Here is a 71,796-nt window from a genome sequence, read left to right as displayed (position 1 = left end):
CCCCCCCCCAATCCTGCTCTCCAACACCCCCTCCAATACCTTCACTCCATGCTCCAACAACCCCATCGCTCGGCACGAGCCACACTCCAGAGGGTCACCCCCCCCTCCCCCCTGCACAGAGGGACGAGGGCACTCAGTTCCCAATCCACTGGATGCGGCCTCCCACCACCACCAGACCGCAGATCCCTGCCACCCTCCCACACCCCAACCCCCTGCCGCCCCCAACACACCCCCCACAACTCCCGTTGCCCCCCCCCGCCCCTCCACTCTTCACTGCCTCCATCGCCACCTCAACCCCCCCCCCCCCCCCCTCAGCCATCCTCTCCGCCGGTCCTAAAACTGGGTCACTCTCTACGTTGCCATTCCGTCCACCCTCTGCACTCAACAGCATCTCCATACATCCTTTCCATCCTCCTTCAATTCCATCCGGGTCCACAACGATCCGTCCCACCCCATCCTTCAAGCAACTCACCCCCATCACATCACAACCCCCCCCCCCCGCCCTCGCCACCTGCCTTGCAATCCCGAACACCGCTCCCCGACCCCCCCCGCCCCCCGAATCCAAGCGCCCCTCCGAACACCCTCCCACATGCCTCCCGCACCTCTTCCACCCCCCTCTCTGCAGCCTTCCCGGCCGCCCCACAACCCTCATGCTCTGCTTTTTCTGCTCCCGCACCCTTTGCCCTCCGCCACTCCCCGAACCTCCCCCTCCTCTCGCCAACCCTCCCTCCAACCCCATCATCCCACCACCATGTCTCCGAGCGCCTCGGCGGTCCCCCCGTCCATCCACACACCCCACCAACGGCTCCCAACAGACCATCCCTCACCAACATCCAACCACTTTCAAGCCCAACCACACCATCCTCTACCCCACCCAGCCTCCCCTCAATGCCTCCCTCACCATCACCTCCCTCAACCTCTACACCCTCACTCCCGGCCGGCACCCCACCCGCCGAGCTCTCCCCGCACCCCCACCCCCACGTCGCAGACAACCAAGTGGTGCTGCGAAACAGCCTCCCTCCCACCCCCCGGGACCACCCCTGCGTCCCGGAGGTGCCCCCCCATCTCGCCCACGCACCACCAGGCAGTCAACGGTTGTCGTCGACCCACCTGACGTGTATGCAACAAACCTATTATCCTCTTTCTGGAACTGAGTACCACAAATCAACAATCAGCTCCATCAGCAAACTCCAAATCCCCCCACCTTCTCCATTTCTCACACCGCATCCGTAACCCCCATGAACTCCCTCAAAACCGCCCACACTCCCTCCCACACGTCCATCCAGGTCCCCCCCCCCCCCACCACCACAACAACCCCCACATCCCTCACATCCTCCATCACCCTCTCCACCGCACACCAGAACCTTCCCCCCTCCCAATCGCTCCGACCAACCTGCGGATCATATCCCGAGATGACGTTCACCAAGAGCTTTCCAATCATCATTCTCACCATCATCAACCTATCACTCACTCTCGTCACACTCACCACACTGTCTACAAACTCTTCAGAAAACAGGACACCAACACCATTCACGTCCTCCGGGCACCCTTGCCACACAAACTTGTATTTCTGTCCCTGCCTACCCTTCACCATTCTCACACCACTTCCCTTCCATCTCGTCTCTTGCACACAACATATGTCCACTCTTCTTCTGACCAATACTTCCACCACTTCTCCTGATCTCCCTGTCATTGTCCCTACATTCCATGTCCCAAACCTCAGAAACCGATCTCCACGTCGGGCATCAGAGGTTTCGTCGTCATAAATGGAGTGATTTCCACCCTTGCTTCGATCGGGTTCCCCACCTTGAGTTTTGACGAGAGGGAGTGGGGGTCCCCCACGGGGTATTTCGGCTGTACCTGCCCATATGTAGTTGTAATTGTCATGGTTCTCGTTTTGAGGCAATGTTTTTTATGGCCGGATGCCCTTCCTGACGCCACTGGAAGTCAAGGTTAGGAATGTAGGATAATTGTAGTATAATTCGGTTTAAGGAATGGAGAACGTCAAGGAGAACAGGTAAGTTAGCTACGGCTTGCTTCCCACAGCCCTCCTAATTTATTACATAGGCTAATTAGATGTGAGATGGTAAGGGGTAAGGCTGGAACAGTATCGTCTGCATTGAACCTTGCAGGAGCTACGATTCAGGGTTGGGGGGGGGGGGGGGGGAGGTTGTGTTACGTTTGTGGGGGTAGGTGATGACATACCATGGTGGAGATCGGATTGTGTAGTATTAGCATGGACCGTGTGCGAGCAGGAGGCCCATCTCCATGTATGTAAGTAGAAAAACTGTACAACTGTGAGCTTAAGGATGTTAATGTGTTCTTCACAAGGGGGTTGGGGGGGGGGGGGGTGCTAGGACATGCTAATTTGATCTAGGGTTTAAGATGAATCTCCCAGTATGTGATTGCCTCATGTGATTTCCCCTATGTTCTTACAATTATAACAAGCCGGTCATAAAAATCCACATCTTTACAATTACAACAACAACAATAACAACAAGCGCTCCATTAAACCACAACTACCGGCATAAATGCCGACAGTACCCAGACATTACGATCTACAATTAACTCCGCCCCACCAACCGACTATGGGAAAAGGCCCCGCCCAGTTGAGGCGGCTAATCAGTGGGCGGTCAAGAGGGCCGTGAAGCCCCGCCCCAAAGTGCATGATTAGTCGGGTGACGTCATCGAGAGACTTAGACAATGGAGGAGGAAGAATCTCTCTCTCTCTCTCTCTCTCTCTCTCTCTCTCTCTCTCTCTCTCTCTCTCTCTCTCTCTCTCTCTCTCTCTTGTTCTGGCTTTCGTCTGGGGTGGTTGCTGTTTTCCCGGGTGCGATTGTGAGGGCAACTGTTCAGAGCCCAGATAACCTTGTAGAGTTGGAGCCAGGGGTGTTGTTTGACTTGGTGCTCTTCGGGGGAGCTGGGGACCGTGTTGTGCTGGCTGGCCCGGGATCGAGTGGGAGACGTTTTTTTTTTTTTTTTTTTTTTTTTTTTTTTTTTTTTTTTTTTTTTTTTTTTTTTTTTTTTTTTTTTTTTTTGTATACAAGGTCGAGGCTCGTGAAAGAGCGAATATTAATCACACAGAAAGACAAACCGACACATAAAACATATAACATCGGGAGCGGTAGACAAGATGGGGAGAGAGGGGGAAGGACACAAACACAACATTTGAGAGCAGGGACCGAGAGACATGGAGACATCGAGAGATCTGAGAGAGGGCGAGGGCTTGGGGGGGGGGGCGTGGGAAGGGGGCGGTGGGAGAGGTATAAAACATATGGACACTGCCAGGACTTCCAGGAAAGAAGTTGGAATTTCAAACAAGGTGGATCTGGGGTGAATTAGCGGGGGTAGAAAAGATCAAGGTTTTGGATGGGGGAAGATAAGAGATGGTGGTGAACAGCTGTTTTAAAGACCTGGAGGGAGGAGTGGGATTGAAGGGAGTGAGGGAGTTTGTTCCAGAGGCGGGAGAAAAGAGGAATGAAAGAGTGAAGGTGAGCAGAGAGCCGAGATTTCGGCAGTTTAACCATCAGAGGGTTGCTGGCAGATCTTGTGCGACCTGTAGGAATATTTGGGGGACAGAGCACAGAGAGAGCTGGGGGTGCAAGGCCGGAGAGGAGTCGGTAGAAGACAGAAAGACCACCTACCTGCCTGCGGTGAGTGAGTGAAAGGCCCTCAGAGATAGCTTCATCGCGGGAGATTCCAATAATTCTGAAAGCTTTGGTTTCAACAGCGTGAAGCCGAGCTAGGTGTGAGGCAGGAGCACCGGCCCATAGGGGAGAACAGTATTCCATTGAGCTGCGGATGAAAGCCTTGTATGTGGTGAGGAGCTCAGGTGTGCCGAGGAAGGACTTCGCACGACGGAGGATGCCCAGTCGGCGACTGGCTTTGGAGGCCAGCTTGGAAATGTGGTTTTCCCAAGAAAGATCATGGCAGATAGTGAGACCCAAAATCTTGAGCGACAGAACTTCTTGGAGAGGATTGTTGAGAAAGTAGATGGGAGGGTTGTCCAGTCGATCTTTTCGGAGAGACATAGTAAGAGTGTGAGATTTGTCAGGATTGAAAGACATGTTCCACTTGTTTGACCAGTCTGTGATTTTGTCCAGGTCTTCAGAGAGTGAGGAGGCAGCAGACTGCCGATCTGAGGGAAGAGGAATGGAGCGGCAGAGAGTGGAGTCATCAGCAAAGAGATAGAGAGGATTTTCGAGAGAGTCAGAGAGATCATTGATGAAGACCAGAAAAAGCACGGGGCCCAGAACACTGCCTTGGGGAACTCCAGCCTGAACAGGAAGAGGAGATGAGAGAAACCCATTCAGGGCCACACGTTGACGACGACTAGAGAGGAAGTCCGCCAGCCATGCGTGGAGATTTCCATGGATACCAAAGGAGGAGAGTTTGGTGAGCAGAGCGGGGTGCCAGACCGTGTCGAAGGCACGTGATATGTCGAGGGAGACAGCTCTAATTTCCTGTTTGGCATTGAGGACCTCCATCCATTGTTGAGACAGCAGAAGCAGCATGTCCAGAGTAGAGTGACCTGGTCTGAAACCAAATTGATGATCAGAGATCAAGCCATTGGAGAAGAGGAAAGATTTCATATCCGAAGCAATGATGGATTCCATGACTTTGCTGATAATTGGGAGAAGGCTGATTGGTCTGTAGTTGCTGGGATCTGTTTTTGCACCTTTTTTGTGCAAAGCGGTGATGTTGGCTGATTTCCAAGCAGATGGCAGTTGACCTTGAGCAAAAGAGAGGGTGAAGAGAACAGAGAGAGGGTGAGATAGAGCAGCAGAGCAGGATTTTAGGACCCGTGGGCTGATGCCGTCGGGTCCAGTTGCAGAATCAGAGTCGAGGGTTGACAGAAACTTTTCCACCTTGTCAGGAGGAAAGGACACGGAGTCCAGGAGCAGCAGGGTACGACTGGGTATGGTGGGTACAGAGAGGGATGGGTTTGGGACACAAGATTTAGAGGCAAACACAGAGTTGAGGCATTCAGCTTTTTCACGTGCGGAGTCAGCTGTGTAGCCGTTTGAGGTAAGGGAGGGGATGGAGGGGGAACAAACACCAGAAACGGATTTGACCAGACGCCACCAGGATTTGGAAGAGGGAGACAGATAAGAGAGTTCGGTCTTGAGAACGGAGAGATATTGTTTCCTGGCTCTCCTGAGGGTGGACACACACTTGTTTCGGGCTTTGTGAAAGGAAATGAGATTTCCTTCCGTTGGATTTGCTTTCCAGGAGACGAAGGCAAGTTGTTTCTGGGCAACAGCCTCACCACAAGATTCCGTGTACCATGGACGGGAGGAAGGGTATGACAACTGAAGACGAGATGGGATAAATCTGTGCATGAGAGAGAGCAATTTACTTTGGAAGAATTCCCAGGAAGAGTTGATGTCAGAGGTGGTAGAGATGGGAGACCAGTCCAGATGATTGATGGCTGCTTGAAGGCCGTGCCAGTTGGCCTGAGTGAAATGCCAGACTCGTCGACGCTGAGCAGGCTCCCTGAGGATGGTCAGAGAGATGTCCACTTTAACAAGGACATGATCAGATGATCCGATCGGAGCAGAAGAAGAGCAGCAGACATTTTCAGGGAAGTTAGTCATAACCAAGTCCAGAAGAGAAGATGTTCCGTTGACTGAGATCCGGGTCGGGAAATTGACAGATTGTGTCAGTCCCAGTGAGTCGCAGAAGTCCTTTGCTGAGGAGCCATGGCTGGTGAGAGAGGTACCCACACCCAGCCAACTGGCATGATGACAGTTGAAATCACCACATATGAGGAAGAGAGAGTTGGGATGAGTAGATAGAAGTTGGTCCATATCATCAGACAGCGAGATGTAGATTGAGTCATCACTGTTTGGTGGACGGTACAACACACATATGAACAAGAGGTGGGAGCGAAGGGGAAGTCGTAGCCAGAGGTATTCCTGGGGGTGAGGTGGAGAGAGTGCAGTGCAGGGCGAGTGAGGAAGAGAGTTTTTGATAAAGATAGCAACCCCGCCTCCAGGACGAGGCTCAGGTCTATCATACCGGAGGAGGGAGTAGCCCGGGAGAGATACTATGGAATCAGAGACATCATAAAGGAGGAAAGTTTCTGTTAAGCAGATCACGTCTGGTTTGACAGAAGCAACCTGTATGGAGAGATCAGTTAAGTTTGAACGAAGGCCCCGGATGTTTGAGGTCCATACCGTTAATGAAGAGGAAGGGGGAGCATCAGATACAGAACAGGGGGGAGGAGGGGTAGGGTAAGATGTGGAAGAGGTGGAAGAGGTAGGGAGAGCTGTTGAAGGTGTGTCAGAGATTTCAGAATAGCTCGGAGAAAGGGAAGGATGGGGCGGACAAAAGGTTTGATGGTGATTGGGTGAGCCACAATGAGGTGTTATTTGAGGAGGGGGAAGAGCGAGGCAGAAGGTTGGGGGAGATGGAGGTGAGAGTTTGAAGGGGGAAGAAGCAGGGAGGACGCTTTGAGGAGGGGGAGTGAGAGGGGGGAAATTGAGAAGCAATGAGGGTGGGGAGATTTGAAGGGGAGGGGTGAGGGGGGAGTTTGGGAGGGAAGGGGCAAGGGGAGGGATTTGAAAGGGATGGGATATGGGGGAGATTTGGAGGGGAGGGGTGAGGCAGGAGTCTAGGAGGGGAGGGGCGAGGGGGCGTCTTGGCGGGGAGGGGTGAGGGGGTAGTTTAGGAGGGAGGGGGCAAGGGGGGAGATTTGAAAGGGATGGGTGATGGGGAAGATTTGGAGGGGAGGGGGGATGGGGAAGATTTGGAGGGGAGGGGTTATGGGGAAGATTTGGAGGGGAGGGGTGAGATTGGATTTTTGAAAGTGTACGATTTATGGGAAACGAACATTTATTGCAAAATGAGTTTCTTGTGACCTTCGAGTTAAAAATACGTTTAAGGACGCTGGATGGAGGATGGAGTGCAGGAGAGTTTAGGGAATGTAGAAAAAAGGCACTATAGGAGATGGATATTTTTTTTGGGATGAATTGATTTGGTGAGCAAGTCGAAAGCAGCCTTTTAAAGAAGAAGAAGAAAAAGGTGTTATAAAATATGACGGAATACATAACTTGAGGGGAAAGTGTAAACATTGAAGGTTAATGAGTGAAAACTATCTGGGGAAATGGGGGAGAAACACGTGGTCGAAGAACGAACGAACGAATAAGAATGAATAAACGAATGAGAACAGAGAAGGAAAATGTTTTGTTTTGTTTTGTTTTTTTTTTTTTTTGTTTTTTTTTTTTTTTTTTTTTTTTGAGTTGAGATTTACACAAGGAAGTAGGCTATGGGTGAAAAGTCTGGGAATACAGAGAACGAAAGTTATTGGATCACAAAGGACGGACCGCTGAGAGAAAAACAAAGCCTCAAGGTTGTACAGTGCACACTGTACAAGGCCTCAAGACACGACACGGCAAACAGACGATCAATTTATGAAAGATAAACACCGAGAAACAACCAAAGTTGCACACAATAACTTCACACACCGAAAGATAAATACAGTTTCGACAAAATACAATTGTGAACAGACTTAACTTCGAAAAACGTGGAGACCGTGTGGAGCTTCGAAAATCCCTGCCGCCGTCTCCAAGATCTCGCGATCTCTCGAGTTTGGCTGCCTGCTGCATGGCTTAGTGTGCCGGCGCGATTGACCGGCTCCATTGATTGGGCGTGTTACGTGTTCCTCCCCGACCTCCTGGTCTCGGTTTACCTACGAACCACGAGAGGACCCACGGCAGAAAAATATATTATTTGGTGTCCGTAATCAACAGTGAAACCACACCAAGGATTATAAACGACCAGATGTTGTATTAAAAATCACACACAATAATAAAGGTAAAACCAATAGCAATCAAAGTGCACTCAATATCTCTTAAGATGGTACCATCCTCTAAGGTAATATCACTCACTGCGCTCCCAGTGCATGAAAAGGAACCCTCCTCAATGTCTCTATAACTCAAAGGAGATCCCGGCGATGGGGTGATGAGGTGAGTAATGGGGTGTAGGCAATGCTTGGACCATCCCGCAGTCCAAACCCACAGCAAACTGGCGGCGAAAAAGGAAAGCCCAAAGGCGCGATCCAGACGTGCACCATCACCGTTTAATCGGCGAACCGCAACATAATCTTCAAACGCCGCTTTTGCACACACATCCCCGGCAAACGACCGGAGGGTGAGACAAGCTGATGCGGCAAAACCTTTGTCAGTGAACGACACGCGAGGTTCAAAATGGCCGACGGCTCTTACGTGAGTCGAAGCGACCTGGCGGGGGATTCTTCGAAACCTCAACGCTTATACCTGACTACGCAGGTTTCTCAATCCTACAGTGATAACACCAATCGCACGAGATTCCTTCCAAGGACTCAAAGTTCACTCACGACGTTCGCTCGACCACGCTCGCTATGGAGCTGCAGGACGTGCGTCTTCTTCCACCTTTTTCCTCACGCCTTCCTCTTCTTCTCTCCCGTCGTCTTCCGGTGCTCGATCCTGTTTCCTGTCTCAATTTTTTCCATGAGCGCTTTTAACCTTTTAACCACAATAACCATTTCCCTTAAACAACAATAACCATAATAATCGCCGTTTCCTTCAAACCCCAATAATCTATATAATAATAGCGTAAGGACTCGACTTTGTTATCCCTTTTAGCCGCACCCAGTGACCCGATGCCCACGGCACTAATGGATTTACGATCTACGAACCGTGCTCTTTGTTTATCACGTATAGCCATACTCGAAAAATCTGAATTAGCCGACGTTGGGGCCAAAAAGCATCCGATTAACGGCCGATACGACGCCATCTTACGATGCCATCGTATTGACGTCTGCTGGGTGAAGGCGAAGCAAGCCGTCCGCTGATTGGACAGTCGAAGGCGACAGCAAGCCGTCCGCTCATTGGACAGTCGAAGGCGACAGCAAGCCGTCCGCTGATTGGACAGTCGAAGGCGACAGCAAGCCGTCCACTGAGTGGACAATCCAGAGCATGCATTTGTGCCGGTGTCGATCGCGGTGTACGCTGACCTCATCAGGTGGGTTTACCATAATTTCTTCCACATACTGTGATTACAACATGCTGAAACCGATCAGCAGCCCATCAGTATCATATAAAGCAATAAATACCAAGGCTTCAGCTTCTGAAAGCTTAAAACAAAGTGTACTTCGCCGAGTGACGAAAAGTAGGCGTAGGCCTAGGCCCTACCTATCCAGTTGTTGTGTTTCCGTTGTGGCCATGATCCCAACAAATGGCGTAGGCCATGTGGTGTCGGGTAGGTCATGATCAGACCCCCCCCCCCCCCCCCTTCGTTTCACCAACTCCTGCATCTGCCACCGTTCATGATTATCAAAGTAGGCTTTACCCTGTTCACGATAAGGTAGAAATCAGTGAGTTGTATACGAAGAGATAAAAGGATGGCATTGACTTCAAGACGGTACGTTATAGTTGGCTGCGGCTGGCTGATGCCACGTTTTTTTTCTCTAAGTGCCATGGATGCTGATGGACATAATAAAGGTATCAGCTGATCTCTGATCGTAATATTACCCGATCGAAATGAACTGTTTCTTTGTTTGTCATTTCCTGTGCAATAATGTCAAATTGATAAGTCAGACATCCTTTTCTATTGACAGCTGCTCTCCTTTTCAATGGCATCGTCTATTGATATGCATGTTCTTCTTTCATATAATTTTACACATTCACAATCAGTATTTCAATTCTTGCAGACATTGGAAAGGACGTTTAAGTAGATTGCAATAAATACGTTGTTCATATACGCACTCTTCATTCTCATTTTTCTTCCTAACTCTTTTTTTTTTTTGTATACAAGATAAAGCATTTTATTGTATACGCACTCTTCCTAACTCTTACTCGGACAAGCAAATCCCCTATGCCATCCATAATAGTACACTCTATCCATACACCACATCCTCCCTTCCGTGGATGTTCAACGGGTTTCGGCTAGTCTATATAATAATACCGTAAGGACTCGACTTTGTTATCCCTTTTACGCCGCACCCAGTGACCCCATGCCCACGGCACTAATGCATTTTCCATCTACGAACCGCGCTCTTTGTTTATCACGTACAGCCATACTCGAAAAATCTGAATTCGCCGACTTTGGGACCCAAAAGCATCCGATTATCGGCCGATACGACGCCATCTTACGACACCATCATATTGGCGTCTGCTGGGCGAAGGCGATGGTCAAATGGTCTTTATCGTCATTTTAATAAAGTTAAATGGAGTGACGTTTTGGAAACGTTTTTTGAAGTTTGAAGTTTTTTCGAATCGAAGTGAAGAAGTTTTTGAAGTTTTGATTTTGGAAACGTTAAATGGAGAAACAGTTTCACAGGAAGAGAATGCGATGCGATGAAGAATCCATCTTTATTTTATTTTTTTGAACCACAAAAGATTGAAGCTCCACGAAGTCAAGAAGGTGAAACTACGTGAATGTAATAAAATAACAAGTACAAAAAGTTTTAATTAAAACAAAAGCCACGTCGATGTTACACAATGCCTAGATGCAGCTGTGCCTATAACGTCGATGTTATAAGCACAGGACATTCCTATTGATTCGATTACTTGATGTTATTTTTGTGCAAAGTGAAAATATATCTCGGCAATTTCCCGTGTGTGGCGACGAATTTTTAATATATCTCGGCATTTTCCCGTCTGTTATTTCAGGCGGTGTATGACTGACCATGCCGCGAATGAAAAAAATATATATCTCAGCAATTTCCTGTGTGTGGCGACACGTGAACGAAGCTATGCTCCTCTCTCCACATTATTGTGACGACGTATAAATTAAATATTTCATCGTGACGATTGTCATCAAATGGACGAATTTTTAATATATCTCGGCATTTTCCCGTCTGTTATTTCGGGCGGTGTATGACTGACCATGCCGCGATTTATCTCGGCATTTTCCCGTCTCTTATTTCGGGCGGTGTATGACTGACCATGCCGCGATTAAAAAAAAAATATATGTCAATGGACTTGAAGTTACAGGCCTTTGAGAATTCATTTCGTTCTATAAAGGGCAACTTTCATCGCATTTTCTTCCCGTTTTTTTTCAACCGAGTCTAAAACTATGTTGGCGACTGTGAAAAATGAAATGATATATCGAATTTGATTTGAAAGAAAACTGTGTGAGAGGAAGACACCACGGGCCTACAAAACAGGCCTCAAAGCTATGCGAGTTAATAAAATGGTGGATATTTGTTTATATGAAGGCTCTCCCAGAATGGGTGGAGCTATGGTTCCCAGAATGGGTGGAGCTTTGAGGTTTTGTCTTCTCTGCAAGAACAACACCAAGAAGAAGAAGAAGAAGAAGACGTGGTAACAACAACAACAGCAGAGTGCACTCTATGAGCAGCATCTGCGACGCGGCTAAAAATGTACATAAACGACACAGTTCTATGAAACCGTTTCACAGGAAGAGAATGCGATGCAATGCGATGAAGAAGAATCCATCTGTTCCGCCATTTGTGCGTGCCGGTGTCATCGATGGCGGTGTACGCTAACCTCAGGTGGGTTTACCATAATTTTTTCCATATACATTATACTAAAGCGCGGCGTTACGCGCGCTGCTTGCGAGCAAGGAGGAAGCGGACAAGCGGTAACTTATAAGCGTCTTTATTTCAGGAGCTCACTGTAACACTGGCGCGCTCCGGGCTGCGCGCCCGGTGTATATCATGACACCACGCCTACCCCTCGGGCGTGGCCACCGCCCACTTGGTGCACGGAATGATGTCACCACGCCAGTGGGCTTTTGTGTCCGCCACACGCGCCCCCCCAGAATTCCCGCGCACCTGGAGGGCCAGTTTGCGGGGCAGACGAATGACCCGGCCGAAGCGCCCCCTGGTGATCGGCGGCGTCCGGGGTGCAGGGATGCCAGGTGGGATGCCCCTGGCTGCCCCTGGGATGGGTGCAGGACCGGGGGGCGGCGTGGCGGCGGGGCTGGGCAGTGCCGGGGGTCCGCCCGCAGGGGGGCGGCCCCGACGTGGGGGTCGGGCCACTGGCGGTGGATGGTCCACGTCGAGGTGGGCCGGCTTGAGGCGGTCTACCGAAACGCGGTCAGGAGTACCGCCGATGTCCAGGGTGAAGTGCTTCGCCCCGGTCTCCAGCACGCGGAAAGGCCCGTCGTACGGGGGCCGCAGTGGTGTCTGGTGGGCATCGTGGCGGACGAAGACGTACTCCGCCGTGCGAAGCTCCGGGCGACGTGCGTCGGTGGGTGCCCGTGGCATGCCGTTGGCACCGGGGCGAACCTCTGGGCGGTCTCTTGCAGAGCGGAGCGCTGCTGTGCCATGGTGCCGTGGAGTCGGGGAGGAACTCGCCCAGCACCCGCAGCGGTTGCCCGAAGACCAACTCCGCCGCGGATGCGCGCAGGTCCTCCTTGGGCGCGGTCCGGAGGCCCAGCAGGACCCAGGGGAGCCTGTTGACCCAGCCGCCATCGCGGAGGGTGGCCCGGAGCGCGGCCTTCAATGAACGGTGAAATTGCTCACACAGGCCGTTAGCCTGGGGGTGCTAGGCCGTGGTTCGGTGCAGCCGGACCCCGAGCCCCTGCGCGACCGCCCCCCAGAGCTCCGCGGTGAACTGGGGGCCGCGTTCGGACGAGATGTCTGAGGGGGCGCCGAACCGAGCGACCAAGGTGGCGATGAAAGCCTGCGCAACATCGGCCGCCGTTGTCGACGCCAAGGGCACGGCCTCCGGCCACCGGGTGGTGCAGTCCACCATGGTGAGGACGTAGGTGAAACCCTGTGAGGGGGGCAGAGGTCCCACCAGGTCCACGTGGACGTGGTCAAACCGGCGTTCCGGCACCGTGAACGGGGCCAACGGGGCCTGGGTGTGCCGGTGCACCTTGGCGCGCTGGCACGCGAGGCACGTCCTGGCCCAGCCGCGGACGGCCTTCCGGAGGCCATGCCAGACGAACTTGTCGGCGATCAGCCTTTGGGAGTTCCTCGCGCCCGGGTGGGACAGGCCGTGGATGGCGTCAAACACCTGGCGCTGCCAGCCCGCGGGCACGATGGGGCGAGGACGCCAGAGGGAGACGTCGCACAAGAGGGCCACGCCCGCGTCGTCGAACGCCACCTCGGTGACGCGGAGGCCCGTGACAGCGGTCCGCAAGGCCTGGACGTCGGGGTCAGCGGCCTGGTCCACTGCCATCCGGGCATAGTCGATGCCGAGGTGGACTGCGTGGGCGACGGCCCGGGAAAGGCAATCCGCCACCGGGTTGTCCTTCCCCGCGACGTGCTGGATGTCCGTCGTGTACTCGGACACGGCCGAGAGGTGACGCTGCTGCCGGGCCGACCACGGCTCGGTGACCTTGCCCATCGCGAAGATCAGCGGCTTGTGGTCGAAGAAGGCAGTGAACGCACGGCCCTCGAGCAGATGGCGGAAGTGCCTGACCGCCAAGTGAAGCCCGAGCAACTCGCGGTCGAAGGTACTGTAATGGCGTTCGGGCGGGCGAAGCTGCCGGCTAAAGAACGCCAGCGGTTGCCAAGCTCCACGCACCCATTGCTCGTGCACCGCGCCCACCGCGTAGTCCGAGGCATCGGTGGTGAGGGCGATCGGTGCATCGGGCGCCAGGTGCGCGAGCATGGTGGCGTTAGCCAAGGCGAGCTTCGCGCCCGTGAACGCCGTGTCCATCTGCTCGGTCCAGGTAACGTCGCCTTTGCCAGGCTTACCTCGGAGAGCTTCATGCAGGGGGCGCAGGAGCTGGGCGATACGGGACAGGAACCGATGGTAAAAGTTCACCATGCCCAGGAACTCCTGCAGCCCTCTGATCGTGCGGGGGCGCGGAAACCCCTTCACTGCCTCCACCTTGGCCGGCAGGGGGACGGCTCCGTGCCTGGTGACACGGTGCCCCAGAAAATCGATTATGGTGGCGCCGAACCGGCACTTTGCGGGGTTCACAATCAGGCCATGCTGGCCCAGGCGTTCGAAGAGCGTGCGGAGGTGGCGTAGGTGCTCTTCGCGGGACGCGCTGGCGACGAGGATATCGTCCAGGTAGACGTACACAAAATCCAAGTCACGCAGGACGCTGTCCATCAGTCGCTGGAACGCCTGAGCCGCATTCTTCAGACCGAAGGGCATGCGCAGGAACTCGAAGAGTCCGAATGGCGTGATGACCGCCGTCTTCGGGACGTCATCCGGCCTGACAGGGACCTGATGGTAGCCGCGTATGAGGTCCACCTTCGAGAAGAAGGACATGCCCGCCAAACGGGCGGAAAAGTCCTGAATGTGGGGGACGGGGTAGCGGTCGGGAGTCGTGGCGTCATTGAGACGGCGATAGTCCCCGCACGGTCGCCATCCCCCGCCGGGCTTCGGCACGATGTGCAGCGGCGACGCCCAAGCGCTCTCTGAGCGCCGAACGATGCCGAGTCGCTCCAGGGTAGCGAACCCCGCTTTTGCCACCGCCAGCTTCGTCGGCTCGAGGCGGCGTGCCCGGGCGTAGACCGGTGGCCCGACGGTGGGTATGTGATGGGCCACCCCGTGCTTGACGGCCCCACCGAGAAGGTGGGCCGCGTGAGGGCCGGGAAGCCGGCGAGGAGGCGGGTGAATGCATCCGCTGCCGGAAGCGTACAGACCAACGTGGCCGGAACCGAACCGTTCGGCAAGCCGCTTGGCAAGCCGCTCGTTGAGCTGGGCAACGCACAAGTGAGCGAGCTGAACGTCTCGGCCTGGACAAGACGTCTGCGCTTGACGTCGACCAGGAGCCCATTAGCGCACAGGAAGTCCGCGCCAAGCAGTGCCGTGGGCACGTCGGCGGTGACAAACGTCCATCGGAAAACCTGCCCTCCGAACCGCAGAGAGAGGCAGCGTTTTCCGTACGTACGGATGGGCGTCCCGTTCGCGGCAAGCAGCGCGGGGCCCCCACCCGCGGGGTGCTTGTCTGACGTGCCGGCGGGAACGACACTCACCTGCGCTCCCGTGTCGCACAGGTAACGGCGCCCGGAGAAGGTGTCCGTTATGAACAGCAGGCTGCTCGAACGGCCGGCGCTCATCGCCACTATTGAGCGCCGGCCCGGGCGTTTCCCGACCTGTTGAAGGAGCATGGCGGATGACACTGCCGAGCTTCGTGGCCGAACTTGGCGTGGAACCAGCACCAGGTGGTGGAGCTGGAGGAGCGCGGCTGGCTCCGCCAGGCCGGTGGAGTTGGCGGGTTTCCCCGCGGTGGCGGTTTTCGCCGCGGCGGTGGGCGGGGCGTGGCGGCGGTCACGAGGTGCGTATCAGCATGCTGCGTATGCTGTATAAGCTGATGCTGTGGAACAGCAGCATCAGCAGCATCAGCCACGAGGGCCGTGATGGCCACGCCGACTCTCGCCCGCGTGTCCGAAGCGGCGAAGTACTTGTCCGCCTCGGCTGCCAATGCTCGGGGTTCAGTTAGCCCGGTCCCGGCCAACGCGAGGCGAACCTGCGCTGGAAGTTGGCAACGGAAAAGCACCCGGAATAGAGAACCGGGGGCTTCGTCGCCCAACAGTGACAGCATATGGTCCATTCGGACCGACGGGCGCGTGTCACCGAGCTCGGGGAGATCCAGGAGGCGGTCGGCCCGTGCGTCGTCCGTGAGGCCGAACGTGGCTAGGAGTAGCCGCTTGAGTGCCTCGTACTTGTGGCCGTCCGGTGGGTGGCGAAGGACGGACACAACTCGAGCGGCCGTGCCGGGCCCGAGGGAGGCGACGACGTGGCAATAGCGCGTGTCATCGCCGGTGAGGCGCCGAAGCTGAAATTGGGCTTCGGCCTGGACGAACCAGACTTCGGCCTGAGCCTCCCAAAATTCGGGAAGTTTGATGAAGTTGGCCATGGCAATGGCGTCGCATGTGGAAGGATCGCTCCGGCAGATCCAACGTCGAGGGGGTCACCAGTAAAGCGCGGCGTTACGCGCGCTGCTTGCGAGCAAGGAGGAAGCGGACAAGCGGTAACTTATAAGCGTCTTTATTTCAGGAGCTCACTGTAACACTGGCGCGCTCCGGGCTGCGCGCCCGGTGTATATCATGAGGCCACGCCTACCCCTCGGGCGTGGCCACCGCCTACTTGGTGCGCGGAATGATGTCACCATGCCAGTGGGCTTTTGTGTCCGCCACAATACTGTGATAACAACGAAGTGAAACCGATCAGCAGCCCATCAGTATCTGCTCTATTCACGGTGCTTAAGTTAATCCTTCAAATCATTTAAAAACAACCCAACGTTGACGAAGCATGGCATACGAGGCCCGTTCAAAACGTTCACGGAACGACATACTCTCAAAGGTCTGAGGCCAAAATGTTTGTTTTTTTCAACCCCTTACACAACGGAAACAACAACTGGATAGGTAGGGCCGAGGCCTACGCTTACGTTTCGCTCCTGCATCTGCCACCGTTCATGATTATCAAAGTAGGCTTTACCCTGTTCACGATAAGGTAGAAATCAGTGAGGTGTATACGAAGAGATAAAAGGATGGCATTGACTTCGAGACGGTACGTGATAGTTGGCTGCGGCTGTCTGATGCCACGTTTTTTTTTTTCCTAAGTGTCATAAATGCTGATGGACATAATAAAGGTATCGGCTGATCTCTCATCGTAATATTACCCGATGGAAATGAACTGTTTCTTTGTTTGTCATTTCCTGTGCAATAATGTCAAATTGATAAGTCAGACATCCTTTTCTATTGACAGCTGCTCTCCTTTTCAATGGCATCGTCTATTGATATGCATGTTCTTCTTTCATATAATTTTACAAATGCACAATCAGTATTTCAACTCTTGCAGACATTGGAAAGGAAGTTGACTCACAGGCCAACTCTCTGGCTCAATCACAGGCCGACGCACAGGCGATGTAATTGTGAGTAGCATTTTTGCACAAGTGAAAATTGAAAATACACGTTTTTGGTATGTGGCTATGTTATTTAGTGTTTGTTTTGTCTCTAACAATATAAAATATAAAGTCAGGAGGTGACACTTTATACACAGTGTAAGTTGGATTCTACAAAGTGTCGCCTTTTTCTTGATTTTGTTCACACAAATCCAACCCACACCATATAGTCTCATAAAAAATGGCCAGAGTGGTGCTATACCGATTCCTATTATGAATCCATTCATTTTTCAAAAGTATATCGTAGCGTTGTCATTTAAGTAGATTGCAATAAATACGTTGTTCATATACGCACTCTTCATTCTCATCTTTCTTCCTAACTCTTACTCGGACAAGCAAATCCCCTATGCCATCCATATTGGTACACTCTATCCATACACCACATCCTCCCTTCCGTGGATGTTCCACGGGTTTCGGCTAGTAATAATAATAATAGCGTAAGGACTCGACTTTGTTATCCCTTTTACGCCGCACCCAGTGACCCGATGCCCACGGCACTAATGGATTTACAATCTACGAACCGCGCTCTTTGTTTATCACGTACAGCCATACTCGAAAAATCGGAATTAGCCGACGTTGGGGCCCAAAAGCATCCGATTAACTGCCGATACGACGCCATCTTACGACGCCATCGTATTGGCGTCTGCTGGGCGAAGGCGAAGCAAGCCATCCACTGATTGGACAGGCGAAGGCGAAAGCAAGCCGTCCACTGTGGACAATCCAGAGCATGCATTTGTGCCGGTGTCGGCGATCGTTGTTCATATATGCACTCTTCATTCTCATCTTTCTTCCTAACTCTAACTCGGACAAGCAAATCCCCTATGCCATCCATAATGGTACACTCTATCCATACACCACATCCTCCCTTCCGTGGATGTTCCACGGGTTTCGGCTAGTAATAATAATAATAACAACAATAATAATAAGTGCCGAATCAGTAACAGGCGTTTCGACGAGAATCCTCTTGTTGACTGACTCCCACCGATGTGCTCGTCAAGAACAGAGCTGAGTGCCGGCAAAGAGGGAGGATTTTCTTTAATCATTCCCCTGTCTGTTTTTGTGTCTGAGTGGAGATGTCTCAAGTTCGGATATTAAATTTACCTCACTATTCAATAATTTATGTCTGTGATTTAATTTCATTAAATCCATTATTGTACATTTCATGTGTTGTGTCGTGTTTCTGTGTTCGTGGGTTTTGGATATAAGCCCTGTGAGCTGCGTGCAGGTAAGCACCCTCTTGCCTTTTGTCCCGCGCGCGCCAAAAATTGCTGCCAATTTTCGGCTTGATCGCCTCGGAGTAAAGACCGACCGGCTATCCGTCCAAGACTGGTTTTCATCGGCCGCGGACTTGACATTATCATCCATGAATATGAGAGACTGTCAAAAGTTTTCTTGTTGTCTTTCCAGGTGGTGGACAATTTAGTTCTTCGCATTTTGCAATTTTCAAGTTTGACCTTGTTCATTAGTAGGTGATCAATTGTTCCATAACAACCTCTCTTACATTCATTTTGTTCTGTCTTTAACCCTCCTTGCTGTGTTAGATGATGGTACATCATTTCTGTGATGATTCTGTCAGCAGTTTGTATGTGGTTGGTCGGCGTGTGTGTGTGTGTGTGTGTGTGTGTGTGTGTGTGTGTGTGTGTGTGTGTGTGTGTGTGTGTGTGCATACTGTCTGTACAGACGCAACATATCGATGGCTGTTCAGATGATAATAGCCTTGTGCAAAAACAGTTTATCCATGAATTTTAACTACCAGAAACGGTACCCGCCCTATGGGCGGGGCTTCAATTGGGAGGCCCAAATGAAAAGGCAAAATATCAGAAATTGATGGCTTTTTTTTATTTTAAACGATTCATATAAACATCCGTTGAATCATATCACACGGAAATCATCAAAATCTAAACAGTACATTGCGCCCATTTTGAAAAAAGATTGAATTCTGCAAAACGGAAGCGGCCGCGACACGTCTTTCTCAGTCGCTTTGCACACGCTGCTATGTTACTTCAGAGCCGCACGTTTATATAGGAAGAGTTCGTCAGGAGTCGATCTACTCTCTCCTGGTACGTAGAATAAACAGTATTTGTAGAATTTAAACAAAAGCCACATCACTGTTCATATCAGTAAATATTATTCCATTGTGTTTGGAAAAGCTGGAAAATTGGAAAACATTTGAAAAACAATATAGTGTGGAGCTATGCTCACACGATAAAGCCGGACAAAATGGACGACACCAGGAACGAAGTTTCACTGAGCTATTTATTTTAGCTCAACTCGAAAGAACTCAAAAGCACTGAATAGCCCGTTAACACGGGCGGCAATTTATATCAAAAGTTCACCACACAAAAGCCACGCCTCTCAGGCGGGGCGTGGTATGCAAATAAGTCAGCCACGCCTCTCAATGGGGCGTGGTATGCAAATCGAGAGTCCGCCCGGGCAAGGCAAGTCCGGACACGTCCGGGCGAGTCCGGGCAAGTAACCACCCGCCGGTTACATCATCGGCCGGTGCAAGGTGATTGTGTCATGCTTCCGGTAACCGCTACAATAGCCTATTTTACTCCCAGGGGTCCCAGGAATACCCACCCAAAATATTGTTGCGATCGGTTTAGCCGTTTTTGCGGTACCTTCGAATGGACGGACTGACATTTGGTGAATTATAGTAAGACTAGCAATGGTACCCGCCTTATGGGTGGGGCTTCAATGGGGAAGCCCAAATGTAAAGGCAAAATATCAGAAATTGAAGGCTTTTTTTTATTTTAAACGATTCAGATTGTCGCACGAATGCCCTCGGTTAATACAGTGGGCTCGCGGATGGCCAAACAAACTTTAATGGAGGCGACAATCTATTACGGATTTTTACTATGCAAGCATGGGAGGAAGAAGGAAGAGGAAGAAGTGGCTGGCTCTAACCTGACGTGATCCGAGCAGTCTTCAACCCTGCAAATTAATCTCACACGAACACGGGATTTGGAATGAAAGAGAAAATAATAGAAGGGTTTATTCAAAGTAAATATCGAGACAGAGAAACGTGGTGATAAAACTAAATTCTAGGTTGGGACGCCCCACTCACAGACTTCGGATACAACAATGGGAGAATGAATAAAATAAATGTCCCGTCGTGTATTTGTGAATGCGAGCTTATCTGTCTGGTAGTGTTGCATCGGGTCGATGTTCGAGCGCGTCGTCCGATGCAGCTCTGGTTGGCGCGAAGAAAGGCCTCGATGTGCCCCCGCTCGCCCGCTGCCAGGTCCCAAACCACCCGCTCGCCCGGTCTCATCTGCTCAGCGGCACGCCTTGCTCGCCCGCTCGTCGGTCGCACGCGAGGTCCCGTTTGCTCGTAGCACCAAGCCTTGCTCCAAGCACCAAGCCTCGCTCCAAGCACCAGGCACAAAGAGCACCAAGACCAAGACCAAGACCAAGCCCAAGCACCAAGAGCACCAAGAAGAACCAGGGGAAAACGACCCAGAATCCTCGCGAGCGAGTCTTTTTGTCACCCGCGGTGTGACGTCAGCTCTCCTCCTCCACCAACCAGTCCCTCACTTCTTCGTGGTCTTTCCCACCTTCTGACATCACCGGCCCTTCCCCTCTAATCAGCGACCTGCTTTTAAGTAGTGGTTTTGCGCCTTCCACACTGATTAGCCGAGTGTTCGCGCCTTCCGCACTGATTGGCCGAGGTGTCAACAGTCGGTGGCCAATCAGTGTGCCGCTCCTTCCACCTTCCTTTCACCAATCAGTGGCCAGCCTCTTACCCCAACCAATCGCACGTTCTCTGGGTGTGGTTCCAGCCTGCCTGGCACGATGTTTGTCGCCCATGGTGGCGTACTACGTGGCTGCTGCCTGTTGCTCTTCCAAAGACATTGTGGTGGTGGGGAATTATTTAATGTGTGCACTAATGGATCTATCTAATGTATATGAGTGCGTTGCCATAAGGGACACTGGGTTGCTCACAGAGGGAACGACACACGAGAGAATTTTACCCATAATCCCTGTACTAATTAGCATTCCCCGCCCCGTCATGGTGGGAACACAGATACAACTTATTCCGACATATGGCTAAACATAGAACTAATTACAGGCAGATTCCCTATCACGACAGTCGAGTACCTACCTATGCAGATCTACCTGGATCTAGATATTCCTCCACCCCTAATTCATAACAATATTGTTACGGGTCGCGGACAAGATGTTACTTTGGGCCGAGCGGATGGTCAACCGCGACCGTTACAGGATCCCCGATTAGCCCGACTCCCCCAAACGTTGACCAAATTGCGCCACAGGTATTCAATTTGGAAACCTCTAAAGCGACCGAAAGAGAAGGAAGAGAGGAGGAAGACAGAGTACAGAGGAAGAACAGATTTATTATACACACACAAGCAAAAAGGAGCAATCAAGTTATTTACAAGCAATGGATGGAAGAAGCAGGTGACACAGGGAAATCATTAGCTTATACTATGCAGTTTACTTATAAACCCCAGGACAACATTCAAGACAGACGACGTTCACACTTACACGGGGGAAATTGCAGGCAGGTATGGCTTGAGGATGGATGGTTGTTTTGGGAGGCAATGGAGGGTCCAGCGTGGATTGCTGCCTGGCGCGCCCTTTTCGTGGCCTGCATCCCCTTAGCTGCAGCGCAGCTGGTCGCACGATGGCTCGCAGGCTCGGTCACACATGCTCGTTCAGGCGTCTTCCTTCTCCCCAGCAACAACGAGCGACAGCAAGCAAGAGGACGGGGTCAGAGCAAGAGGAGGGAGTGCGTCCCGCGGCGGTTTATATTGGTTTCTCACCGAACCTTCGCGCACTTTCTCGGGGGTTCCCGCTCCGCCCTCTCTTAGCCAAACCCCTTGTTCTGGGTTGGATGAGCGGGGCCGACTTACTCCTCCCCCCTATGCCGAGGGGGGCGACCCATCTTCTCTAGCCACTCCCCTTGTTCGTAATGGCCGCAAATGTCGAAAACCGGTCAGCAGCTGCAGGTAATGTGCCATCACGTTGCACAGCAGTTCAGTACTGCAATAAACGGTTGCTGTCAAAGCTCAAGTGGGGGAATCCCTGGCACTTGAGCTGCCATGGATCATCGGAGGGGCCTACGCTTATTTCGTTTGATGCAATGCAGAGTCAATCTAGTGGGAAACACATATTTAGCCTACATAGAATAAGGAAATAAGCTATTTAAAAAGATATATCGTGGCCTGTCTGTCGGTTCATGGAATTAACTAGGGGGACGTCTTTCGATCTTATTTACTCTATGAGGGCCAGTTAAAACACAGCAAACCAGTTCTCACATTCTTTACACTTTCCAAATTCGTTACACTGCACCCTCCTTTCTTCAGGTCCGTTCCCGGGCCTACAACTTTAATTTAGTGTGACACGTAGGTGTAGTTCCCTCTACTTTTAACCTGACCCTGAGTGTGACGATTTTAAAACACAAATAAGTATGTCCCCCTATTGCATTGCACCCTGTCTAACAGACTCAAGCCCACAGCTAACCGAATTACGGAATTGTTCTCAAACTATACATTTACGGTGGGGAGCATTATTTACAGTGACGTTATTTCTTATTTACAACGCAACTCAGGACCTGTGTTTTTTTTTTCCTTTTTAGGGAACAAGAAAAAGAAATTCCTGTTGGGAGGGAGGAGACAGCACGCATTGCATCGATGCACCAGTACCAATACCACCAAAGCACCCAAAAGCACCAAAAGCACCACAAAGCACCAAAAGCACCACTCGGTGCACAGTCACCACTGTTCATAATAAACACAACAAAACAACTGGTGGTGGTCTTCTCTTTTTCTGCTGGGCCGATGTTCTTCCCGACGTCTTCTGGCTTCATGCGGCCTACTTGGAAATAATAAAAAGCACAACTTGTGTTCATTTTTATTTAGGGCCTCAGGGGCCAACTAAGGGTGGTCCACCTGTTTGGCATAGGTGCCACCTTACCGAGGTCCGCAAGCAAGATTCCCTGGCCACTCTGGCCGGTCTCCAACAGAGGTGCCCTGCCCCAGAACCTGGGGTCCATCGAGTGGTACTTGGCCGCAGAACAGCGGTCCATAAAGTGGTACATCAACAAATGCATGCTGGTTCTGAGAATCTCGTGCGCACAATGGCCACCTCACGCACGCTCCCCTCGGCGCCCAATGGCGCACAGGTCCTCAAGTGGGAGACAAAAGGGAGGAAGACAAATGAGCGAGGGGTAAGGTCACAAGGGTACACGTCAATAAAGGCAATGCAGGGTGAAGTGCGTACGGAGAGCGAAGTGAGAAAAACTCGTCCCTACCGTACGTCACCCCCCCTGTCACCTACACTACCCTTGCCCTTACCCCATATTTACAACAATTTACACCTTTACAAATTCGTCACTACGTCTTGTCTTCCCCATCTTTTCCTTCTACACCAAATTCGTCTCCAATCCCCCTATCCAAAATTTGCCATCACCAATTCATCATCAATCCTCATAAGGAGGGAGAGATGGAATTACGCACAATGTCACACCCACGTCATGATGCGTCTCACAATCCAAAACATTTGCATTAATGAAAAATAATAAAACATGGCATGGTGTGGAGTTACCTCATCTCAGGTGAGTGGATGCAGATGGTGCGAGGAGATCCTTCTTCCTAACTATCCTCTAAATGACTTTAACACACTTTACACTACCCGGGGTCTTTCCCTGCCAATCCATTGGCCAACTTACACTATGGGTTCTAAAAACCAATTCCCATTGACCAAACTGTGGTGCTTCTCAATTTGGGGTCTCACTCCCCCGATTCATCTCCCTGTGCCCTGGCACAATTTCAGGACTGGGGCGTGTAACTCTCCCAGCAGGTCTACCCACCTGCACACCTCCACCACTGTAGTTGCCACCCGAGCTTACCTAGCTCCTCACCCTAACCTATCTAACTGGGGAAGGCCCCTCCTGGCTCTGTCACCCCACTGGTGCCCTCTGGCACTGGGCTACCCGGGTCCGTCCTCCGGATCCTCAGGCCCCATCCACAACTACCGGCTCCCAGAGCCCACCTGCGGCCTCACCTGGCCGACATCCTCACAGTGGTGGAGTGCCCAAACCAACTACACACACTAACAGGCTACACGCCCAGCCATTTCCACAACACTAATGCACCCATCCAATCACCATTCTTCCACCCGCACCACAGATGCCAATATCCAACCACAATTTACCTGTACCCTCTACCTAACACTTACACTACCCGCCCCGGGTATTCGTGATGGGGGTCCACTCTTCCCCCATTCACACCTTCGCACCATCCACTCCACTCCATTGTTTCCACCATACTCACTCCACGACCATCCATTCCAATACTCCAGATATTCCACACTACCATTTATTCCATACACCTGTTCTCCATTCACCTGTTGTTGCACACCTGTGCAATCACACCTGGTGCCACCTGCACCCTCCTTCTCTTCCTGGACCATTTGGTCAGCACAATACCCATTACTATCACTCACTCATACACTGCTCCATACATCTGTTCAGTTGCACACCTGTGCAATCACACCTGTTCCTTATACACTTCCAATCCTCAAACACATGGCATCATCTCATCTAACTACTCCCCTCTGAAACTTGCGCTTCCCAGTCACCCCTTTAAACTATTGCGCTCCCACGTCATTATCATCCACACTAATCTACCTGCGTCCCCACTACAGGTATCCTTGTCACTAACTAACCTTAACGTCACCTAAGGTCATCTTCTAGGGCCCTACACACGATATATCCTAACCCACCCGGGCTAGTTTTCACTGCCATTAACCCCATAAACTAGTGCTCCTTTGCCCCCCTTACTGTGAGGGATGGTGGATTGGCCATCCCATCACATGGGGCATCTCTTACTATCAATTTTGCACACCAAATCCAACAAATCAAAAATTTGCCAATCACTACCAATCCTCTGCCAATCATCACTCTGCCAATCCTTTACCAATCATCAAATTTTGCTTTTTTCTAATTTTGGGTCCAAAACACTAACCTCATCACCCATCTACTTATTAGATCCTCTCGGTGCGCCAATTCACTTCGAAAGCTCGGCTTCGTACAGCCGAGCAATGAATGCGGGTTCTTTGGTGCCGGCGGCTGGATGCGTCCGGCACTCGGTGCAGGGACGGGGGCTTACCCGTGCCGAGATCCCACGCACCACCTCGGCGCGGAGCCATCCAATTGCCCGATCTCGACCTGCCGGAACGTCTCCACAAAAGGGGGTCGCCATGACGACCCTCCCTATCGGGATACCCGCTCCGCCTAGTGGAGCACGGACGCGACCGTTCGAAACGCGGCCCAGCGTGCATCATGTACGGCGGTCCTTTCGAACCCGCCGTGGCTCGGATCCCCGCTGGTCCTCGCGGCACGCGAAGCTGCCCGACGCGCACCGAGGGCCCGACTCGGCTAAATGTCATTCTAACCGCTAACCCGGTTACCGTCGATGCCTCACCTGCATGCTTACACGCATACGCTACCCCTTTCTTGCTCATACCTCCAGCTGTTCCCATGCTCCTCGTACCTTTCCTTACACACCTCGGTACACTCATTCCGCGCACAGACTTGGTCACACACCTGACCACCGAACACTTTGGCACACATTCGCCGTTCGCACACCTCACCAACACACCCCTTCGTGCCCCCTTCTCGGTCACCTCCTCTGTGACAATCACAGGTGTGCTCTCACTCGCACACCCAACCACGTGCCTCACGACCAACTCAAGTGTGCATTCCCACACACGCTCTACAATTCCAGGCGTGCATCCTTCCATTCCAGGTGTACATCCTCGCTCACCTGTCACAACCAACTCACGCTCCGTGTCACTCACTACTTTCACCACCACTCTTGACAACGCACTCTTTCCCCATGCCCCTGTCCGTTACACACCTTTCTCGCGCACACTCTCCCGTTACACCCTCTGTAACACTCACCACAGGTGTGCATCCTCCCTTACTCTTGACAGCGCACTCTTTCCTCATGCACCTGTCCGTTACACACCTTCCTCGCACATCCTCTTGCGCACACTCTCTCGTTACTTCCTCTGTAACACTCACCACAGGTGTGCATCCTCCCTTACTCTTGACAGCGCACTCTTTCCCCATGCACCCGTCCGTTACACACCTTTCTCGCGCATCCTCTTGCGCACACTCTTTCGTTACTTCCTCCGTAACACTTACCACACCGCGCTTCCATGTACCCCCTCGCACACGCGCTTCGACCAACTCACTCTTGACGGCACACTCTCCCGTTACATCCTCTGTAACACTCCTCACTACGCGCTTCCATGTGCTCCCTCGCACACGCGCTATGACCGACTCACTCTCGACAGCACACTCACTCCTTGGAGTGCACTTTTTTCTCACACACCCCAGAGTCGGACATTCTCGCACACCTCCTCTTTCGCACACCAGACCTGTCGCACACTTCACCAACGGCCTCTCACGAACACCCGGGTCTAAATCAACCCCCAAGCCGACTGAAGCTCCCCTCACATCATATACATTTCCGAATATATCGCCACTCACCTTGACACCTCGTCTCCACACCTCCTCTGCCACCTGCAAACTCTTTATTTGGTTAGTGAGAATCACATTATGAGTTGAGCACCGACCTTGTACCAATTCCATTACCTCCTCCTGGATTTCTCTTTTAGTTTCTGTCCGTCTCTTCTTAATTTCACTCACCTCTTCTTCCACTTCCTCTAATTTTTGCTTCACCTCTTTTATTTCCCGGTGCGTCTCCTCAAGTTCGTCCTCTAAGGCTACCGTGACCGTCTCTATGTGCATCCTCACCTGCCGGTCCTTTGTCTCCATTACTTCTGTCACCTCATCCAACCTCATTGTCAGTCCCTCACGTACCATCTGACATTGCCTCTGTGTCGCTATTAAGTCATTTTTAATTTCTTTTTGTGTCGCCTTTAACCCTCCTAGTACCGCAGTGTTCCTTTGAACCTGCTCCACTAACTCCGTTTGTCCCTCTGTCAGCTGTTCCACCTCCTCCGTCAGACCCTCCATTCCCCCTTGTAACCTCGCCGTATTATTCCTCACCTCTTTCTCCATACACTTCTCACCTCGCTTTACCTCCTCGCGTAGCCCCGAAACCTCCTCACTTACACCTCGTCGTATCCCCTCTTTCATCTCCTCCATCTCTTTTGTAGATGCCACCCTCATCTGTCCCAATTCATCCCTCTGAGCATCCAGTTTACTTTCTAACCCGATTTGCACCTCCTGTATCTGGTTCCCCATTCGTTTGATTTCCCGGGCAGATTGTTCCCCTATTTCCCGCAATTTGTCCTCCATCCTATTTTCTAACCCCATTAACCCATTTTTCACCTCTTTTATCCCGTTGTCTAACCCCTCAAAATTATTGTCTAACTTCCCAAATTTCTTGTCTAACCCCTCAAAATTATTGTCTAACTTCCCAAATTTATTGTCTAACCCCTCACCGGTACCCCTCGCTTCGTCCCCCATTACCCCCAATTGCTCACTCTGAGCCCTCGCTTCGTCCCTCATTGCCCCCATACTGTTTTTCAAACCTCCAATTTGGTCTCCCATTTGTCCCATAAGGGCCCCCATCATTCTGTTTTCCATTTCTTCATTATTCTTGTCCATAAGGGCCTTCATTTGTATAAAAAAAGGTTCAAATCCACCGGTGGCGCTGCTACGGTCGCGGGCGCGGTCACCGTGGCCATGTGCGAGGCGCCATTTTGCGCGCCCGTAACCTCGTGCGCGAGAGCGCCATTTTGTGCGTCTGATACACCCTCAACCACCTCATTGCTCTCCTCCCTTTCTTCCCCTAAGTCCTGGGTTACCCCTAACCCGTCTATCTCCCCCACCGACATCCGATCGCCTTGATTGTCCATGGCGCGATCTCAAAATTCGGGTTTTATAAAACAACAAAATTTCGGCAGCTCGTAATTTTGACCAAATTTTTTTCTACACGTTTTAAAAATTTGTTTCGGGCCTCGTATCCCACTCCTAAACACCAATTGTTACGGGTCGCGGACAAGATGTTACTTTGGGCCGAGCGGATGGTCAACCGCGACCGTTACAGGATCCCCGATTAGCCCGACTCCCCCAAACGTTGACCAAATCGCGCCACAGGTATTCAATTTGGAAACCTCTAAAGCGACAGAAAGAGAAGGAAGAGAGGAGGAAGACAGAGTACAGAGGAAGAACAGATTTAGTATACACACACAAGCAAAAAGGAGCAATCAAGTTATTTACAAGCAATGGATGGAAGAAGCAGGTGACACAGGGAAATCATTAGCTTATACTATGCAGTTTACTTATAAACGCCAGGACAACATTCAAGACAGACGACGTTCACACTTACACGGGGGAAATTGCAGGCAGGTATGGCTTGAGGATGGATGGTTGTTTTGGGAGGCAATGGAGGGTCCAGCGTGGATTGCTGCCTGGCGCGCCCTTTTCGTGGCCTGCGTCCCCTTAGCTGCAGCGCAGCTGGTCGCACGATGGCTCGCAGGCTCGGTCACACCTGCTCGTTCAGGCGTCTTCCTTCTCCCCAGCAACAACGAGCGACAGCAAGCAAGAGGACGGGGTAAGAGCAAGAGGACGGGGTCAGAGCAAGAGGAGGGAGTGCGTCCCGCGGCGGTTTATATTGGTTTCTCACCGAACCTTCGCGCACTTCACGCTAAGTTTGAAGGAAATTGGTCCATGCATGTCACGTGAAATGGATGGGGACATACCTAAGTAACAAAATGGCCGCCAGTCGGCCATCTTGGATCTGATCTCGAAACAAAATGATGTGCATATGTGAACCATCATGCATTGTCCTTGTGCCAAGTACAGACAAAATCGGTCCATACATCTCCGAGATATGGTTGCGTACAAACGGAGGGACGGGTGGACCAAGTCCGAACCAAGTCCAACGAAGGACAAAGAGACAGACAAATAGACAGAGCGACAAATAGATGGAGAGACAAAGAGACATACAAATAGGCAGACAAATAGACAAACAGACAAATAAACGGACAGACAAATAGACAGAGCCACAATTAGATAGAGACAGACATACAAATAGGCAGACAGACAGACAGACAAATAAACAGACAGACAAATAAACAGACAGAAAAACAAATAGACAGAAAAACAAATAGACAGACAGACAAATAGACAGAGCGACAAATAGACAGAGACAGACAGGAAAAAAAAGACAGAGCGACAAATAGACAGAGACACAGACAGACAAATAGACAGAGCCACAAATGGATAGAGACAAACAGACATACAAATATGCAGACAGACAAATAGACCGACAACTAAACATAAAGACAACAAACAAATAAACAGACAAATAGACAGACGAATAGACAGACAGACAAATAGACAGAGAGACAAACAGACATACAAATAGGCAGACAGACAGACAGACAAATAGACAGAGAGACAAATAGAGCGACAAATAGACAGAGCGACAAATAGATAAACAAACAGACATACAGACAAATAGACAGAGCCACAAATAGATAGAGAGACAGACATACAAAAAGGCAGACAGACAGACAAATAGACAGAGTGACAAATAGATAGAGAGACAAACAGACAGACAAATAGACAGACAGACAGCAAATAGACAAGACAGACAGACAAATAGACAAACAAAAAACATTTAGACAGAGAGACAAATAGATAGACAGACAGCAAATAGACAAGTAGACAGACAGATAGACAAACAGACAATGAAACAGACAGATAGAGACAAAACAAGGATGAAAACTTCGGTCCAAAGACTGGAATGAATTTTGGAATGAATGAGTTGGTTCTGGAGGAAAAAAAAGAAACACTTGATGAAGTTTTGTTAATGAGGTGAAATGAGTAAATCGTAGCGATATAAACATTACCAATCATTTTGGGGGAACGACAAAAGAGACGGACAATAATAATAATATAACTATATTAAAATGCTATATTAATACAGGTGGATGATTAATCGTGTATAGTAAAGGAGAACGAACGAAAGCTACAATGGACAAAACAGGGGAATATAAGAGGAAATAATCAAATAATCATTCGAAAAACAGCGAACGAAGAGGTAAATTGAAAATGAGGAATTAGGTTAAATTGGAATGAGTAGAAGGATTTCGGATTGAAAAACGGAAGTTGAGTGAGAACGAAGGACAAGGAGGGAGGAGAGAGCTGAGAGAGGGTGTAGCAGGAAGGGCGGGGAGCTGAACGGGACCGAAGTAAGACGAGACGAGACCTGAGGAGACCTGTCGAGCCGAGACTGCGATGCTGCGGCTCCTCGACGGACGACGTCGACGAGGAGGCGAGGAAGAAGAAGAAGAGGAGCGAGGGAAGAGGAGCGAATGGGTTTCGCAGCAGCAGGAAGAGAATGAGGACGCGTGAGCATTGGTAGATATTCCGATACCTTGACGTTCTTAACGACAGGCCCAGGTCAAAGGCCTAACATTCGAGACTTCGTCGATTTCGTTTAAAAAAATTTTCCGACGTATTAAAAATTAGAAACTCTACATTTTGATTCCTTCGTGTGTTCCTCTTCGGCTGAGACAAATAACGTAAGTATCAATTTGACAGAGGTTGGGGTTGGGGGTTTTGTTTACTTGTATCGAGGCTTTCCTTCGTAGCAGATCTGAAAAACAAACGATGACAGAAGGAAATGTGTGTTCAAAGGAAAATGCTCAGAGTGTGTGGTCGACGTGGAGAGGAGGATCGAGGGAGAAATGGTGTTGGAGGAGGTGGTGTGAGGATTGGGAGGGGAGGAGGGAGAACGAGCTGGGTTCGGGGGTGGACGCTGCGTGAGGACTTGGTGGGGGGGGGGGAGAGGAGGGAGAGAGGGGGGGGAGAGGAGGGAGAGAGGGGGGGGAGAGGAGGGAGAGAGGGGGGGGGGAGAGGAGGGAGAGAGGGGGGGGGAGAGGAGGGAGAGAAGGGGGGGGGGAGAGGAGGGAGAGAAGGGGGGGGGGGAGAGGAGGGAGAGAAGGGGGGGGGGAGAGGAGGGAGAGAAGGGGGGGGGGAGAGGAGGGAGAGAAGGGGGGGGGAGAGGAGGGAGAGAAGGGGGGGGGAGAGGAGGGAGAGAAGGGGGGGGGAGAGGAGGGAGAGAAGGGGGGGGGAGAGGAGGGAGAGAAGGGTGGGGGGGAGGAGGGAGAGAAGGGGAGGGTAGGCGTGAGGACGAACTGAGGTCTTGGTGGGAGGGAGGGGGGGGGGAGGGTGGTGTCAGGCTCAAAGACGGGCCGATGTCTTAGAGAGAGAGGGTGTGGGTGGTGTGTGAGGCTCAAAGACGAGCCGGGGTGTGTGGTGTGAGGCTCAAAGACGGGCCAGTGTCTTATAGAGAGAGGATGGGTGGGGGGAGGGTGGTGTGAGGGTCAAAGACGAGCTGATGTCTTAGAGAGAGAGAGGGTGTGGGTGGTGTGAGGCTCAAAGACGAGACAATATCTTAGAGAGGGAGGGTGTGTGGGTGGTGTGAGGCTCAAAGAGGAGACGATATCTTAGAGAGAGAGAGGGTGTGGGGGTGTGGGTGGTGTGAGGCTCAAAGACGGGCCGATGTCTTGGAGAGAGAGAGGGGGTGGGGGGTGTGTGAGGCTCAAAGACGAGCTGATGTTTTAGAGAGAGAGAGGGTGTGGGTGGTGTGAGGCTCAAAGACGAGACAATATCTTAGAGAGGGAGGGTGTGTGGGTGGTGTGAGGCTCAAAGAGGAGACGATATCTTAGAGAGGGTGTGGGTGGTGTGAGGCTCAAAGACTGGCCGATGTCTTGGAGAGAGAAAGGATGTGGGGGTGTGGGTGGTGTGAGGCTCAAAGACTGGCCGATGTCTTGGAGAGAGAGAGAGAGAGAGAGAGGATGTGGGGGTGTGGGTGGTGTGAGGCTCAGACGGGCCGATGTCTTCGAGAGAGGATGTGGGGGTGTGGGTGGGGTGAGGCTCAAAGACGGGCCGATGTCTTGGAGAGAGAGAGGATGTGGGGGTGTGGGTGGTGTGAGGCTGACGGGCCGATGTCTTAGAGAGAGGATGTGGGGATGTGGGGGGTGTGAGGCTCAAAGACGGGCCGATGTCTTGGAGAGAGAGGGGGTGGGGGGTGTGTGAGGATCAAAGACAAGCTGATGTCTTAGAGAGAGAGGGTGTGGGGGTGTGGGTGGTGTGACGCTCAAAGATGGGCCGTTGTCTTGGAGAGAGAGAGAGAGAGGGGATGTGGGGGGTGTGAGGCTCAAAGACGGGCCGATGTCTTGGAGAGAGAGAGAGAGAGAGAGAGAGAGAGAGGGGGTGGGGGGGGGGGTGTGTGAGGCTCAAAGACAAGCTGATGTCTTAGAGAGAGAGAGGGAGAGGGTGTGGGTGGTGTGAGGTTCAAAGAGGAGACGATATCTTAGAGAGGGTGTGGGGGTGTGGGTGGTGTGAGGCTCAAAGACGAGACGATGTGAGAGAGAGAGAGAGAGAGAGAGAGAGAGAGAGAGAGAGAGAGAGAGAGAGAGAGAGAGAGAGAGAGAGAGAGAGAGAGAGAGAGAGAGAGAGAGAGAGAGAGAGAGAGAGAGAGATAGATAGATAGATAGATATGGTGGGGGTTGGGTGGTTTGAGGCTCAGACGAGCCGATGTCTTGGAGATGGAGGGGGGGGGGTGAGTGGTGTTTTTTTATTTTTTATTTTTTCCTTTTTTTTTGTATACTGAATCGAGGCTCGTGAAAGAGCTAACATTTATTTCACAAACAAATCAACCAGACAAACAAAATATATAAAAAGAGGGAGCGGAAGACAAGATGGGGAGAGAAGGGGAAGCACACAAACACAACATTTGAGAGCAGGGAGATGTGTGGGAGGGAGAGGGCTTGGGGGGAGGAGGCGTGGGAAGGGGGGGGGGGGGATGGGAGAAGTATAAAACACCAAGGACTTCCAGGACAGAAGTTGGTATTTCAAAAAAGTGGATTTGGGGTGAAATTAGCGGGGGTAGAAAAGATCAAGGTTTTGGATGGGGGAAGATAAGAGATGGTGGTGAACAGCCGTTTTAAAGACTTGGAGGGAGGAGTGGGATTGAAGAGAGTGAGGGAGTTTATTCCAGAGGTGGGAGAAAAGAGGAATGAAGGAGTGAAGGTGAGCAGAGAGTCTTGATTTTGGCAGTTTAACCATAAGAGGTTTGCAGGCAGATCTTGTGCGACCTGTAGGAATATTTGTGGGACAGAGCCCAGAGAGAGCTGCGGGGGCAAGGCCAGAGAGGAGTCGGTAGAAGACGGAAAGACCACCACCCTGCCTGCGGTGAGTGAGTGAAAGGCCCTTGGAGTTAGTTTTGGTTTCAACAGCGTGACGACGAGCTAGGTGTGAGGCAGGAGCACCAGCCCAGAGGGGAGAGCAGTATTCCATTGAGCTGCGGATGAAAGCCTTGTATGTGGTGAGGAGCTCATGTGTGCCAAGGAAGGACTTCGCACGACGGAGGATGCCCAGTCGGCGACTGGCTTTGGAGGCCAGATTTGAAATGTGGTTTTGCCAGGAAAGATCATGGCAGATAGTGAGACCCAAAAGCTTGAGTGACAGAACTTCTTGGAGAGGATTATTCAGAAAGTGGATGGGAGGGTTGTCCATTCGGTCTTTTCGGAGAGACATCGTAAGAGTGTGAGATTTGTCAGGATTGAAAGACATGTTCCACTTGTTTGCCCAGTCTGTGATTTTGTCCAGGTCTGCGGAGAGTGAGGAGGCTGCAGACTGCCGATCTGAGGGATGAGGAATGGAGCGATAGAGAGGAGAGTCATCAGCAAAGAGATAGAGAGGATTTTCAAGAGTCAGAGAGATCATTGATGAAGACCAGAAAAGCACAGGGCCCAGAACACTGCCTTGGGGAACTCCTGCTTGAACAGGAAGAGGAGATGAGAGAAAACCATTCAAGGCCACACGTTGACTGTGACCAGAAAAGAAGTCCGCCAGCCATGCATGGAGATTTCCATGGATACCAAAGGAGGAGAGTTTGGTGAGCAGAGCGTGGTGCCAGACCGTATTGAAGGCACGTGATATGTCAAGGGAGACGGCTCTAATTTCCTGTTTGGCATTGAGGACCTCCATCCATTGTTGAGAAAGCAGAAGCAGCATGTCCAGAGTCGAGTGACCAGTTCTGAAACCAAATTGATGATCAGAGATCAAGCCATTGGAGAAGAGGAAAGATTTCATATCTGAAGCAATGATGGATTCCATGACTTTGCTGATAATTGGGAGAAGGCTGATTGGTCTGTAGTTGCTAGGATCTGTTTTTGCACCTTTTTTGTGCAAAGCGGTGATGTTGGCTGATTTCCAAGCAGGAGCCTCGATCTTGTATACAAAAAAAAAAAAAAAAGATGGCAGATGACCTTGAGCAAAAGAGAGGGTGAAGAGAACAGAGAGAGGGGTGAAAGAGCAGAAGAACAGGATTTTAGGACCCGTGGGCTGATGCTGTCAGGTCCAGTTGCAGAATCAGAGTCGAGGGTTGACAGAAACTTTTCCACCTTGTCAGGAGGAAAGGACACAGAGTCCAGGAGCAGCTGGGTATGACTGGGTACGGTGGGTACAGAGAGGGATGGGTTTGGGACACAAGATTCAGAGGCAAACACAGAGTTGAGGCATTCAGCTTTTTCACGTGCGGAGTCAGCCGTGTAGCTGTTTGAGGTGAGGGAGGGGATGGAGGGGGAACAAACACCAGAAACATATTTGACCAGACACCACCAGGATTTGGAAGAGGGAGACAGATAAGAGAGTTCGGTCTTGAGAACGGAGAGATATTGTTTCCTGGCTCTCCTGAGGGTGGACACACTTGTTTCAGGTTTTGTGAAAGGAAATGAGATTTCCTTCCGTTGGATTTGCTTTCCAGGAGACGAAAGCAAGTTGTTTCTGGGCAACAGCCTCACCACAAGATTCTGTGTACCATGGACAGGAGGAAGGGGATGACAACTGAAGACGAGATGGGATAAATCTGTGCATGAGAGAGAGAGCAATTTACTTTGGAAGAATTCCCAGGATGAGTTGATGTCAGAGGCGGTAGAGATGGGAGACCAGTGGAGATGATTGATGGCTGCTTGAAGACCGTGCCAGTTGGCCTGAGTGAAATGCCAGACTCGTCGACGCTGAGGAGGCTCTCTGAAAATGGTCAGAGAGATGTCCACTTTAACAAGCATGTGATCAGATGAGCCGATTGGAGCAGAAGAAGAGCAGCAGACATTTTCAGGGAAGTTAGTCAACCAAGTCCAGAAGAGAAGATGCTCCGTTGACTGAGATCCGGGTCGGGAAATTGACAGATTGTGTCAGTCCCAGTGAGTCGCAGAAGTCCTTCGCTGAAGAGCCATGGCTGGTGAGAGAGGTACCCACACCCAGCCAACTGGCATGGTGACAATTGAAATCACCACATATGAGGAAGAAAGAGTTGGGATGGGTAGATAGAAGTTGGTCCATATCAGACAGCGAGATGTAGATGGAGTCATCACTGTTTGGTGGACAGTACAACACACATATGAACAAAAGGTGGGAGCGAAGGGGAAGCCGTAGCCAAAGGTATTCTTGAGGGTGAGGTGGAGAGAGGGCAGTGCAGGGTGAGTGAGGAAGAGAGTTTTTTTAATAAAGATAGCAACCCCACCTCCAGGACGAGGCTCAGGTCTATCATACCGGAGTAGGGAGTAAGCTGGGAGAGATACCAAGGAATCAGAGACATCATGAAGGAGGAAAGTTTCTGTTAAGCAGATCACGTCTGGTTTGTCAGAAGCAACCTGTATGGAGATATCAGTCAAGTTTGAGCGAAGGCCCCGGATGTTTGAGGTCCATACCGTTAATGAAGAGGAAGGGGGAGCATCGGATACAGAACAGGGGTGGGGTGGGGTGGGAGGGGTAGGGTAAGAGGAGGAAGAGGTCGGGAGAGCTGTTGAAGGTGTGTCAGAGATTTCAGAACAGCTTGGAGAAAGGGAAGAATGGGGCGGACAAAAGGTTTGATGGTGATTGGGTGAGGCACAGTGAGGTGTTATTAGAGAAGGGCGAAGAGCGAGGCAGAAGGTTGGGGGAGATGAAGGTGAAAGTTGAAAGGGGGAAGAAGCGGGGAGGACGCTTTGAGGAGGAGGGGTGAGAGGTGACTCTAGGAGGGGAGGAGCGAGGGAGAGTCTCGGAGGGGAGGGGTGTGGGGGGAGTTTAGGAGGGAAGGGTCAAGGGGGGAGATTTGAAAGGGATGGGTGATGGGGAAGATTTGGAGGGGAGGGGCAAGGGGGAAGATTTGAAAGAGATGGGTGATGGGGAAGATTTGGAGGGGAGGGGTGATGTGCAAGTTTTGGTGGGAAGGGGTGATGGGGAAGATTTGGAGGGGCAAGGGGGAAGATTTGAAAGGGATGGGTGATGGGGAAAATTTGGAGGGGAGGGGCAAGGGGGAATATTTGAAAGAGATGGGTGATGGGGAAGATTTGGAGGGGAGGGGCAAGGGGGTAGATTTGGAGGGGAGGGGTGATGGGGAAGTTTTGGTGGGGAGGGAGGGGTGATAGGGAAGTTTTGGAGGGAAGGGGTGATGGGGAAGATTTGGAGGGGAGGGGTGAGATTGGATTTTGAAAAGTGTACGATTAATGGGAAACGAACATTTATTGCAAAATGAGTTTCTTGAGACCTTCGAGTCAAAAATACTTTTGAGGACGCTGAAGGAGGGGTGGAGTGCAGGAGAGTTTCGGGAATGTCGAAAAAAGGAATTGTAAGAGATGGAATTTTTTTTGGGAATGAATAGATTTGGTGAGCAAGTCGAAAGCATCCTTTTATCGAAGAAGAAGAAAAAGGTGTTATAATATACGACAGAATACAGTTCTTCAGGGGAAAGTTTAAACATTTTTAACAACGTGATAACGTGATCGAAGAACGAACGAACAAATAAGAACAACGAATAAACGAATAAGAACAGAGAAGGAAATACATTTTTATTTTTTTATTTTTTTATTTTGAGTTGAGATTTTAAACAAGGAAGAATGGGGTGAAAGACTGGGACAAAAACAGAGAACGATAGTAATTGCAGCGCAATCGACAAACCGCTGAGAGAAAAACAAAGCCTCAAGGTCGGACACGGTAGCCTACTAGGCCTCAGAATACGCGACACGAATTAACCGACAATTTTGTATGCAGGTATGAAAAATTAACACCGAGAATCTTCCTAAAGACGCACTATAGGTACACACACCGAAAGATAGATACAGTTTCGACAAAAACACAATTGTGAAAAATTACTTAACTTCGAAGGCGTGAGCGCATGGACAGCTTCGAAAAGACGTGACCTCCAATCTTGCGCATCAAGGCTCAGAGATGAGCCGATGTCTTAGAGAGAGAGGGGTGGGGGGTGGTGTGAGGCTCAAAGAGGAGACGATATCTTAGAGAGAGAGAGAGAGAGAGAGGGTGTGGGGGTGTGGGTGGTGTGAGGCTCAAAGACGGGCCGATGTCTTGGAGAGAGAGAGGGGGTGGGGGGTGTGTGAGGCTCAAAGACGAGCTGATGTTTTAGAGAGAGAGAGGGTGTGGGTGGTGTGAGGCTCAAAGACGAGACAATATCTTAGAGAGGGAGGGTGTGTGGGTGGTGTGAGGCTCAAAGAGGAGACGATATCTTAGAGAGGGTGTGGGTGGTGTGAGGCTCAAAGACTGGCCGATGTCTTGGAGAGAGAGAGAGAGAGAGAGGATGTGGGGGTGTGGGTGGTGTGAGGCTCAGACGGGCCGATGTCTTCGAGAGAGGATGTGGGGGTGTGGGTGGGGTGAGGCTCAAAGACGGGCCGATGTCTTGGAGAGAGAGAGGATGTGGGGGTGTGGGTGGTGTGAGGCTGACGGGCCGATGTCTTAGAGAGAGGATGTGGGGATGTGGGGGGTGTGAGGCTCAAAGACGGGCCGATGTCTTGGAGAGAGAGGGGGTGGGGGGTGTGTGAGGATCAAAGACAAGCTGATGTCTTAGAGAGAGAGGGTGTGGGGGTGTGGGTGGTGTGACGCTCAAAGATGGGCCGTTGTCTTGGAGAGAGAGAGAGAGAGGGGATGTGGGGGGTGTGAGGCTCAAAGACGGGCCGATGTCTTGGAGAGAGAGAGAGAGAGAGAGAGAGAGAGAGAGGGGGTGGGGGGGGGGGGGTGTGTGAGGCTCAAAGACAAGCTGATGTCTTAGAGAGAGAGAGGGAGAGGGTGTGGGTGGTGTGAGGTTCAAAGAGGAGACGATATCTTAGAGAGGGTGTGGGGGTGTGGGTGGTGTGAGGCTCAAAGACGAGACGATGTGAGAGAGAGAGAGAGAGAGAGAGAGAGAGAGAGAGAGAGATAGATAGATAGATATGGTGGGGGTTGGGTGGTTTGAGGCTCAGACGAGCCGATGTCTTGGAGATGGAGGGGGGGGGTGAGTGGTGTTTTTTTATTTTTTATTTTTTCCTTTTTTTTTGTATACTGAATCGAGGCTCGTGAAAGAGCTAACATTTATTTCACAAACAAATCAACCAGACAAACAAAATATATAAAAAGAGGGAGCGGAAGACAAGATGGGGAGAGAAGGGGAAGCACACAAACACAACATTTGAGAGCAGGGAGATGTGTGGGAGGGAGAGGGCTTGGGGGGAGGAGGCGTGGGAAGGGGGGGGGGGGGATGGGAGAAGTATAAAACACCAAGGACTTCCAGGACAGAAGTTGGTATTTCAAAAAAGTGGATTTGGGGTGAAATTAGCGGGGGTAGAAAAGATCAAGGTTTTGGATGGGGGAAGATAAGAGATGGTGGTGAACAGCCGTTTTAAAGACTTGGAGGGAGGAGTGGGATTGAAGAGAGTGAGGGAGTTTATTCCAGAGGTGGGAGAAAAGAGGAATGAAGGAGTGAAGGTGAGCAGAGAGTCTTGATTTTGGCAGTTTAACCATAAGAGGTTTGCAGGCAGATCTTGTGCGACCTGTAGGAATATTTGTGGGACAGAGCCCAGAGAGAGCTGCGGGGGCAAGGCCAGAGAGGAGTCGGTAGAAGACGGAAAGACCACCACCCTGCCTGCGGTGAGTGAGTGAAAGGCCCTTGGAGTTAGTTTTGGTTTCAACAGCGTGACGACGAGCTAGGTGTGAGGCAGGAGCACCAGCCCAGAGGGGAGAGCAGTATTCCATTGAGCTGCGGATGAAAGCCTTGTATGTGGTGAGGAGCTCATGTGTGCCAAGGAAGGACTTCGCACGACGGAGGATGCCCAGTCGGCGACTGGCTTTGGAGGCCAGATTTGAAATGTGGTTTTGCCAGGAAAGATCATGGCAGATAGTGAGACCCAAAAGCTTGAGTGACAGAACTTCTTGGAGAGGATTATTCAGAAAGTGGATGGGAGGGTTGTCCATTCGGTCTTTTCGGAGAGACATCGTAAGAGTGTGAGATTTGTCAGGATTGAAAGACATGTTCCACTTGTTTGCCCAGTCTGTGATTTTGTCCAGGTCTGCGGAGAGTGAGGAGGCTGCAGACTGCCGATCTGAGGGATGAGGAATGGAGCGATAGAGAGGAGAGTCATCAGCAAAGAGATAGAGAGGATTTTCAAGAGTCAGAGAGATCATTGATGAAGACCAGAAAAGCACAGGGCCCAGAACACTGCCTTGGGGAACTCCTGCTTGAACAGGAAGAGGAGATGAGAGAAAACCATTCAAGGCCACACGTTGACTGTGACCAGAAAAGAAGTCCGCCAGCCATGCATGGAGATTTCCATGGATACCAAAGGAGGAGAGTTTGGTGAGCAGAGCGTGGTGCCAGACCGTATTGAAGGCACGTGATATGTCAAGGGAGACGGCTCTAATTTCCTGTTTGGCATTGAGGACCTCCATCCATTGTTGAGAAAGCAGAAGCAGCATGTCCAGAGTCGAGTGACCAGTTCTGAAACCAAATTGATGATCAGAGATCAAGCCATTGGAGAAGAGGAAAGATTTCATATCTGAAGCAATGATGGATTCCATGACTTTGCTGATAATTGGGAGAAGGCTGATTGGTCTGTAGTTGCTAGGATCTGTTTTTGCACCTTTTTTGTGCAAAGCGGTGATGTTGGCTGATTTCCAAGCAGGAGCCTCGATCTTGTATACAAAAAAAAAAAAAAAAAGATGGCAGATGACCTTGAGCAAAAGAGAGGGTGAAGAGAACAGAGAGAGGGGTGAAAGAGCAGAAGAACAGGATTTTAGGACCCGTGGGCTGATGCTGTCAGGTCCAGTTGCAGAATCAGAGTCGAGGGTTGACAGAAACTTTTCCACCTTGTCAGGAGGAAAGGACACAGAGTCCAGGAGCAGCTGGGTATGACTGGGTACGGTGGGTACAGAGAGGGATGGGTTTGGGACACAAGATTCAGAGGCAAACACAGAGTTGAGGCATTCAGCTTTTTCACGTGCGGAGTCAGCCGTGTAGCTGTTTGAGGTGAGGGAGGGGATGGAGGGGGAACAAACACCAGAAACATATTTGACCAGACACCACCAGGATTTGGAAGAGGGAGACAGATAAGAGAGTTCGGTCTTGAGAACGGAGAGATATTGTTTCCTGGCTCTCCTGAGGGTGGACACACTTGTTTCAGGTTTTGTGAAAGGAAATGAGATTTCCTTCCGTTGGATTTGCTTTCCAGGAGACGAAAGCAAGTTGTTTCTGGGCAACAGCCTCACCACAAGATTCTGTGTACCATGGACAGGAGGAAGGGGATGACAACTGAAGACGAGATGGGATAAATCTGTGCATGAGAGAGAGAGCAATTTACTTTGGAAGAATTCCCAGGATGAGTTGATGTCAGAGGCGGTAGAGATGGGAGACCAGTGGAGATGATTGATGGCTGCTTGAAGACCGTGCCAGTTGGCCTGAGTGAAATGCCAGACTCGTCGACGCTGAGGAGGCTCTCTGAAAATGGTCAGAGAGATGTCCACTTTAACAAGCATGTGATCAGATGAGCCGATTGGAGCAGAAGAAGAGCAGCAGACATTTTCAGGGAAGTTAGTCAACCAAGTCCAGAAGAGAAGATGCTCCGTTGACTGAGATCCGGGTCGGGAAATTGACAGATTGTGTCAGTCCCAGTGAGTCGCAGAAGTCCTTCGCTGAAGAGCCATGGCTGGTGAGAGAGGTACCCACACCCAGCCAACTGGCATGGTGACAATTGAAATCACCACATATGAGGAAGAAAGAGTTGGGATGGGTAGATAGAAGTTGGTCCATATCAGACAGCGAGATGTAGATGGAGTCATCACTGTTTGGTGGACAGTACAACACACATATGAACAAAAGGTGGGAGCGAAGGGGAAGCCGTAGCCAAAGGTATTCTTGAGGGTGAGGTGGAGAGAGGGCAGTGCAGGGTGAGTGAGGAAGAGAGTTTTTTTAATAAAGATAGCAACCCCACCTCCAGGACGAGGCTCAGGTCTATCATACCGGAGTAGGGAGTAAGCTGGGAGAGATACCAAGGAATCAGAGACATCATGAAGGAGGAAAGTTTCTGTTAAGCAGATCACGTCTGGTTTGTCAGAAGCAACCTGTATGGAGAGATCAGTCAAGTTTGAGCGAAGGCCCCGGATGTTTGAGGTCCATACCGTTAATGAAGAGGAAGGGGGAGCATCGGATACAGAACAGGGGTGGGGTGGGGTGGGAGGGGTAGGGTAAGAGGAGGAAGAGGTCGGGAGAGCTGTTGAAGGTGTGTCAGAGATTTCAGAACAGCTTGGAGAAAGGGAAGAATGGGGCGGACAAAAGGTTTGATGGTGATTGGGTGAGGCACAGTGAGGTGTTATTAGAGAAGGGCGAAGAGCGAGGCAGAAGGTTGGGGGAGATGAAGGTGAAAGTTGAAAGGGGGAAGAAGCGGGGAGGACGCTTTGAGGAGGAGGGGTGAGAGGTGACTCTAGGAGGGGAGGAGCGAGGGAGAGTCTCGGAGGGGAGGGGTGTGGGGGGAGTTTAGGAGGGAAGGGTCAAGGGGGGAGATTTGAAAGGGATGGGTGATGGGGAAGATTTGGAGGGGAGGGGCAAGGGGGAAGATTTGAAAGAGATGGGTGATGGGGAAGATTTGGAGGGGAGGGGTGATGTGCAAGTTTTGGTGGGAAGGGGTGATGGGGAAGATTTGGAGGGGCAAGGGGGAAGATTTGAAAGGGATGGGTGATGGGGAAAATTTGGAGGGGAGGGGCAAGGGGGAATATTTGAAAGAGATGGGTGATGGGGAAGATTTGGAGGGGAGGGGCAAGGGGGTAGATTTGGAGGGGAGGGGTGATGGGGAAGTTTTGGTGGGGAGGGAGGGGTGATAGGGAAGTTTTGGAGGGAAGGGGTGATGGGGAAGATTTGGAGGGGAGGGGTGAGATTGGATTTTGAAAAGTGTACGATTAATGGGAAACGAACATTTATTGCAAAATGAGTTTCTTGAGACCTTCGAGTCAAAAATACTTTTGAGGACGCTGAAGGAGGGGTGGAGTGCAGGAGAGTTTCGGGAATGTCGAAAAAAGGAATTGTAAGAGATGGAATTTTTTTTGGGAATGAATAGATTTGGTGAGCAAGTCGAAAGCATCCTTTTATCGAAGAAGAAGAAAAAGGTGTTATAATATACGACAGAATACAGTTCTTCAGGGGAAAGTTTAAACATTTTTAACAACGTGATAACGTGATCGAAGAACGAACGAACAAATAAGAACAACGAATAAACGAATAAGAACAGAGAAGGAAATACATTTTTATTTTTTTATTTTTTTATTTTGAGTTGAGATTTTAAACAAGGAAGAATGGGGTGAAAGACTGGGACAAAAACAGAGAACGATAGTAATTGCAGCGCAATCGACAAACCGCTGAGAGAAAAACAAAGCCTCAAGGTCGGACACGGTAGCCTACTAGGCCTCAGAATACGCGACACGAATTAACCGACAATTTTGTATGCAGGTATGAAAAATTAACACCGAGAATCTTCCTAAAGACGCACTATAGGTACACACACCGAAAGATAGATACAGTTTCGACAAAAACACAATTGTGAAAAATTACTTAACTTCGAAGGCGTGAGCGCATGGACAGCTTCGAAAAGACGTGACCTCCAATCTTGCGCATCAAGGCTCAGAGATGAGCCGATGTCTTAGAGAGAGAGGGGTGGGGGGGTGGTGTGAGGCTCAAAGACAAGCCAATGTCTTGGAGAGGGAGGGAGGGAAGGTGGGGTGGGTGGGTATGAGGTTAAGGGTGGGTGGTGTGGGAAGACTTGAGGTCGGTTGGGGGCGGGGGGGTAAAGATGTGACGAACCGAGGTCAGGGGGAGAGGGGCAATGATGCGCCAAGGTGGTGTTGGAGGAGGGTGGAAGAGGAGCTGAGTTCAAGGGGGGAGAGGAGGTGTGAGGATGTGCTGACGTCAAGGAGTGTTGGGAGAGGATGTGTGAGTGTGAGGTGAGGTCAACGGTTGGGGACAAGGTGTGAGAACGAGCCAGGGGTGAGGGAGGCATGAGGACGAGCCGATGGTGGGCGAGCCAAGGGGCGGGTGTAAGTGTGAGAACACGCTTTGGTTGGGGGAGTGGGGGAGAGATGTGAGGATGGGAGAGCACATGTTTCAAAAGACATGTACTTGCTGGAAAAGGACCTTCTTTCATTTTTTTTTTTTCAATGCCCAAAGAGAAAGTGTAGAAGATCTTGACAACATGCGAATCCATTGTACCACAGGTGTTGATTTGTGTTCCGTTTTGTTCCAAAGCACATGGCTCCCATTGATGGTTAGGGAAAGAATCTTTAAGCAGAAGAGTTGAGATGAAATCTACATTGCTGAAGAATGGTCTCAGTTTAATGCTCAACGATTCTTGATGCAAAGAGACGCATGAGACCCATGTTCCTGGCTTTTTCATAAAGGGGCATGGTCGCCTCCTCTGATAACATTTTTTTCTTTAAAGTCTCCGCAGATTGCTCTGTGTGAAGTTCTCAATTTTATTTTCACAGTCCAGCTTGTATCATCTCCAAAGCTTTGATATGTGAGCCAGACCTTGTATTTTTCTCCAACAGTAGTGCAAGATGTTGGGATGCCAATATTATTACCTTGTAGGGACCTGCAGAACATCCGCCTCAAACCTCCACTTCCCAGCCCGCAGTCCTCATCATCCACTTCCCAGTCCTCATCATCCACTTCCCAGTCCTCATCATCCACTTCCCAGTCCTCATCATCCACTTCACAGTCCTCATCATCCACTTCCCAGTCCTCATCATCCACTTCCCAGTCCTCGTCATCCACTTCCCAGTCCTCGTCATCCACTTCCCAGTCCTCGTCATCCACTTCCCAGTCCTCGTCATCCACTTCCCAGTCCTCGTCATCCACTTCCCAGTCCTCGTCATCCACTTCCCAGTCCTCGTCATCCACTTCCCAGTCCTCGTCATCCACTTCCCAGTCCTCGTCATCCACTTCCCAGTCCTCGTCATCCACTTCCCAGTCCTCGTCATCCACTTCCCAGTCCTCGTCATCCACTTCCCAGTCCTCGTCATCCACTTCCCAGTCCTCGTCATCCACTTCCCAGTCCTCGTCATCCACTTCCCAGTCCTCGTCATCCACTTCCCAGTCCTCGTCATCCACTTCCCAGTCCTCGTCATCCACTTCCCAGTCCTCGTCATCCACTTCCCAGTCCTCGTCATCCACTTCCCAGTCCTCGTCATCCACTTCCCAGTCCTCGTCATCCACTTCCCAGTCCTCGTCATCCACTTCCCAGTCCTCGTCATCCACTTCCCAGTCCTCGTCATCCACTTCCCAGTCCTCGTCATCCACTTCCCAGTCCTCGTCATCCACTTCCCAGTCCTCGTCATCCACTTCCCAGTCCTCGTCATCCACTTCCCAGTCCTCGTCATCCACTTCCCAGTCCTCGTCATCCACTTCCCAGTCCTCGTCATCCACTTCCCAGTCCTCGTCATCCACTTCCCAGTCCTCGTCATCCACTTCCCAGTCCTCGTCATCCACTTCCCAGTCCTCGTCATCCACTTCCCAGTCCTCGTCATCCACTTCCCAGTCCTCGTCATCCACTTCCCAGTCCTCGTCATCCACTTCCCAGTCCTCGTCATCCACTTCCCAGTCCTCGTCATCCACTTCCCAGTCCTCGTCATCCACTTCCCAGTCCTCGTCATCCACTTCCCAGTCCTCGTCATCCACTTCCCAGTCCTCGTCATCCACTTCCCAGTCCTCGTCATCCACTTCCCAGTCCTCGTCATCCACTTCCCAGTCCTCGTCATCCACTTCCCAGTCCTCGTCATCCACTTCCCAGTCCTCGTCATCCACTTCCCAGTCCTCGTCATCCACTTCCCAGTCCTCGTCATCCACTTCCCAGTCCTCGTCATCCACTTCCCAGTCCTCGTCATCCACTTCCCAGTCCTCGTCATCCACTTCCCAGTCCTCGTCATCCACTTCCCAGTCCTCGTCATCCACTTCCCAGTCCTCGTCATCCACTTCCCAGTCCTCGTCATCCACTTCCCAGTCCTCGTCATCCACTTCCCAGTCCTCGTCATCCACTTCCCAGTCCTCGTCATCCACTTCCCAGTCCTCGTCATCCACTTCCCAGTCCTCGTCATCCACTTCCCAGTCCTCGTCATCCACTTCCCAGTCCTCGTCATCCACTTCCCAGTCCTCGTCATCCACTTCCCAGTCCTCGTCATCCACTTCCCAGTCCTCGTCATCCACTTCCCAGTCCTCGTCATCCACTTCCCAGTCCTCGTCATCCACTTCCCAGTCCTCGTCATCCACTTCCCAGTCCTCGTCATCCACTTCCCAGTCCTCGTCATCCACTTCCCAGTCCTCGTCATCCACTTCCCAGTCCTCGTCATCCACTTCCCAGTCCTCGTCATCCACTTCCCAGTCCTCGTCATCCACTTCCCAGTCCTCGTCATCCACTTCCCAGTCCTCGTCATCCACTTCCCAGTCCTCGTCATCCACTTCCCAGTCCTCGTCATCCACTTCCCAGTCCTCGTCATCCACTTCCCAGTCCTCGTCATCCACTTCCCAGTCCTCGTCATCCACTTCCCAGTCCTCGTCATCCACTTCCCAGTCCTCGTCATCCACTTCCCAGTCCTCGTCATCCACTTCCCAGTCCTCGTCATCCACTTCCCAGTCCTCGTCATCCACTTCCCAGTCCTCGTCATCCACTTCCCAGTCCTCGTCATCCACTTCCCAGTCCTCGTCATCCACTTCCCAGTCCTCGTCATCCACTTCCCAGTCCTCGTCATCCACTTCCCAGTCCTCGTCATCCACTTCCCAGTCCTCGTCATCCACTTCCCAGTCCTCGTCATCCACTTCCCAGTCCTCGTCATCCACTTCCCAGTCCTCGTCATCCACTTCCCAGTCCTCGTCATCCACTTCCCAGTCCTCGTCATCCACTTCCCAGTCCTCGTCATCCACTTCCCAGTCCTCGTCATCCACTTCCCAGTCCTCGTCATCCACTTCCCAGTCCTCGTCATCCACTTCCCAGTCCTCGTCATCCACTTCCCAGTCCTCGTCATCCACTTCCCAGTCCTCGTCATCCACTTCCCAGTCCTCGTCATCCACTTCCCAGTCCTCGTCATCCACTTCCCAGTCCTCGTCATCCACTTCCCAGTCCTCGTCATCCACTTCCCAGTCCTCGTCATCCACTTCCCAGTCCTCGTCATCCACTTCCCAGTCCTCGTCATCCACTTCCCAGTCCTCGTCATCCACTTCCCAGTCCTCGTCATCCACTTCCCAGTCCTCGTCATCCACTTCCCAGTCCTCGTCATCCACTTCCCAGTCCTCGTCATCCACTTCCCAGTCCTCGTCATCCACTTCCCAGTCCTCGTCATCCACTTCCCAGTCCTCGTCATCCACTTCCCAGTCCTCGTCATCCACTTCCCAGTCCTCGTCATCCACTTCCCAGTCCTCGTCATCCACTTCCCAGTCCTCGTCATCCACTTCCCAGTCCTCGTCATCCACTTCCCAGTCCTCGTCATCCACTTCCCAGTCCTCGTCATCCACTTCCCAGTCCTCGTCATCCACTTCCCAGTCCTCGTCATCCACTTCCCAGTCCTCGTCATCCACTTCCCAGTCCTCGTCATCCACTTCCCAGTCCTCGTCATCCACTTCCCAGTCCTCGTCATCCCCTTCCCAGTCCTCGTCATCCACTTCCCAGTCCTCGTCATCCCCTTCCCAGTCCTCGTCATCCCCTTCCCAGTCCTCGTCATCCCCTTCCCAGTCCTCGTCATCCCCTTCCCAGTCCTCGTCATCCCCTTCCCAGTCCTCGTCATCCCCTTCCCAGTCCTCGTCATCCCCTTCCCAGTCCTCGTCATCCCCTTCCCAGTCCTCGTCATCCCCTTCCCAGTCCTCGTCATCCCCTTCCCAGTCCTCGTCATCCCCTTCCCAGTCCTCGTCATCCCCTTCCCAGTCCTCGTCATCCCCTTCCCAGTCCTCGTCATCCCCTTCCCAGTCCTCGTCATCCCCTTCCCAGTCCTCGTCATCCCCTTCCCAGTCCTCGTCATCCCCTTCCCAGTCCTCGTCATCCCCTTCCCAGTCCTCGTCATCCCCTTCCCAGTCCTCGTCATCCCCTTCCCAGTCCTCGTCATCCCCTTCCCAGTCCTCGTCATCCCCTTCCCAGTCCTCGTCATCCCCTTCCCAGTCCTCGTCATCCCCTTCCCAGTCCTCGTCATCCCCTTCCCAGTCCTCGTCATCCCCTTCCCAGTCCTCGTCATCCCCTTCCCAGTCCTCGTCATCCCCTTCCCAGTCCTCGTCATCCCCTTCCCAGTCCTCGTCATCCCCTTCCCAGTCCTCGTCATCCCCTTCCCAGTCCTCGTCATCCCCTTCCCAGTCCTCGTCATCCCCTTCCCAGTCCTCGTCATCCCCTTCCCAGTCCTCGTCATCCCCTTCCCAGTCCTCGTCATCCCCTTCCCAGTCCTCGTCATCCCCTTCCCAGTCCTCGTCATCCCCTTCCCAGTCCTCGTCATCCCCTTCCCAGTCCTCGTCATCCCCTTCCCAGTCCTCGTCATCCCCTTCCCAGTCCTCGTCATCCCCTTCCCAGTCCTCGTCATCCCCTTCCCAGTCCTCGTCATCCCCTTCCCAGTCCTCGTCATCCCCTTCCCAGTCCTCGTCATCCCCTTCCCAGTCCTCGTCATCCCCTTCCCAGTCCTCGTCATCCCCTTCCCAGTCCTCGTCATCCCCTTCCCAGTCCTCGTCATCCCCTTCCCAGTCCTCGTCATCCCCTTCCCAGTCCTCGTCATCCCCTTCCCAGTCCTCGTCATCCCCTTCCCAGTCCTCGTCATCCCCTTCCCAGTCCTCGTCATCCCCTTCCCAGTCCTCGTCATCCCCTTCCCAGTCCTCGTCATCCCCTTCCCAGTCCTCGTCATCCCCTTCCCAGTCCTCGTCATCCCCTTCCCAGTCCTCGTCATCCCCTTCCCAGTCCTCGTCATCCCCTTCCCAGTCCTCGTCATCCCCTTCCCAGTCCTCGTCATCCCCTTCCCAGTCCTCGTCATCCCCTTCCCAGTCCTCGTCATCCCCTTCCCAGTCCTCGTCATCCCCTTCCCAGTCCTCGTCACCCCCTTCCCAGTCCTCGTCACCCCCTTCCCAGTCCTCGTCACCCCCTTCCCAGTCCTCGTCACCCCCTTCCCAGTCCTCGTCACCCCCTTCCCAGTCCTCGTCACCCCCTTCCCAGTCCTCGTCACCCCCTTCCCAGTCCTCGTCACCCCCTTCCCAGTCCTCGTCACCCCCTTCCCAGTCCTCGTCACCCCCTTCCCAGTCCTCGTCACCCCCTTCCCAGTCCTCGTCACCCCCTTCCCAGTCCTCGTCACCCCCTTCCCAGTCCTCGTCACCCCCTTCCCAGTCCTCGTCACCCCCTTCCCAGTCCTCGTCACCCCCTTCCCAGTCCTCGTCACCCCCTTCCCAGTCCTCGTCACCCCCTTCCCAGTCCTCGTCACCCCCTTCCCAGTCCTCGTCACCCCCTTCCCAGTCCTCGTCACCCCCTTCCCAGTCCTCGTCACCCCCTTCCCAGTCCTCGTCACCCCCTTCCCAGTCCTCGTCACCCCCTTCCCAGTCCTCGTCACCCCCTTCCCAGTCCTCGTCACCCCCTTCCCAGTCCTCGTCACCCCCTTCCCAGTCCTCGTCACCCCCTTCCCAGTCCTCGTCACCCCCTTCCCAGTCCTCGTCACCCCCTTCCCAGTCCTCGTCACCCCCTTCCCAGTCCTCGTCACCCCCTTCCCAGTCCTCGTCACCCCCTTCCCAGTCCTCGTCACCCCCTTCCCAGTCCTCGTCACCCCCTTCCCAGTCCTCGTCACCCCCTTCCCAGTCCTCGTCACCCCCTTCCCAGTCCTCGTCACCCCCTTCCCAGTCCTCGTCACCCCCTTCCCAGTCCTCGTCACCCACTTCCCAGTCCTCGTCACCCACTTCCCTGTCCTCGTCACCCACTTCCCTGTCCTCGTCACCCACTTCCCTGTCCTCGTCACCCACTTCCCTGTCCTCGTCACCCACTTCCCTGTCCTCGTCACCCACTTCCCTGTCCTCGTCACCCACTTCCCTGTCCTCGTCACCCACTTCCCTGTCCTCGTCACCCACTTCCCTGTCCTCGTCACCCACTTCCCTGTCCTCGTCATCCACTTCCCTGTCCTCGTCATCCACTTCCCTGTCCTCGTCATCCACTTCCCTGTCCTCGTCATCCACTTCCCTGTCCTCGTCATCCACTTCCCTGTCCTCGTCATCCACTTCCCTGTCCTCGTCATCCACTTCCCTGTCCTCGTCATCCACTTCCCTGTCCTCGTCATCCACTTCCCTGTCCTCGTCATCCACTTCCCTGTCCTCGTCATCCACTTCCCTGTCCTCGTCATCCACTTCCCTGTCCTCGTCATCCACTTCCCTGTCCTCGTCATCCACTTCCCTGTCCTCGTCATCCACTTCCCAGTCCTCGTCATCCACTTCCCAGTCCTCGTCATCCACTTCCCAGTCCTCGTCATCCACTTCCCTGTCCTCGTCATCCACTTCCCTGTCCTCGTCATCCACTTCCCCGTCCTCGTCATCCACTTCCCCGTCCTCGTCATCCACTTCCCCGTCCTCGTCATCCACTTCCCCGTCCTCGTCATCCACTTCCCCGTGCTCGTCATCCACTTCCCCGTCCTCGTCATCCACTTCCCCGTCCTCGTCATCCACTTCCCCGTCCTCGTCATCCTCTTCCCCGTCCTCGTCATCCTCTTCCCCGTCCTCGTCATCCTCTTCCCCGTCCTCGTCATCCACTTCCCCGTCCTCGTCATCCACTTCCCCGTCCTCGTCATCCACTTCCCCGTCCTCGTCATCCACTTCCCCGTCCTCGTCATCCACTTCCCCGTCCTCGTCATCCACTTCCCCGTCCTCGTCATCCACTTCCCCGTCCTCGTCATCCACTTCCCCGTCCTCGTCATCCACTTCCCCGTCCTCGTCATCCACTTCCCCGTCCTCGTCATCCACTTCCCCGTCCTCGTCATCCACTTCCCCGATTTCAGTACGTACCTGCCAGTCGGACCTACGTACCTGGTCCAGTCGACTAGAAGTCTAGACTATATAGCCTCCAGTAGGTAAGTCCTGCATTCTATCCCAATCTATCCATTCAATAAAATTAATTTGAATTTTAATTCTAAGCCCAAGATCAAACAACCTAGCCTAGCTAGGCCGAGGCCGACAGAGGTTTGCGAGGGCTGCGTACTCGATCGACTGACCATTGTCGACGAAGCTCTTACTCTACGCAATGCGTATTCATATTAATTTAATTTTTTCATTCCTGAAGAGTTGTGGGGATGCTGATATTTTTTATAATTTAAATGTTTCATTCCCAAAGAGTTGCAGGGATGCTGATATTTTTAAATAATTTTAATGTTTCATTCCCAAAGAGTTGCAGGGATGCTGATATTTTTAAAATAATTTAATTGTTTAATTCCTAAAGAGTTGTAGGGATGCTGATATTTTTCATAATTTAATTGTTTCATTCCTGAAGAGTTGTAGCGATGCTGATATTTTTAAAATAATTTAATTGTTTCATTCCCAAATAATGCAGGGATGCCGATATTATTTTTATTAATAATAATAATAATAATAATATTATTATTATTATTTTGACATTTTAAATTGTTTCATTCAATTTCACACATGAAAATTACCAATTAATGCATTTCCTTTTTTTAGGAATTTGCCTTTGGAATGTGTAGCCACAGCACCAAAGCACGTTGAACTAAGACCAGTTTGGCTGCTCTTTTTTATTTTGTTCCTGTTCCCTATGTTACTGATTCCGAATGTGCACAAATTTTAACTTGTGAAATTGTGCCGCATACTGAGTTCTGGGCATTGTAAAAAGTACATGCGAAGCAGCAATCTTGGTACAATGTCAGTCTAATTTTATAAACCAACCACACGTATTGCATATAGCTACAATGCATATGTAACTCCAGTGCAAATTCTGATCAAAGTAGGTTCCCACAAGTACATTCAAAGACTTCAAGAATGTATTTTGCTTGTTTGTGTCATGACCATCAGGTGGAGACCAGGAAGCAAAAGAAAGGACTGGAACGAAACTGAGGTGAAAGGATATCCAAGTGTTGTGGGCACCTCTCGTAGGACTTGAAGCATACAACATGCGAGAGTACAAGGTTGTGGTGCTGGGGAGTGGTGGGGTTGGAAAGTCTGCACTAACAGTGCAGTTTGTGACTGGAGCCTTTCTCGAGCGCTACGACCCCACTATTGAGGATTTCTATCGTAAAGAGATCGAAGTGGATTGCTCACCCTCTGTCCTGGAGATCCTAGACACCGCAGGAACTGAGCAGTTTGCTTCCATGCGAGACCTCTACATAAAAAACGGGCAGGGATTTGTTTTGGTGTACAGTCTACTCAATCATCAATCGTTTCAGGTATGCATTTTCAGTCGTCTTTTGCTAAAGCTTCCATCTGCTTTATTTGTTTCATTCTTGCTTTTTTCTGGATCCACAAATGAGCAAATAGCAGTCAATTGTATTTATGAATTGCTATTGTTTTCAACTCTAACAATTGATTTTGACCAGACTCTCTGGCATTATGGGTAAAGCCTCTGCTGGGAGGTCAGTGTTTCAATTCTTACCCTGTCTGAGTCACCCTGTAGAGATAGACATTAAAATGATACATGCTGCATCCTCGATTGACTCGTAGCATTTAGAGCAATGGTTCTTAACCTTTTTTGGACCGGCAGAGGTCATGATAAATGACTGCGGACCGTCAATTGGGAACGACATAATTGATGGTCTTTACTGTCTATACTTCAGCACACCATAAATCACTAATAACTTTTTACAGTGATATTTTGGTTCTTTATAATTACAAGTACTGAATGCATCATGACCAACAGTCAAGGAGTATATTATAACAAGTTGAGCCTGCGGAACTTCGCAACAGATGGGGAGAATTTGAGGTGGGAGAGCACTTTGTCAAGAGAATATACGGCTCTTTGGGATAAACGTAACCGTAACTCTGGTTAAGGTGTGTGTGAGCTATGAATCTAGGTGTGTGTGTGTATTTGTTAGTGTGTGTGTTATTGCTTCGAAAAAAAAAAAAAAAGATCTAAGTGGCAATTGTTGACGATTTGTAATTTAAACCCCTCCCTTTCTCCCTCCCCTCCCCCACTTTCATTCCATTTTATTGAGGCACTGAAATGAAACTCAATTATTCTCACAGACCAACTCAACTTGATACTTCTGACTTAACTAAAACAGATCGTCAGTTTTTTCAGTTACCTTTGTGGCTGTATTACAAGGCTCTGTAGGAAAACAAACAAAAAAGGAAAACAAATGTGAATGAATTAGTCAACAGAACCTCTTAAAGTCAGCTATACCTGTACCTCTCGCGTTTTAGCGAGGGAAGGGTATTCCAACATTGCGGGTACTTACCACACGAGCGAGTGCTGCAGGTGTGCTCCAGTTGTATATACAGCTGAGTGAGTACGGGTTAATGAGTGGAAGTAAGGCCTTTGCACTTTTGGTTGCAATTGCCTAATTTAGCTGCCTCTGATGTCACCCACCTTCAAGTACACATGAAGTGCCTCATGAAATTACTTGAAAAGTTGTCGGTGTACTCTATTGCCAGCCAAAAAATTGAATCCAAAGTAATCCGACGTATCAACTCTCCCAATCTGACCTCAAAACTCGACCTGCTCAAATTACACTGCAAAGTTGATTCTCTTTTATACAGATATTACTTCGGTTACTGCTCCCAAGAACTTGCTGCTTGTGTACCTCCGCCATTAGCGAGACCACAAAATGCTCAACAAGCCACTACATTGCATGATTATTATGTGGCCATTGACAACTCAAGGGTGGGCGGTTATGATGCTTGTTTCTTCCCCTCTTCTGCTAAACTCTGGAACTCTTTACCTCCCATGTAGTTCCAAACACTTGTGATCTTCCCCTTTTCGAAAAGCAGATTTTTTTATTTATTTTTTATTTTTTATTACTTCCTAAAAAACTCTAAGACTATGCTCTCTTCACTTTTCTATAAATGCAGTTCTTTTATTTAAGGCCTGGCCTCGATGAGGACTATATAGTCCATGACTGGAGCCTTCAACGTTAAAAAAAAATGGTGGAAGACTTCAATACTCGCGTTGGGTCTTGAGGATGAGAGGTCCACATGGTTTTGGTGAAGTGTGATGCTGGGAAAGGGTTCTTGAACTGCATCATTAAACAAAGCAACCATCTGTAACACCTGCATTGGCTAGAAGATTATACACTAGAAGACAACACCCCCCAAAATCTAAGAAATGGCACCTTATTGACTTTGCACTAATGTGACAGAAGCCCAGAAGGACAAGAAGAGATCATGATTATTATTATTATTTTTTTATATGCAAGATCGAGGCTCGTGAAAGAGCTAACATTAATCACACAAAAAGTCAAACCGACACAAACCAACACATAAAACACAAAAATAAGGGGAGCGGTAGACAAGATGGGGAGAGAGGGCGAAGGACACAAACACAACATTTGAGAGCAGGGACATCGAGAGAACTGTGGGAGGGAGAGGGCTTTGGGGAGAGGCATGGGAAGGGGGGGGGTGGGAGAGGTATAAAACATATGGACACTGCCAGGGCTTCCAGGAAAGAAGTTCGAATTTCAAACAAGGTGGATCTGGGGTGAATTAGTGGGGGTAGAAAAGATCAAGGTTTTGGATGGGGGAAGATAAGAGATGGTGGTGAACAGCTGTTTTAAAGACCTGGAGGGAGGAGTGGGATTGAAGGGAGTGTGGGAGTTTGTTCCAGAGGCGGGAGAAAAGAGGAATGAAAGAGTGAAGGTGAGCAGAGAGCCGAGATTTCGGCAGTTTAACCATCAGAGGGTTGCTGGCAGATCTTGTGCGACCTGTAGGAATATTTGGGGGACAGAGCACAGAGAGAGCTGGGGGAGCAAGGCTGGAGAGGAGTCGGTAGAAGACAGAAAGACCACCTACCTGCCTGTGGTGAGTGAGTGAAAGGCCCTCAGAGATAGCTTCATCGCGGGAGATTTCAATGATTCTGAAAGCTTTGGATTCAACAGCGTGAAGCCGAGCTAGGTGTGAGGCAGGAGCACCAGCCCATAGGGGAGAACAGTATTCCATTGAGCTGTGGACGAAAGCCTTGTATGTGGTGAGGAGCTCAGGTGTGCCTAGGAAGGACTTCGCACGACGGAGGATGCCCAGTCGGCGACTGGCTTTGGAGGCCAGCTTGGAAATGTGGTTTTCCCAAGAAAGATCATGGCAGATAGTGAGACCCAAAAGCTTGAGGTACAGAACTTGTTCAAGAGGATTGTTCAGCAAGTCGATGGGAGGGTTGTCCAGGCGGTCTTTTCGGAGAGACATAGTTAGGGTGTGAGATGTGTCAGGATTGAAAGAAATGTTCCACTTGTTTGTCCAGGTCTGCAGAGAGTGAGGAGGCTGCAGACTGCCGATCTGAGAGATGAGGAATGGAGCGGCAGAGTGTGGAGTCATCAGCAAAGACATAGAGAGGATTTTCCAGAGATGCGGAGAGATCATTGATGAAGACCAGAAAAAGCACAGGGCCCAGCACACTGCCTTGGGGAACTCCAGCTTGAACAGGAAGGGGAGATGAGAGAAATCCATTCAGGGCCACACGTTGACTACGACCAGAGAGGAAGTCCGCAAGCCAGGCGTGGAGATTTCCATGGATACCATAGGAGGAGAGTTTGGTGAGCAGGGCGGGGTGCCAGACCGTATCGAAGGCACGTGATATATCGAGGGAAACAGCTCTGATTTCCTGTTTGGCATTGAGGACCTCCGTCCATTGTTGAAACATCAGAAGCAGCATGTCCAGAGTAGAATGATCTGGTCTGAATCCAAATTGATGATCCGAGATCAAGCCATTGGAGAAGAGGAAGGATTTTATGACCTTGCTGATTATTGGGAGCAGACTGATTGGTCTGTAGTTGCAAGGATCTGTTTTTGCACCGTTTTTGTGTAAAGCGGTAATGTTGGCTGATTTCCAAGATGCTGGCAGATGACCTTGAGCAAAAGAGAGGGTGAAGAGAACAGAGAGAGGGTGCATAGAGCGGCAGAGCAGGATTTAAGGACCCGTGGGCTGATGCCGCCTGGTCCAGTTGCAGAATCAGAGTCGAGGTTTGACAAAAACTTATCCACCTTGGCAGGAGCGTAGGACACAGAGTCCAGGTGCAGCTGGGTTCGACTGGGTAAGGTGGGTACAGAGAGAGATGGGATCGGGACGCACGATATTGAGGCAAACAAAGAGTTGAGGCATTCGGCTTTTTCACGTGCGGTGTCAGCTGTGTAGCCGTTTGAGGTAAGGGAGGGGATGGAGGGGGAACAAACAGAAACATATTTGACCAGATGCCACCAGGATTTGGAGGAGGGAGACAGGTGTTACGTGCTCCTCCCCAAACCCTGGTCACGGTGTTTCTCCGAGCCCCGAGAGCAGTCACGGCAGAAAGATGTGTTATTCTGTGTGTCAAAAATCAATGGTGAAACCACACCAATTGCTACCAACAAACAAGTATTGTATTAAGGTCACACAAGAATAACAGCAATAACAATATTAATCAATTGTACAACCAATATATCATTCCTATGATGGTACCATCAGTTTCGCACAATGTAACTCGCTGTGCTCCAAGTGAGCGAAAAGAACATTCCCAATGTCTCTATCCCGGCATCAAGCCAAAGTCGATGTTGAAGCGATCGTCAGAACGATGTTGTATCGAGACCAGAATCCCGCTCGGTTGACAGTCACACTGCCAAAGATGGGCGAAGGCACCCTCCCGAAGCGACGGGGAAAAATCACACCTCCTCGTACGGACGTTCAACGGCTCCCACTCGGCGAACCGCAATTTCCCATTCAAAATCCACGTTTCACACACACACCAGATTAACGTCTGGATGTGGTGAAAATGGTTGAAGCGACGTGAAAAACCTGGAGCGATGCGAAAATTGGGCGCGAGTCAAAATGGCCAACGGCCCGTTCTCGAGACGTAATGGCACTCCAACGATTCTCTTCAAAATCGACCGCAAAACCTGTCACGCAGGTTTATCTGTCACAGCGATGACAACTCTGTCGCAGGAATCCCTTTCCCGGGAAACCCAAAGTTCACTCGTGACCCTCGTTCGCCAACGTTTGCTCCAGACCTCCAAACAGCTCGGCTCCTTCTCCGACCCACTTTTTTTCTCTTCTTCTTCCTCTTCGTCGTCGTCCGGTTCCGGTTTCATTTAAAACTAACTGTTTTTACCTTTTGAAAATAGTAATCTCTATTTCACTTAAACGATAACAATAGTACATGGAACCATAAATGTTTACAGCAGATGAAAACCACAACAACGGAAGTGACGAATCCGTAACACAGGCTTGCGAGTTGAGTCTTGAGAGTAGAGAGATATTGTTTCCTGGCTCTCCTGAGGGTAGACACACACTTGTTCCGAGCTTTGTGAAAGGAACTGAGACAAGTACAGATACATTCAAAGTACACCGCCCCCATGCCAAATAATTAAATATCCTACAGCGCGGCATTGCCGGGGCGCCTCTGGCGCCCGGCAATACCGCAGTGGACCTCATAGAGGCTGCATTGGGAGGGAGAGGTGTACGCCAATTGCTTGATTAATTGTATAATTAAAATCAATAAAAGATTATCACAAAATATTTTCTTAATCAATTGGCTAATAGCATAACTAAACCACTTGTGCTTCATCCGAAGATGTATCTTTTAGAAATTTAATGAAATAAGTCAACAATAAAAAATAAAAAAATTAATTGATTAATCAATAAATTAATCAATTAATCAATAAATAATTAATCGATTAAATGATTAATCAATAAATCAAAAATATCCTTGATAGCCACATCACTTGGTCACTGTCATGTCCAAATATTAGCTTCCGAGCTCAAAAGGTGCCTGAGATATTGGCCAAATGAGAAAGAAAATAAATAAATGATTAATAATGAAAATAAACAAATGATAATCATAAAAAAATTAAATTATTAATCAATTCGGTCAGAGAACACATAAACCACCACCATTTCATCAGAATCTAACTTAAAAAAAAAAAAATTTTAGTCATTGATCGAATAATTAAATAATTAATCGATTAATTGATTAATTAATAAATCAAAAAGAGCCTTTGGAGCCAAATCCCCCTTTCATTGGCATGTCCAAATATCAGCTTCCTAACTCAAAAGGTGCCTGAGTTAATGGTCAGAAGAGAAAGGAAATTTAATTAATTAAATAAGTACTTAATTAATCGCTAATAATTAAATAACTCCTCAATTAAATGATTAATCAAAAAACAAAAAATACCGTTTTTGACAAAGGACTTGCTCACTATTGTGCCGAAATTTCAGCTTCCTAACAAAGGATGGCTGAGATATCGCCCGGACAAACAAACAAACAAACAAGGAAGAAAACAAACAAACAAACAAACAACCAGAGTCAAAACTGAGTACTCCCTTTCAGCGTGCGTCACTGCCGAGCCCCCTTCGGTGCCCAGCAATGACGATTTGCAATGCCTGGAGATGGCATAGGAAAGGTGCGGTGTACAATTAGCCTTCTTTGAAGTGAAGGCAAGTTGTTTCATGGCAACTGCCTCACTACAAGCTTCAGTGTACCATGGACGGGAGGAAGGATATGACGACTAAAGAGAAGACGGGATAAATCTGTGCATGAGAGAGAGAGCAGTTTACTTTGGAAGAATTCCCAGGAAGAGTTGATGTCAGAGGCAGTAGAGATGGGGGACTAGTCCAGATGATTGATGGTTGCTTGAAGACCGTGCCAGTCAGCCTGAGTGAAATGCCAGACTCGTCGGCACTGAGGAGGCTCTGTGAAAATGGCCAGAGAGATGTCCACTTTAACAAGCAAATGATCAGAAGAACCGATTGGAGCAGAAGAAGAGCAGCAGACATTTGCAGGGAAGTTTGTCATTACCAAGTCTAGAAGAGAAGATACTCCATTGACTGAGATCCAGGTCGGGAAATTGACAGATTGTGTCGGTCCCAGTGAATCGGAGAAGTCGTTTGCTGAGGTGCCATGGCTGGTGTGAGAGGAACCCACATCCAGGCAGCTGGCATGATGACAGTTGAAATCGCCACATATGAGGAAGAGAGAGAGTTGGGATGAGTGGATAGAAGTTTGTCCATGTTGTCAGACATGGAAATGTAAATGGCATCATCACTGTTTGGAGGACGGTACACAACACATATGAACACAAGGTGGGAGTGGAGAGGAAGCCGTAGCCAGAGGTACCGCCCACCTAAAATGGTGGGTGGGGGGCACTGAACATAAAAATTAATCGTTCTACAATGGTAAAATGTATATGAATAGAAATACCAATAAATAAAAGCTGAACTTCTGTACTCTTGCGTCATTCATCTTTTGATCTCCAATCCAAATTTCTTGAGTATGTAGCAATATTGGCCACCCATTGTTTGGCCACCTCCTTCTGTCTCCATTGGACTACATTTTAAGGGGCTATGTGGAACTGTTTACTCATCAAAAACACCTTCTTTGGATGAACGGCGACGATCACAAATACAATTCATGAGATTACTCAGCAGAAACTGGAAAATGTTTTCAAAAATTTCGAAAATCGGATTGAATGATGTACTGTACCGTATTACCAAAGATGGTGGTTATCTTGACCCCTAAAACTTGAACTGTATCAAGTTGAAACTTGATGGACTAGAACGGCACTCGGTAGAGTGCATACCTCCACCAGGCTGAACAGTTTCTTTTGTATCCACTGATGGGCCGGATCTGGATTCAGACCTGAATCAAAATCTAATCGGCTTGTTCTTGTCACCTAACCAACTCGTCCACCAAGTTTAGTCAGAACTCGTCCATAAATTTTTTAAATATCATGTTGTATATAGCTTTTCACCCGATCTCTCAATGGTGAAGAATCACTTAGAATTATATAATTCTCGTATCCTTATCCATATTCAGATCTTCACCAAGATCTAATCTATTCATCCTTGTCACATACCCTACCTCTCTGCCAAATTTTGTCTGAATCTGTCCAAAACTTTTTGAGATATCTTGCTGACAGACAGACAGGAGTGAAAACATAATGTCCATCCACCTTCGGTGGCGGAGGTAATAATGCTTTCATGTACCATTGATTGTTGTTGTTTTTTGTATACACAGTTGAGGCTCATGGAAGAGCCAGCACACTGAACGGAGCAGGACGTAAAAGATAAAAACAAGATGTAAAACGTTCATGCCTGGAGAAGCAAACTCCAAGGAGGAAAAACTGCTAAATATGATGGATTTGGGTGAGGTTAACAAGGGTAGAAAAGATCATCGTTTTGGATTTGGGACGTTCTGAGATGGTGGTGAACAGCTGTCATGAAGACCTGGAGGTTTCTAGATTGTGTACATCATAAGTTGTATAAAAGTTAAAGGTTGCACAAGGACATTATGGACACCCTGTATACCTCTGTTCCATCTATCCTTGCATGATCTCCCTGCACATCCTTGGCATGCTCCCAGGATCCAGCCCATTCTTGTGCAGACCACACAAGTCTTCAACTGCATGGTCCCTCGATAAATGTTGGAGTGTGAATCATAGGTGTAAGTGCAAAGATGGAAGGAAGGGGTGGACTCTCCAGCAGGTGTCTTTGTGTAAAAATAATAAAATGTTGTTGTTTTATGATGATGTTGAAATTTTGGGAATGTGGTCGTTTTTGCTTTGCAATGTTTATCGTCAGCTCTGCTTCCTTCCTTGACAGACTGCGAAAGCAGCATTTTGGTAGAGAGGAACTGCTCACTCGCGGGTCGTCTCGACTGTTTTTACGGGCAAGGTTAAAAGGTTTCTGAGAGGAAACCAAATGGAAGGGACGAGTGTACTGGCACGTGAAGTCGATGGTCATGTTTTTCTGTCCCGGTGAAGGACGCTTGTTTATAGGGGGAACTTAGGCACCGGAAGAGATCCCTTTCACCAGCATGTATCCTCACGCAAATATCTATTCTTAACATCGTCGACTTTGTATTTATGAATTATGCTTTCATGTACCATTTATATTTGTTTCCATCAGGTATACATCAAAAGTTATTAAAATTCAAGGTTGCACAAGGAATTTATGGACACCTGCATACTTCTGTCCCGTCTGCCCTAGCATGATTTACCTGCACATCCTTGGCACACTCCCAGTGTCTTTCTATTGTGCTTGACACTGACCGTCCGCATTATGCATCTTTACCTGTATGTGGATATACTGCAATCCCGAGCTCTGAAAGATGTGATCGCTGATCTTGCATCCATCTTGGAAACACGGATCTCTTAACTGCTCGCCTTTATTCTGGGTAGAATATATAAAGAACACTCCAAGGTTATTTTTAATCCAAGTTGTTGTTTCTTACCTTTGGGATTATGGTGCTTTCCTTTACTACCTGCCTCTGCATGCTTTTCACAATGACTAACAAATCTTAGATTTTAAAAATCATGGATAATTACAAAGCAAGTCTCATGAGAATCTGCTTGTTCTAATAGCGTCATTAAAAAGTCGGGTATTGACCTAGTGACGGGTCTGAATGTGGGCAAATCGAATCGAAACGTCGGTTGAATGAAGATGACGTGCAAAAAAAGAAGAATATGATTGAAATTGCTCGAAACCACAGGTTTTTAAAAGGGTGTAAAACGCACAGTGCAGTGAGACTCGGATGTGATGTGAAGCACTTGGAGGTTGGGTGTGAGCTTGGTTGAGAAAAAAAAGATTGTTTGCAACGCCTGGTGGTTGAATAAGACTGGGACCTCATGCAAGCCAAGTTGTCTGTGTTGTCCAAAAGATAAATCGTCTTCAAATCTCCAGCTTTGTTCTTGAATTTTCGTCTATCCCCAAAGGGGTTTCAAGACGTGTGCGTGTGGTTTTTCTTTTTCTTTGTTTCGTTGTTTTGTATACATAGTCGAGGCTCGTGGAAGAGCTCGTACGAGTACACTCAATGTCTCGGGATGTAACTGGACAAAGGGAAATCCAGAGAGAGGGGGGGAAACGCTAACAGCAGAGAGATGAAGGCCAAGGTAGAGGGAGGTGGTGGACAAACGACAGGTGTGAGGAGCAATGCGGGCTGGAGAGAATGCATGTGGTGGACAAGATGGATACAGAAGGAAACTCCAAGGAGAGAAAACTGGAAATTTGGAAGGAGGGATTGGAGTGAGGTGAGGGGGGAGTTACCGAGGGTAGAAAATATCATGGTTTTGGTTTGGGGATGATCTGAGATGGTGGTGAACACCTATCTTGAAGACCTGCAGGGCTGAATGAGATTAAAGTGAATGTGGAAGTTGCTTCCACAGGTGGGGGGAAAAGAGGAACAATTGAGTAGTTTCACCAAAATGGGGTGATGGTTGACCATGTGAGCACTGTATAAACTTGGGGAGGAGGGAGTGGGGGGTACAAAGCATGGAAAGAGCAGAGGGTGCAAGACCAGAAAGGAGGTAGTAGAAGACAGAGAGACCACCAACCTGTCTGTGAGGCCAAAGTGATCAGCCTATAGACTCGGCTTCATTGTTGGGGATTCCAATGATCTTGAGGGCCTTGGTTTCCATGGTATCAAGCTAAGCAAGGTGTGAGCCAGGAGAGCCAGCCCAGATGTGATAGCAGTACTCCATGAAGCTGCAGATGAAGGCCTTGTCGGTGTATAGGACTTCAGGTGTGCCAAAGTGTGCTGCGTGTGTCCACATCTATATATTTTCTCTGCAACCACTTGTCCGATCGATATGAAACTTTAAAGATAGGAGGGACTCCTCATGGGGAATGTTTTATTGATAACACTGACACCATAGGTGGTATGGCAGCGATATTGGATTAAAGGAAAAACCGCGTCTTTCTCGCTCTCCTCGGCCAGAAACATGGGACGACTGTCCAACCGTCTGCCAGGATTGAGACGTCTTGTGGCAGTCTTTATTGTCTTTGTCATTTCTCCATGTTAATCTGCTGTTGTGTGTCTGATGGACTGAGTGAGATATAGTCAGGATAAATAAGGAATCCCGTTCGTTGAATCACATTGTGGGCCAGTATCGGTAGGGGATAAGGGGTTATTTTATTGTTAGTTGCATCTTTTATTTTTGTGCCTTCCTTCATTCTTGTTTCGTTTACCAGTGTCATTTGCTAGTTAATAAATATACCTGGTCTCGGTGAATGCCGCTTGGCCTTGCTGCTTCGTTTGGTGGTTTAGGCTGGTTTTAAGACAGTTGGGGTGCGGTTCAAAACCACTCACTGTGTCGTGTGACTTTACGGTTCGCTCGGGCGAATTGAAGAGAGGCACGGGCATCTATCGGTGTGGAACCCGGTTAATTCTGCCACTCCACAAGCAGTGCAACTTGGCAAATAGGCCTGGGAACATACTCTGGTGGCGTGGACTTTAACTGGTGGTTGCGTTCACATTGACATGACCTGCGGCACTCTAACCGGGTAACCGGAACGTACCTGTGGCTGCAAAATTATTTTTGGTGTGCATGTTGCTATTTATCGGATGAACCCGATTCGCTGCAATGTTCTTTCTCGAGGTGATGGGAAGAAAAGGCTGCCTGGTGGTTTGCTAGTGCAAGTGGTTGGATTGTTCAACATGTGACAAACTATTGGAGGAAAGGCAGTTTTAATTATCATATAAATAAAGCTGGATGACTTGTCCATCTATAGTTTTCTTCCTTAACCATTGTGAGTCATCCAAGTTGAATGTAATACCTGTGTATGTGCTTGTTTCAACCGGTGGCCAACTCACCCGGTCCACCACTCCAAAGGGTGGCTCTACTAGTTTTGTTCTTGCTGTCCGTACATTTTGAGTGGTTGTACAATCGCTGCTGTGTACGTGTACTTGCGTATCTCCGCCAGCAAGCTGCGGCCTGCCTCGTGCTCCTCTCGCAGCCGGCCTTGCTTGTGGACCCTCTGAGCTGCATTCCAGTCGCAGTTGGAATTCCGCTGCGGTGGCACTGCTGTAAGCTCTTAACGCCACCCGAGCTGCCTTCCTGCCCCACCCCCCACTCCACCTCTTTCCCTCATGCCTCCCCCTGGCTTTTATAAACCTTTGTCTTGCTCTCTTTTGGCTTTGTTCTCCCTCCTGCACACAGACTGGGCATTATTATTGGTACACTTGGCCTGAAGGTGGAAATATACCATCAGCATAGTTATTCTATTTTTACTTAAAAATCAGCTCGTTCCCTTCATAATGAAAGCTTCCAGAGTGGAAAACCAATACTTTGATTGAAACCCTCTTCACAATCCATATTTAATTTGTTCATTCATTCATTCATTGTGCTACTACAGGGTGCAATCGCTCCCTGTAGTTTTGCGTTATTTCGCTGTGCAGTTCCGTTAACTTCTTTCGTATTTTTATTTCTGTGGTTTGAAAGAGGACCGAGAAAGCGGCAGAGGAAGTAAGTTTCTGTTTAACTTGTGCAGCATTCAGCAGATCTCTGAAAGTTATTTCTGATTGAGATTTTGCCTCTGGAAAAGTCTGGTGAAAAGGCCTCCAAAAACCCCCTTCCCATCCTGTCTCAACCCCCACTACCCACACCTACTGTATTGACTCTAATCTTGGAATAACCATATATGTTTTGATCTTGATTGTTCCAAAGGGAAGGGACCAGCCCAGCTAAGTGACATGTCATGTACATCATTCAATCAACATCACCTGTTTGGTGAATTCAAAAGTGAATCGTTCATTTTCTCACCGTTTTGCTTATACCTGTCAAATTGATTTTTCCATGGAGATGCTTACAAGGGTGAATGGCTCTCCGCACTGTCTGCACCTGTTATTACATGCTGTAGGTTGTATAATAGACCAATTGTTGCTTCTGACACAGTTGGTGTCTCGAGGTATGTTTTATTATTTATTATTTTTAATCCCTTTGCACACCTGATTTTGGCTGCATTGCTATTTCGATGTTTAAGATATTTGCACTCGTTTTTTGAAAATGCCTTGCGTCGTTGAAAACACCCGTCACTCCAATGGAACACACCTTACCTCGTTCTCAAAATATTTCAGATATTTGCAGAATGGAGCTTATGGATATTTACAATTTTCATGTTGACATCCAAGATGCTTCTACTAGAACAGGCCAGATAAAGCCGATCGCTGTAATCCTTTTTCAAAGCACTCTTCTCTGAGGAAATGAGTAAACCGTTGACGTTATTAGCATGGAGACTTTAGGTTAAGGTGCGTACGTATGTACTTTTTACGATTAGCTACACGTACGTATGTACGTGTAGCTAATTGTAAAAAGTTGATCGACATGGGGTTCCATAAGAGAACAAAATCGATGACTCACAAGTAAAATATTGAGCATCTGTTTTGAAGTTATCACACTAAGTGTCAGGATAACACCAATTTCTTTTTTCCTGCAATGATACTGAATATCACCAGACGTCCTGTATCTCTTCTCCCTATCTCTCTATATTATAAAAAAGTTTTCGTTTGTTTGTCTGCGCAAGCTAATCTCCTGAACGGTGAAAGATAGGAGTAAACCTCTAAATACAAAAAATGTCGGGGCAGGCCCCGGGAAGGTTATAGGCTAGGTGGCGGGGCCGGTCGAGGCCCATCTCGGCCGAGCTGGGCCCATTTCACAATTAAAAGCTGAGCTGCATTATAGTAGTCAATCGTCTACGGCCGTGAGTAAAAGCTGAATTATAGTAGTAAATTCATTCAAAAATAACCCGGGCAACGCCGGATGCTTTCAGCTAGTTTGATATAAAAATTTGTTGCTTTTGTTAAGGCCGAGGGTCGCATAACTCCTATATGGGCGCCTTCTGTTATTTGCTTTTATTGGGTTGGTTAATTGTGAGAGTAAGATGCTCAACAGGATGTTTTGATGGTGGGTTTAGACCATTACAGGTTTTGCTCAGCCATGTTATTGAAAGGTTTCATGAAAACCTTGTCGATCCCTTTCTACCCTTCCCTTCCAACCCCCACCAATAGGAGGGGGTGTGGGTAGGAGACAGGCAAACAATGGATGAAAGATGATCCATTGGGTACCATACAATTGCCTCATAAAGAGAAAATGTTTTGAATGTCTGGAGGTCAGCTACTTGCTAGAACGTGAAAAGCGATCTCAAAAGGCGTCTGCAAGATGGGGCCCAGGAAAATAGTGATGAGGAACCAAAAGAGATGGTTGTTACAGCAAATCTGCTGAACAGATATTTCAGAGATGTACAATGTACATAGGATCGAGAAACTTGGATTCACCGTTTAACCCTTGATTACAAACAACAAAGTAGCAAAGTAGAAGTCCTCCGTTCGTTCCGCAACTTTTAAATCGGAGGCGGTGGCCATGGCTTCTCGCTCGGGATTATGAAGGAATAATTGTGATTATCAGGAATGCTGAAGAGTAGTTTTGAAGAGATGTGAAGTGGGAAGCTCAGGTAATCAATTTTGCTGCTTTAGGACATTTCACAGCCTGGTTTTGGCTTAACGGTTTAGGTGGCTGGCATGAGATCTTAGGGTCCTGATTCTGAGCCCCGATCATGCCATTGAATAAACACCAGGTGGGTTGGCTGAGCCTGTCATCCTTCTGAGGTCAGCAAAATGAGTGTCAGCTGACTGGTAATGGGGGCATTGCTTCTGTGGCACAACCACGCCCCCAGAAAATGATGCAGCTAAGCAGCCATAGGCTACATATAAACCACCACCAGGACATTTCACAACTCAAACAGCAAAAGTGTTTGGATGAAGGATGAGGTTCAACTATGGGAACTTTCAAACTTGAGGGCAACGGATGTGTGAATAGGTCTCCACTCTCCAACCATTAAAACGACCTGGGAGACTTACTTGAGGCAGTGTTGACCTTTAAGAGAGAGTATAATGTACTGAAAACAAAATGATTGGAATCTTCTACCTGGACATTTTATTCGGACATTAAACATTGCTGCCATCCCCTCAAGCTGGAGAAATACTTTTGTTTATTTATCTTTTGTATTCCCATCACAGAGACTTCCACTAATTTCTACGATTTTCAATTGTGATGCAGCCATCCACATGCTCTGGATGGAAGTGAATGATTTGATGTTTGCCGAATCGCTAAGTTTGTTGTTATGAGGTAAATATACTGAATGGGCAAAGGAATTTGATTAGTCCTCTGGACTTAAAATTTGACAAAAGTGAAAATGTTGTTTAATTTGTGTTGTGCACTTGCACTCGGTAGGCATGACCGAACTCACGGACATTGGACGTCTAGTTTTGTGAACGGCACCGTTTGGCGTATCCTTCGACCTGCAAGCGTGGAGCCGTGAGACCTCGAAGTATTTCACCTCTGAGGTTTGTTCTTCTATTTTTCAGGACGTGCGTGGCCTGCGAGAACAAATCAGCCGCGTAAAGCGACAGGACCGAGTGCCACTGGTTCTGGTCGGGAACAAGGCGGACCTGGCAGGGCCGGGTGGGGAGCGGGAGGTTTCGGAAGGTGAGGGCCGGGCGCTGGCTCGCGAATGGGGCTGCCCCTTCCTCGAGGCTTCCGCGAAGACGAGACAAGGGGTGGACGAGCTTTTCGCCGAGATTGTGCGGCAAATGAGCTACATCGGCGTGACCGAAAACCGTGAACAGTGTTGTCATTGCCTGCTTCAGTGACGGTGAGAGTTTAGCATTATGCCACGCAGGTCCGATTTGCCATCGATCAATTCCTTACAGTGCATGGCTGCACATAGGTACTGTATGTACGTACGTGCATGTGTACATTATAGTCTGAAATGTTTTTTGTAGATAGCAACCGTGTTTGAAACTTTATAGCGATGTGGTTTTTAGATGGCCTACGTGGAATTTTCTGAACTACTAAAACATCTCTTCTTGCTTTCACTCTGTTGGTTATTTTGTCCTCAGTCACCTGATCTCTTTATCTGAAAAGGTTGAACCATTTGTAACTAGACCTTAAATGGCCTCGACCCTCGAATGGTTTCAATTATGTTCAGCTGATGTATTGGAAGGAGCCAATCAGGTTTAAACATGAATACCAAGATTAATCTGTCATTGACAAACCATCCAAATTGTGTCCTATTAAGTGAGTTAATGGAATGTATGATTGTAAGAGTTATTTATAGTCCATTCCTCTTCTCAAACCCTCATGGTTCTGTCAAATTCCGATGTCACGCCTCAATATCACTGGTGTTTGAAGCCTCCAAAGTGGTACGATGAGTCTCTTTGCCCCTCAGTATGGTGCCACTCGACACGACAGCATGGTTTATTTTACTCTTGTTCCCTTCATCACAATCACGGTCTTGTGTCATTGAGCTCATTCTCCAGTTGGTAAGAATGTAAACGCTTGTCAAGGTCGTCCTGTAGCCGGCTCCAGTAGTCGTGTGGTGGGACGGTGAATTAACGGACGATAATTGAAGATCATGACCCTTCCTTCTCTGCCATCCAATATGGTCCTGAAACCTCACCTTTGGTGTCGCTGCCTTCTCGGACCCTGTTCTAGCTTCGTCCTCCACGTCGGATGCAGCAAGTCATATCTTCGTGAGCCTTGTTCAATCCTCAAAAGATAATCATTTCCATGGAACACTTCCATAATGTTTTGTGTCAAGTTTCATCAACTAGTACACCTATGTCAAAAGCGGAAAAAAGGGTCATTCCTCTTTGTGGTATATAGATTACAGTCGATCTATGGTCAGATCTCAAGAACATTGGGTGTGTGTTCATTTACCAAGTTTCTTGTGGAGAGATCGTCAAGTGGTTTAAGCATTTGAGCAAGCACTCCATTCCAAACGGTTAAGGAACGGCTGGCTTGGCAAGCGCTAGCTAGCTGCTTGGTAAAGGAGCACAACCCAAGCTTCTCCCTTTCAGTCTCGTATCAAACAGCAGGAGCGAGTTTCAAAAGTTCACTACGAAAGATGCCACGGTAGCGGCAGAAAGGGCCATGTTATTAACCCAACATTTGTGGGTTATATAGAGTACAGTAGATCTTCGCTCAGTTCTGTAAGTAAACCTTACTTCACGGATGTCGAGATTCCTCCAAATCTCTTCATATAGTGTTATAAAGAGCATTAGCAACTGTTTAAAAAGTTAAGCATACGTGTTTGTGGTTTATAATAGTTTTACTTCCTGTAGAAGCCGTTGATCCCATGGAAACACCATTATAACTATAAGCTATTTATACACGTTATCGCTGCAGGAAAAACGCCTTGGGGAAGTGGGCCATTATCAGTATTAATATTGTTTTGTAATTTTGTAATAGTATTAATATTGTAAGTCACACATTATTAGTTTTGTAATGTTCATATTAAACTCCCCTATAAAGCCTAGATTTGTAAAGTGCTGCAGAGACTGTTGTCCTTCCAGCAAATTCTCCCATTTCAGCCAAATAACTCTGTAGTTCTGTCAGTGGTCATTAGGTTCTTGGTCACCACCCTGACCAGTGACCATTCTCCTTCTTGCCTGGTTGCTCAGTTTGTTCGGATGGCCAGCTCTAGGAAAAGTCTGGGTAGTTCCTTATGCTTTCCATTTCCTAATGATGGAGCTTACTGTGTGTGCTCTTGGGAACTTTCAACGCTCGAGAAATTGTTTGAAACCCTTCCCTCTCACAATTCTATCTCCGAGTTATACAGACAGTTGCTTGGACTTCATGGTGGAGTTTCAGCTCTAACATGCACTGACTGCCAAGAGTGTGACCTTATATAGAAAGGTTTCTTTCTAAATCATGTTCAATCAATTGCATTGGCCACATGTAGACTCCAATCAAGTTGTAGAGACATCTCAAGGATGATCAAAGGAAATTGGATGCACCTGAGCTCAATTTGGATTGTCATACCAAAGGGGTTGAATACTTATTGACTCAATATATTTCCAGCTTTTCATCATTATTTTGTAAAAAATAAAAATTTCATTTTGACATTATGGGGTATTATGTGTAGATCAGTGACAAAAATCTCAATTTAATCCATTTTAAATTCATCTTATAACAATAAAATGTGGGAAAAAAATGGAGGGGTGTGAATACTTTCTGAAAGCACTGTAGTACCAAAGAAAGATTATTGGAAATATTATTCTGCTCTTGATTTGCAAAACCTCTGGTTTTTTTCAGTATCACTGGACAAATCTGCTTCGTTTACTTCCCCGTTCCCATTATTGTGCCGTCACGTTTAATAAAATTCTAGTCAGCAAAGCTATACCACATGACCTTCTTTTAATCGTTTTGATCATCCGCATTGCCTCCTCGTCACGGAGTGTCGCCGGCACAGAAATGTCGGATTTTAGTAAATCTGAAACGCGAGGCTACTCGATGTTATTTAATTATTTTTCCTCGTATGCCCCGGTAAGGCAATTTTAAAATGTCTTGTTAAATGTAAGTTGCGCTGGATTGCTGTAGCCTGATGTTTCGACATGCTAATAATAATAATGTACATTACGCAATGTAAAGCAATTTCATCCTCTGATGAGTATCGAGCGGTGTGTAATGTTTTACTCTTCTTCGGAGCAGCGATTATGTATAACTTGGCCTATCTAGTCTAGAATGCACATCGTCATTGTCGAAAGCATGCGAGAGCAAGCATGGCCGCTTTTGGTGGGAATTACATGGCAAGCGACGTTGGATCCTTGGTCTCAGCAATAAACACGAACTTCTTCTTCAGCTGGATTTTTGTCTCCATCGGTGTCCCTCCGTCCCCTTCATTTTATTTCCCTTAATCTCTCAAAGCGTTTTGGTTTCCTGCAAACCCTTCACCATTTCTCTAACACCGTCTTCCCTTTGTTCCCTGGCCCTCTGCCCCCACTCCCTTCCCAACGCACCACCCTCTTCTCCCCTGGCTGCTTCAGCTTTCCTTTCCTTATATAATGAAGTGATGGTGACCAAAGTTTAACCCAACATCTCCCTTCAAGTTTCTCTGCATGGAGCAGCCTTTATTTAAAGCCGTTTCGGTTCTTGCCAGATAATTTAAACTTGGATAGATTTGTTTGCAGTAGTTGTTCCTGACATGGTGTTTTTTTGCTAGCAGCCACCACTTCCTGTTTTTGATCCATTTTCCTTTTCCATGGTGGCATTGTAGTCGAGCAAACTGCACTCCCCGTTAACTACAGAGGTTGTTTATTTAATGGAAACAAGTCGGTGCCGATTGCTACGCTCACTCTTCTTTACGTTCCTCGTTCCAGGTTTGCAGGAACCAAAAATGGCACAGGAGATCGAAACCCGAAGCACCAGGACGGCGGGAGAATTTGTTGCAATCAGGACTGCCTTGTAAACTGTGACTTTTAAAAACCGTCTTCTCTGTTTGTGGTTCTCGCAGAGCGGAACGTCGAGCTTTAGGACATTAGGGAGTGCGGCTGCTCTGTTGTCTGAAGCTACGGCATCTTTATTATCGTTAGATTCTTTCTTTCCTGCTCTTTTCAATGTGCACCGTGCTGTGGTGGTCTTTGGGGACTAGTTGCTGTAGATGAAGCTTCCCCTTTTCTCGCCGACCTCCGGACGCTGCTACCACTCGACCCACTCTTCCTCTCCCACCGTGAAGTCTCTCCACTAACCCACATCTGCCCTCTCCTTGTTTCCTTCCTCCCTTATGCCCTTAATCCCCCTCCTGTCTGGTTTTTTTTTTTTTTTTGTGAGGCCGACATTATCGCACCTCCCAAGAGGATGCGGCTCGAGGCCCGGCTAACGGAGCCCGGAGGGCTCGTGTCGGAGACCTGCTGGAGATCCCCCAAAGTTTGCACGGTCACGTTGGTCGTGCTCCCGGCGTCGTCCCCGCCATGCCAAGCTCAGTGTTAAGCCTAGGAGTAAACGATTAATGAGTCGTTTCGTTGTTTGTTTCTTTTTGCCGCAACTTACATTCCGTAAATGATACAGGTACAATGTTTGCTACCCCTCTGTGCATATTCTTCATATTCCTCTTTGTACTTTGCTCCTCTGGCCATCGGATCGCAACGAGACTGCTGGGTAAGTGTTGTGGTGAATATGGAACCCGCTAATCCCGTAAGCAGAGTTGCCCTCGTGCATCGTTCCTCGCAATTTTTATCTTCTATTCGACGAAGTGTTTCCGGGGTGGGTGCTTTTTATGCAAATGCTGTTTGCTCATCTTTTATTTTATTATTTCCCCCATATTTTGCCTCATTGCATGTTAGTCGTAATGTGATATGATGTAAACTTGATTAAAGGAGTTTTAATACAGTTTTTTTTTTTCCAAGTGCCATATCACCAACAGACAGTGGAGGGTCCACCAGATTTAGTATGTTGTTGCAAAAAGATGAATAAAATTGTAATTATTTCCACTTCCTCTACCAGTTAGTGAACATGTTTTTGTGATGTGCAGTTGATGTCGTGTTGCTGTGTGGGTTCGAGGTACAGGTGAAGGTTCCAGAGCTAAACTAATATTACGATGGGTGTAAGGTGAACCTGCCAATTGATGTGACAAGTCAAAAGGTGTTTGTTTTTGTTTTTCCTCATTTCTTCAAAAAGGTTGAGTGCCAAACACATTACTTTTCCAATGGCATTGAGCTCGCCCTCTGCTGGGAAGGGTGTGTCCTCCTGTATATCACGAAACAAGGACACGAGTAGACGAATGGACACGGTAAATGGGCTTTAAACTTGGGATCCCAGGATTTTGTGCGCTGTGTGCTGGGATGGGAATGCTAAACCATCGATGCGAGATGTGCTTTTGTCATTCGTTAATTTTTCCATTTATGCTTGAGCGGCAGATTCCCAAAAAGGTGTACTTTGGATCCTGTAACGACTTCCTCGCATTCCTGGGAAATACCTGTCGATACAGTGCCCTTGCTCAATCGAACAG

The 71,796-nt window shown here is 49.4% G+C and overlaps 1 protein-coding gene across 2 annotated transcripts; it reads left to right on the top strand.

Moving 5' to 3' along the window:
- The first annotated feature begins 29,937 nt into the window (after nucleotides 1-29,937).
- Nucleotides 29,938-71,278, top strand: LOC137438977 (ras-related protein Rap-2c). Of its 2 annotated transcripts, none has more exons than XM_068134498.2 (4): nucleotides 29,938-30,357; nucleotides 51,138-51,508; nucleotides 66,374-66,660; nucleotides 70,169-71,278. In XM_068134498.2, exons 2-3 carry the CDS (start codon nucleotides 51,236-51,238, stop codon nucleotides 66,656-66,658), a joined length of 558 nt encoding a protein of 185 aa, XP_067990599.1. In that variant the 5' UTR covers nucleotides 29,938-30,357; nucleotides 51,138-51,235; the 3' UTR covers nucleotides 66,659-66,660; nucleotides 70,169-71,278. The 2 variants fall into 2 exon arrangements, with proteins under 2 accessions (XP_067990599.1, XP_067990600.1); XM_068134499.2 differs by having other exon boundaries at nucleotides 29,950-30,193.
- The last annotated feature ends 518 nt before the right edge of the window (nucleotides 71,279-71,796 follow it).

This window comes from Myxine glutinosa, chromosome 13 (genome assembly GCF_964187855.1).
Source record: "Myxine glutinosa chromosome 13, kmMyxGlut1.1, whole genome shotgun sequence".
NCBI lineage: Eukaryota > Metazoa > Chordata > Myxini > Myxiniformes > Myxinidae > Myxine > Myxine glutinosa.
This window is presented reverse-complemented; position numbering and strand designations above follow the sequence as displayed.

Excerpts from the sequence above, each read along its gene's own strand:
- LOC137438977 (XM_068134498.2), top strand. The coding sequence starts at position 51,236 with ATGCGAGAGTACAAGGTTGTGGTGCTGGGGAGTGGTGGGGTTGGAAAG. Across the intron at positions 51,509-66,373 it reads TCAATCATCAATCGTTTCAG|GACGTGCGTGGCCTGCGAGA; the intron begins GTATGCATTTTC and ends TCTATTTTTCAG.